Genomic DNA, 72089 nt, shown 5'->3' on the forward strand with positions numbered 1-72089 from the left:
AAAAAACGTCCTGATGTGAATTATTATGCAAAATGAATAAGGACTGGTCAGTAAATCTTATCATTGTAGTCTCAGTTGTTTAGGTGAAAACCTAGGAGTCATCTTTGATTTTTTTCTTTCCTTCATATTCAACATTCAGTTCATCATCAAGACTTGTTCACTCTGTCTTAAAAATATAACCCTCAATAACCCTCAATTGACCTCTACTGACCACTTCCAGAGTCCAGAGTCTACTCTGTGGACCCAAGGCTTCTGTGATCTGGACTTGAGGTTCCCCTCAAACTTTACCCATTGCTCTTTACTGACACTAGCTAGTTCTTTCTAACATCAAGAGCTGGTACTTGCTGTTCCCGTCTGGACCATCTCCCCCTAAGCTTTCCCATGCCTATCACTTTATTTCATTCAGGGCAGTCTTGGGGCAATTTTCCACTTTCTGACCTTTATAATAGCTCTTCCTTTGCAGAGAGCTCTCTGACCCTGGATGTTCATTGTTTCCATGGCACTACCACCAAGTGTCTCCTCTAACCATCCTATTCAATATTGCCAGTTCCCCCCAAACCGAGCACCTTGGACCTTTTGTGTCACATTCTGTTTGTCTCTATTGAACAAACCATCTTTTAATGTATTACATAACTCAAGTCTTCATCATCTTTATTATTTTTATTGCTTGTCTTCCTCTACCCAAACACAAGCTTTGGGAGGTGTTTTTTTGTTTGTTCACTTTTGTGTTTCAGATGCCAAAATAAATAATGTCCTAAAAGTTTCCCATAAAGCCACTGTACATAGGGAAAATGTGAAATTATAGCTAAATGTACCTTTATTTACAAAATGCTCATTGCAAAATTTTACAAAGAGGTGGTCAACATGTAGAGAATACAAAACATTGACAAAATATTCTCAACACATCGACCACCTCTTTGTAAAATTTTGTAATGAATGTTTTGTAAACAAAGGTTCATTTAGCTACAATTTCCTATTTTCCCAATGTACAATGACTTTTATGGGCAACTTTTGGGACACCGGTATAATAGCTCTATAATAACTATTTGCTGAATAAATAAATGAATTTTTTGTTTTAGTTGTATGATAGTCTATCAGAAATATCATTTAGGTTTAAAGAAGAAATTTCAAAATTAAGTTTAATAGAAACAGACAATATTCTTATAATAAATTGTAATCTCCTTTTGGGAAGTAGCAAAATGCTATGTATCAATTGTTATTGAATAGATAACAGTTGCTGATCTAAAGGAACTTTGAAAGTTTTAGTTTGTTTTTAATCGATGTAAGGAACAAGGTGATTTAAAAAGGCAAAATAAGATATATGATTGAAGAAACCATCTGAATAATTGAAATAAAAAATTGATGTCATTTCCATCACTCTGTGTTAGTAGACACTCTTAACTTTCAAATCAACATCAGCAATTTTTTGGAATTTAATGTTTCAGTAATTAATTCCAGTAACTCCTTTGCTTCTTCTTCTTCTTCTCCTTCTCCTTCTCCTTCTTCTCCTCCTCCTCCTCCTCCTCCTCCTCCTTCTTCTTCTTCCTAGATGGGTAAATCTAAAAGATACCTTATATATGTTTTTACTCCTTAACATTCTGATTTCATGTAGCTTGGATCTATTTTCCTTAAAAATTGATATCCTTATATTAATTCATTTGTATTATTTTTGTATTCCTTAAAAGGTTTTAAGGTATAGCTGATCAAAAACACACAAAAAAATAGAGCCAGATGCAGTGGCTCACACCTGTAACCCTACCTTTATGAGAGGTTGAGGTGGGAAGATTACTTGAGCTCAGGAGTTTAAGGCTGCAATGAGTTAATTTCATCACTGCACTGTAGCCTAGGTGACAAAGTGAGACTCCTTATCTAAAAAAATTGAAAAGAAGGAAAAATACCCTGACAGAAATCACTGTTGTTCTATGTATATTACAGGGTATGTGAATAGTAATTATTAAATAAATGCCACAAAAACTTACAATAAAAATTCCAAAGGATTTAAAAGAAATTACTCAATAGTATTATACAAACTGCAATTGCACTGACAATGGTTCTGTTTTGTTATTAGAAATTTTGTGTAGTACCTTCTATTTATCTATTGCACAATGGACTTTTATTTGGTTTAATTGGGTTGCAATAAATAAGCCACATTAGTCAATAATTGTCTTTGATTTCTTCTGCCTAGTTAGTATTAATCACAGGCTGAATAAAGAAAATGTCAGAAAATGCTTCACATGACTAGTGCAGTATCTGAAGGCTCTGGGCATTTACAGATGAGTGGGAGAGATGGCTACTTTTCCACTACTAATTTACTCCTTATTTTAAAATTGAATTTCTCAGTTTTAGTTGGGTGTATGATCATTCAGCAAGCATCAGCAAAACTCAAATGTATACAGATATGGACCCGTGAATAATTTCTATCCCAAAGAATATGAACCAAAGTAATGTGTGCCAATTAGAAGGCATGCCCTTAAAAGGAAAATATACATATATATTTATATATATTACAGTTAATATATATATTTATATATATATTTGTCTATATATAAAATATATATTTGTATATATTACACTTAATATATACATTTGTGTATATATATTATATGTATGTTTATATATACATGTATATACATTACACTTGCTTTGTAATCCTTTCCCCCTGGCTGAGATACGACTGTCTTGGAAGATTCAAAGCAATCCACTCTACAACCATTATGTAGAGAGAGAAGTTGTAAAAGGAAAATTTCAGAGCTGTCCTGCTAATCTCAGACAACAAAACCCCAGCCTGTTTTCTGAGATAGTAAACAAAGTCTCTGTCCTATTGTAGCTTTTATTTTGGGATCTTTTGAGGATAGCATCACACACTTAACTAATAAGATCGACTATAAGACAAAAACTTAAAAATGTTTATCAATTTTTGTATAGAACATGACAAGATTGATTTAGTCTTGGTATTTGAGGACCTTTGAAAGTATTGCTTGATTGTATCTTTGCATGTAATGTAGTTAATGAAAAATTTTGTTCCTTAGTTTCTATGAGGTAACCAAAATATATATTTTTTAACTTCCGAAAGCTTTTTATTTATTCTCTCTATTCTTGATTTTCTGAAATTTCAGAAGAATATTTTTGCAACTTATTAATTTATTGTCCTGAGGAATTAGATGAGTCATTTTAATCTGAAGACATTTAGTGTTTCTTATCTCTAGAAATTTTTCTTTCATTATTCTTTAATAATCCTCCTTTTCTCTCCATTTTTTAGTCTTTGTTTTTGGGCCTTCTGGATTGATCCTTTCTGTTTCCTCTGTTTTCTCTCATGTTTCTATTTATCCCTCCCACCACACACACACTTCTGGATTCTAATGTAGCCAGAAGTAAACAAACTGCAGTAAATTGGTAAACAATTGAGGTAAACAAATTATTAAATTTTTCTCTCTCTGTTATGTGAGAACTAAGAACTATATTTGCTCTCAGTTCTTTTTGTTGTTGTTTTATGGTGTGTGTGTTTTAGGGTGAGTAGCAGACTGTCTACTTATTTTTGCTACTAGTTTCAGAGGGGTGAGGAACCTACAAACCTCAAGGCTACATGTGGTCCCCTAGATCCCCAGGTACAGCCCCTGGGCTAAACCCAAACTTCATATAACAAATCCCTTTATTAAGTGGATTTGTTCTGTAAACTTTGGATTTAGTCAAAAGGCCACACTCAAGGATCCAGAAGGTCGTTACCAGTGCCGCAGGTGTGGCTGATTTCATGTGTCACTTTCGCTTGGCCATGGTGCCCAGTAGTATGTATCAAACATCATTCTGAATGTTTTATGAGGATGTTTTTGGAGGAGATTAACATTTAAATCAGTAGACTCTGAATAAAGGAGACTGCCCTTCATTATGTGGTAGAACTTCATCCAAGGAGATGAAGACCTGAACAGAACACAAGTTTGACTTTTCCGAGGAAGGAATTCTATGGCAGACAGTCTTTAGATTTGAACTGAACATCGCTTCTTATCTGGGTCTCTAACTTGACAGCCTCCAGACTTGAGCTGCAGATTTTGAATTTGCTAGTCTCCAAAATCAAGTCAACTGATTTCTTAAAATAAACCCTTCTCTGTACATACACACACCCTGATGGTTCTGTTTCTCTGGAGAAGGCCACCTAATACACCCTTCAATGCTCCAGCCTCATTAAATTAATGATGATGATAATCATAAAACTGGAAACAACAGCAGGAATTAATGAGCACTTATTGTATGACTGGCACCGTTTTAATATTTTGTATGTATTAATTCATTTAACCCCATAAGGTAAAGCATTATGATTATTTTTCTTTAAGAAATAAGGAAACTGGGACAAGGGAATGTTGAAGACTTGACCTGAAGTCACACAGCTAAACCTTGTGGTCAAGTATACTGAAAGTTTTAATTCCAGTAAATGAATAACATACAAATTTAGTCTTTAGTATTTTTCTGCAGAAATATTTTATTTATTTGAGTTTTAAAACTTCAGGTAATCAAAGTTTTTCAAGACAAAAAAAAATTTGTATGTGTTTATCTTTGTAGCCTTGTAGAAATCCTTTGAACATTTTATTGGCATATGTTTTAAATCGTTTTACTGCAAAGGAACTTCCTTTGTTTATTTCTAACTCATGACTTCTGTCCTTCTCTTTAAGCTGGCTGTTGACCTTTATCTTTTCTTCAAGCTGTAAGAAAACAAAAGATATTCTAAATTAACCCCAAATTTCCGACTTGGCAGAGCTATCAGCAGTAATGCTCAGTGAGGGAGCAAGAAAAGATAGTTATCTGGGGATTATTTAATTGAATCTTTTTTGGAATCTGTTCAAGAAGCTATTAACCTGATAGACTGTTTAATACTAAGTTATTTTTGAAATATGTTAACATTCAATGGTTGAGTTAGAGTACCTAGTTATAAGAATGCACATAGTAACACATTTAGAGAAAAAAATTATTTTTCTCAAGCTACTTCTTGGAGAAAAATAATTTGAAAGAAATAATTATTTTTTTTTGAAACCCATAAAATTGTTTTAAGTTATATAGCATGAAAAAAAATTCTTGGATTTCTCTCTAGAAGTAGAGATTAAAGTTCATATTTTACAATAAACATGACTTCATTTTAGTTCATTAATATCTATTGCAATAGTTCTATAAGTTCTACAAATTAACACTCTTTTAAAGACTGTCAGAAATGCAATGTAATTCTTTTTTGCTTTTCAAGGGAGATTCATTGACTTCTGTCCAAGACCACTTTTGCCTTTACTGAAATAGAAAGCATGTTACTGAGAAAAAGATGAGAGCTAATTCCAGGATTCTTAGCTGGATCCCCAAAGAAAATCCTAATTCCTTCCCCCATTTGTTTACATTTTGCAGAGGGAACATTAGGCGATTGTAATATTCATATGTTATCTTCATATTGTCGGATGATACAGATTTTCAGAAAAGCAACTTGGTAAAAAAAGAAAAAAATCATTTATTGAAAATGTGTTAAAGAAGTTGAGAAATATCATAATTTAAGTGAAAAGGGAAATGATGATGCACTGTTAAACTATTAATTTTATAACACAAAGCCACAAAGCCACAAAGTCACCTTCTCTCTTGTGATTGGTGTAAGAAAATTCATCCAATGGAGACATAAAATTGAAAAGCTAAATTGGACCCTCTGAAATCAGATCCAAATGTTTATGTGAATATGTGTCTGTGTGTTTTGGGAGAAGTTGTGAAGAATAGTTTCAATCACATGATCTTCATTTTAATTTTATCCACATGACATCAGATCCTACAGGGACCCCTTAAGAAGAAATAAGTAGGTTGGTGCAGGTGTCAGAGCAAGATCAAAAGACAACCGTCCTTCTTCAAAAATAAAACAGGAAAATAACAATCTGGAATTGAGTGTGCAAATGCTTTGATAGTGACATCTACTTCAAGGAAAGATTTTGGTAAATTTGTTATCCACATTTAATAAGCACTACAACAAACACATTGCATATTTTAAAAAACCAATTATCTATCAGGAAATTTAAATAATTTTCAAAAATGACTATAATACTTAAGGAGAATCATGGTAATATCTGTTTTCCAGAAACGTAGCTTCTTTCTGAGAAGTATTACCTGTTAGTGAAATTTACCCACATGGAGACAAAGTTGAACTAAAACATTGTTTCTGGAACTTACCCTTTAGAGGGAAGGCTGATATTATGGAACCAATTAAATTAATAAATATATAATTTAAGATGTGATGAGGACAAAGAAAATAAGTCAATTTTGGAAAAGCATATCATAGACAAATGACCAAATATGGGAAAGTTAAAGAAAAGATCTTTCCCCTGAGATGAGAGGATAGAGCAGCAGTTTACCAGGTGAAAGTCGGGAGCAGGAAGGGACTCATATTGAGGGAGCAGCAGGTACAGAATAATTTGAAGGGAAGAAACCCAAAATGAGCATCCTTCAGTCTAGGATGTGGTGACTTCATAGAACCTTTGAGGCATACACAGTAGGAAGATAAAACTGTGGAACATAAGAGAGTCAATTATGAAATATTAAATTAGTGTAACTACAGAAGGGGATGAAATGAGCCTTCAGAAGGAACATGGCGTGGGAAGAGATGTGAATGAAGAAAAAGCCAAGATGGCAACATGTGATGGCTGGATGAGATTCCAAAAGCAAATGGAAGGAAGTGCCAAATGTGTAGGAAGAAACAGAGAATGTGGTTCAGAGAGGAGTGCTGAAAGAAGTGAGCAGTCAGGATGTTTAATGACTAAAGAGTCAGTAAGATCAAGACTATAAAAACAACACTGGCAATGCCTTTTTAATTTTTTAACAGCTTTATTGAGATAAAAATTGACATACAATAAACTGCACATTTTAAAATTGTACTGTTTGATATGTTCTGATGTAGGTGACCTGTGGAACCATCACCACAATCAAGGCAGTACACATAATACCCCTCAAATTTCCTTTTAGAATTTTCTCCCTTGACGGTTCTCTCTCTTCTGTCATCCCCTGACAACCACTGCTCTGCTTTCTGTCATTATACAATAATTTGCATTTTCTAGAATTCTGTATAAAGGGACCATATTTAAGTGATAGCTCCCATCGCCACTTCTTTAGTATATGAATAAGAATGTGTACTGAGATTATAATATTTTACAAAACTTGTGTGAAATTTGTATAGACCTATGTGCAACTAAACTTTGAAGGATTTTTATATTCTCTCTAATCTACATACTTCAGGTAAAATTTTTTTAATGTAGAATGAATATATAGTCTTTTTTTAAACCAGACACCTCTTTTTTTTATTGTTGGGGATTCACTGAGGGTACAAGAAACCAGGTTACCCTGATTGCCTTTGTTAGGTAAAGTCCCTCTTATAATTGTGTCTTGCCCCCAAAAGGTGTGTCACACATCAAGAACCCCACTCCCTCCCTCCTTCCCTCTCTCTGCTCTGCCCTTCTCCCACTCCACTCCCCCTTCTTTCTCTCCCTGCTCTCCCCTTCCCCCATCCCCCACTGTGTACTAGATCTAATTGTCCTCATATCAAAATTGAGTACATAGGATTCTCGCTTCTCCATTCTTGTGATGCTTTACTAAGAATAATGTCTTCCACGTCCATCCAGGTTAATATAAAGGATGTAAAGTCTCCATCTTTTTTAGTGACTGAACTGTATTCTATAGCATATATATATTCTATGGCACATATATTCTAATAAATATATATAATAAAACAGCTTGTTATTCCACATTTTAGCGATTGTAAATTGACCTGCAATAAACAGTCTAGTGCAAGTGTAACCAGACACCTTTTATTACACATTTTTATAAACTATAAACTAGATCATAGCAAATATCCAAGTAATGGAAATTTGTATACATTCAGCTATGACCTAAAAAGGCATTCAAATTTTATAACCTTAAATTATATTTAAGACTTTGGAATTACATTGCCAAATTTACTCTAGAAAGACTGAACCAATTTACAGTTTTGGTTTTGAGACTGCCAAATTACCTATGCTCTCATTAACCCTGGATAACATTCATTAAAAACAAAAAACAACAAACAAAATCTTTTGTCCACTGGTAAAAGTTTATTTCTAAGTAAAGAATGTGGATTTCAAAATAGCATATAGGTTTATAACCCAATTTCAAAAAATGTTTTATAAGTGTGTATATGTGTGTATATTAAAAATACACATGTCCAAGGATGTGTGTGTGTGTGTGTGTGTGTGTGTGTGTTATGTGACAGTGTTTACAGTCTCATTTTTGGGAGGTAGAGAGGTGTAGCTAGGGATCATTTTAAATCCTCCTGCAATAAACATGTACTATACTGTTTTATTAATAATTTGTGTTTGTCTATTAACACTTTTAATTGAAAATCTACTTTCATCAAAACTGCATTATATTAAATCAGAATATAAGGCATATATTGTATTTGTCACCTATACAGGGTCAGAGCAGAGACTTGGCTTCTTTATTTCCTAGGAAAATTAGGTATGGAGTAAGAAATAACTGCTGAGAAAAAAATCAATAGAGAAAAGGAACAGAAAGAATGAATTCAGGAGAATGATGTATAAATTATCTGGAGAAATTAGTCACCAGAGACCAACTATAGCCCTCTGGCAACCATTGCCTTTCTGTGTCAGCATACCAAAATGTCTCAGACAGACCCACAAACACTTTTTAAATTATTTTTAAGTTTCATGGGTTTTTCTTGTTTTTAAAATATGTGCTATATCACGTTTGATAGGAAAAATTTCCTTTGTTAATGATTTTAAGATATACTTCTTTAAAACTGAAAAACAAATTATCTCATTCTTTTCTTCAATGTGGGGATGGGAAATGTACGCCTCATTAGTGTTTGCACTTCTCAGAGCAAGTGCAACATACATCACATCGATTAATTTTAAATGCTGTAAATATTAATGTGATTAAAACAGTTTATGACATTATTAAACATGAGGGAAAGCACATGTACTTGATTTGATTTCAAGTAGCACATTGACAAAGTCTTTATAGATGACAAGCTCTCTTATGATTTAGAAAAGTTGGGGTTGTTCTACTAATTGCAATTAATATAATAACTTAAGGGGAACTGCATTCTTTTCATTAAATGTTAATGCTGTTTGGGGAACAATTGATATTACCGAAAAAAAAACAAAGTTTTTAAATGCCTTGATGTATAATTATCTTAATAAATCAGGTAAGACAAAACAATAGTTACTTTTCACTACTAACTGTATTTGAATCTTTTCGTTAAACTTTTTACATGTAAAAAGATCAAAAGTGAAATTGTATTGTCTAATAGATTATTCTGTCATGAATATAATAAGCATGAAAAAAGTTATAGATTTTATTTTCAAGGTTTAAATTGTTTAATATTTAACAGCCTCCAAATCAAGATAAAAAATATGTTTTAAATAAAACTCAGCGTGTTTATTTTCTTCTCAAATTATTACACATGCCTCAATGCCTCAAAGGATTACATTTTTCTTGGGTTAAGTGTTTGAACATCCATGCCTAGATTTTACAGGCAAATTTTTCTTATACTAAAATATCTAGCCTATAACAGAGCACGTAACTTAAAAAAATTATTTAACAATTGAATCATGGCTTTGTGGTAGAATAAATTGAAATATAAAGAGATTGACACCATTCAAATGTATTCAATTCAAGATATAATTTTATAATGCAAAGGTTGTGTACATACAGATACATATAGTAATAATCTTTTTTCTTAAATCTCAGAACACTAGAACACTAAAATTTGTCAGGTCTTCATTCATGAAAATGAATTATTAACTACTTCCTATTCAAACAGGATGAATGAGACACACTGCAGGGGGTAGAAACAGGGATTCTAGATACTTATTCTCAGGTACTCTCTTCACTTTTGTCAATTAGTTTCCATAAAGCCAGCATGAAGAATTGTTTTATCAGCTCTGTGAGTATGAGATAATATATTTATAACTCGGTTATAGAAGCATTTACCAAAGATGATCATTATAAACACAAGTAGATATGGTCTGCATCTTTAGTTTTTCACAGAACAATATATAACTCCTTACCATGAATAAATGTGGGATCTCCCAGAGCCACCGTGAAAGCTTTCTGCTGCTTTCTCATGGTCTACGCTTCTTCTATGGACCTTGAGCGTATCAAGCACTATCTCATGTTAACTAAGGGCAATTTTTTCACCATACTGTATGATTTCAACACTCATATACACACAGAATGATGACATCACTATCTAGTCCTAGATTACCTTTGCCTCTTACAGATCAATAAACACATTTTCTTCCCTTTGGTAATACTTTCCTGTTGTCTCAACCAGGATTTATCATCATCATGATCATCTCATGTCCAAACTCTATAACTCTAATATTTCATTTTCAGAATAAAATCCATTTGTTTCTCTGCCCTTATAATTCAGTATGCTGAGTCTACTCATCAACCTAAAGAAGCTTCCCATTTCTTGACTTTCCATATTAATTATCAATTAATTCTTTCTTGGTCTTTGCTCACATTGTCGATCACACTGTGGTCTCATTGGGGCATTTAATGTTCATGCACCAATGTCCTATTGCAGGAAAACAAGGCCCAATGGAGAGAAATATTTACCCAAAAACCTGTGTTTGAAAGAAGAAGGAGCTTTATTCCAGCCAGCGGAGATCAGTGAACTATTGTCCAAGATGGCAGAGCTCTCCCATCAGCTCTGTCCCTGTCTTTTTATGGGATTCACAAGTATGCAGACAAAGGAATTATTATATTGTCCCTCATTGGAGGTTTCAAAGCATTTGTAGGGTTTACCAAAGTGGAAGCAAGTGTTATTTTCAAGATTCCAGGAAGCCAGGTTTTTACAAATTTTTTTGGAGCTGAGTTACCTTGTGGAGGACTTTGCAGGAGTGTCCTTGAGTTTCTGTAAGAAGCCTTTTGTCCTTCCAGATCAGAACATACTCTTCGTGGGTATCCTCTCTCAGTTCCTCCACAAGGAATGTCACATCAGTGCTGCTTCATAAAATATTACCTCCTTTGACCAGTATTCTTTCATCCCCTACAGTAGTATTTTCAACTTTCATTCTTTGCCCAGAACCTGGTGCTCCAAACTCTATTCCTAGCAGATGATCTTATTTCATACTTGATAACAAGTTTTGAGAAGTTTGAGCATTTCCCTACTCTGCTTCTTCCAATCCTCACCCATTCTCCACACATACTCACTCAGACTTATTAACACCTGAAGTCATTTTTACTCCAAATCTTTCTCAAATTATTAGGGGCTTTTTCATCAATTTCTACTACTGTATTTCTCTCTCTCTCTCTTTTCTTTCTTTCTTTTTTTTTTTTTTTTACCAATTTCGCTGTTGTATATATTTTTATTCAAAATACACTGTCCTTCAAAATATAAATTTTGAACTTATCTCCTCACTCATCCCTAGTTACCCGGTGGGATCTCCTTTAGCTGAACTTCTGGTCGATGTCCACTCATCTAAGTTATTATGGATTTCCAGTCCTGGTTTGTATCATTTCAATAAATACTTGGTCTGAACATTAACGTGTCCATAATTGTGTCTTGGTTTATACTCCGACGTTCAGATTCTACCACAGGAGTGTTTTTTATTGATTCATTTATTTATCATGTGCTTGTTTGATAATTGTTTATCGACTCACTGTTATGTGAGACACCAGGCTGGGCACTACACTAATGGTGCTGACCCAGCAGACTTGGTTTTCTTTCAAGGTGCTAGCAACAAATGAGAGGATTCTTGGAGGATTCTAGAAATAACAAATATGCTCCACGTGGGCAGTTCTTGGTAATTTCTCCTAAATGTTGGATGCCATGTATGGTAGGGAGAATTTTAAGATGATTTTCAATGACCCATGCATGCTCTTGTATATCTCAGCCCTTTGAGTGAGTATGAAGGCATCTGTGAATGCAGTGGTTATTATACATTATGTTAAGTTGTTGATTTTTAAAAGGGAGATTGTCCTTGGGTCTCAACTGATCTGGTGAGTCCTTCGAAGAGAAGGGATTCTTTCTTGTAAAAATATTTTAAGCTCCAGAAAGATTCAGCATCCCACCACTATCTTTAAAGATCGAGGGGGTCTCCTAGGAAGGAACTATTGGGCCAGAGTGAGTCAATACTGTTCTCTGGCTGAAAGTCAGAAAGGAAATGAGGACCTCAATCATACAACTTCAAGACACTGAATTCTGACAGAACCAGGTGAGCAGAAAAGAAGAGTCTTTTCCCGAGGAGAACAAAGCCCAGATGACACTTTGATTTTAGCTCTAGGGAACCCTGAGCAGAGAACACAGTCTCATTATGGCCGGACTTCTGATCTATATAATTATGAGATAACAAATGAGTGTTGCTTCAATCTTCTATGTTTGTGGTAATTTATCACGCAACATTAGAAAACAATACATCTTGGCCATGCTTAACTTCAGCAGTTTGCAATAAAATTAAGCCCATATATGCCGGTAGTTCTTTGATGAAACTCAGTTGTCTAAAAATGAGGAGAATAATTATGATGGAAAGTACTTGGAATAATCTAATATGTAATATTATGTAATATGAACTTTTGGAAAATACTATTTAAGAGATCCAGAGAAAAGACACTTATAATTTTCAAGGATAAAGCTGTCTATAGATATTCAGGAGGGATAGAAAATTCTGTACTTGTCACAACGGATAACTCCAATTATTTTTAAAGAAAAGCATCCAAACCAAATACGTTAACTTTCTGAAAGTTTATCTTTTTAAAAGAATGTTTACAAATAAAGGGGAAATGACACAATAGTAAAGGTAACATGAAGGGAAATTTATGAATATAAATAGAACAGGAGAGCTAAGTACCAGAATAATTTTCAGTTTATAAAAATTAAATAAATAAGGTAGATTTGTGATTCATACCTAGGCTATATATTCATCTCTTCTAAAAATACTTCTCTAGTCCTTATATGCTAAGTGTAGCTATAAGCCATCCAACCCACTGCTTCTGCTGTCAGAGTACAAGGCTAATTTACATCTCTCCTATTGTAGGCCAGATTTATTTTTGACCAATCATAACAACTTTTTTGTCAACATTGGAAGGAAAAAAATCCCAAATCCTGAATAAATCCAATCTCCAGTCTTTAATAACTTCTGACAAAACCAAGGGCTTAGGCCCATGGAGGCATTGACACTACTTATGTCTTGGTTTTGTCTGGACCTATATATCTCTGTTTTTCCAGCTTCTATTAGTATTTACTCGCCATTTTTGGCTCTCATTTGAAATATCATCCTCCTCTGCTGCTACGCCTAAATATGGGAGTCTGTGTTCCACTTCTCTTTCCAATGCATGTCCCTTTCAAGAGTGAGCAAAGGTTAAAACAAGTTCAACCACATTCACTGGAAGCCCTGGCTCCACATAGACCATCCGGCTTCCAGTGGTTGGGACTTGACCCTCATATCTGGAGCAGGGTGCCTCTCTAGGATAAGTGATGAGACAGATAGGGTCCAGAAAGGTGGCTGGGGACAAGCCTGGAACCTGTGAACAGCTGTGTGGCAGAGGGGGAAGTGGCCAATGTCAGGAGATACTGTTTACACCTGCCTGCTTTTTCAATCTCATTATGCCACTTGAGCCTCTGAACAGCACAAATCAACCAAGGGGAAGAACTACAACTGATCTGGAATCAGTAGAAAGGAGCTTCAGAAAACAGTAAATCTGGCAGGGCTAAGGAAAATGAAAAAGAAATAAAATCCTCAGCATTGATAGTGAGGAGGCATCTGTCTGCTGAGTTGGTTCAGCTTTGATATTTGTCCAGGAAATCACGACTTTCCAATAGATGCCTCTCACAGCGCTCCATCTGAGCTTCTGGATGGTTGAAGGGCTACCTGAGGAGAAAGCATCTTTCAGTTTTTACTTCAAGATTGAATTACGTCTGTTGGCTCTGCCTAGGACCAACTTGTGCACAGTATAAATAAGTATAAATATTTACAGATGGTGTAATAAGTATGCACAGAATTGGATTAGTAGGTAAGAGATTTAGAGCAAGATGAAACTGTCCCGAATGATAAATTTATTTTTATTCATCTACCTAAGTTTTGCTGATATGATTCTTTGGACACTTAAAAAAAAGCTCTCTGTACCGATAGATTGAAATCATCACAAATGTGTTATGGAGCTTTGCTGCGAAGAGCTCTTTTGGGTATTGGCCCAGAAATGTGAATAGCCAAGGAGGCAGTATGGTTCACCATAAAACTCTGGAGTCCTATTTTCTAGGTTTAAATCTTTCCTGAGACAGTTAATAGCTTCGTGAATTTCAGTAAGTCCCACGACCGCTATTGTTCTCCTTTTTCTCATTTGTAAAATTCAGTTAATAATAATGTATATCTCATGGGGTTCACATGTATATCAAATGAGATATTGTGAGCAAAATGCTGATCCCATGAAAAGTAACCAGTTATTGGCTAATAATGTTATGAAGTTCTTGTGGGAGATACTTTGCTATTTATCACATGCGACACCTCTCCCACATCATGAAAACATTCGTCCCATCCCTGGGCATTACTAAAATATTTAATTGAAAAGAGACTTTTGATTTCATTAATACCCTCAAGTTCCTTTTATGTGCTAAGGGTTTTCACCTAGAATTGTTATTCTCTTGCTTTAGCAAAATCTTTCAGTAAAGACTTCATAAGGGAGAGACAAAGTTGTTTTTTGTTCTTTGACCAATGAGAATTATACCCAGATTCCTAGTCCGACCTGCCTACAGATTTATTGAAGTACAAGGGCCAGAGGACAGGGAATAGCAAACATTTGGCTTGAACAATAACAACATTAATATAACTTATTAGTTTAACAACTGACTTCTAATAACCCTTACTTGCAAATACTGTTTCCTAATACTATCTGAAATTTGGATCAGTGATGTTTCATTATGGTAATTAATGCCTCTAATTCAAAGACATTCTTTTTCTTGATGGGTTGTAAATCAGCAGATGTCCTATATACATTTCAAAGAATGGATGAGAAAATAAAACTAGTATTTAATGAGCACCTACTGTGTACTATGCACCATATCAGGTACTTTTCACACTCTATCTTAATTAATCACAAAAGAAACTTATATGATATTTTATGTTAAACCCATCTTCCAGATAAAGGTATAATAACCCAATTCTTCATGAGCCTATAGGCTGTTTTCCACAATGTTCAGGACTTGTTTAAGCTAGGATGTCTCATGACCAATAGGTGGTTGGGTTGATTCTAAACTTCTTTGCAAACATCTTAAATCCATTCTAAAATTTTTTACATTTTGGATGTTTTACCTACCTAGATTCACTCAAGATTGTGGTTCCAGAACAATCTTCTTAATTCTAATATATTTAAACCCTTTGGGGCTAATATTACACTGGTCACAGGTTTCTTCTTAGAGAAATCAAATCACTATTCTGTTTATGGTCCTAACCTATAGTAGTCAGAGTATATATTCAATCTTACATGTTATACAGAAAGTGAGTTTGGCCTTTGGGTAATTGTGCTCCAAGAAGGTGAGCATATTTATCATATTTATTAAGGTTTGACTGCCAAAAGTTAAGTAAAACATTGTTAGGTTTCATTTACACAGTTATGTATTCAAGCCAAATCTTTGCTCTCCTACTGACATTCTGGCATTTTGTGTAGCTTGTAAACTAAGATTGAAATCCCAAATCAAACATGCACATTGTAGTTTTTCAGGCTACTGAGTGTTAGGGACTCTATGGCAACTTGCCAATAATTGGTCTGAAGAAAGTATTTATGAACATGTAGGTTTCCAGTAAAATGTGTATTGTATATACGCATAAAGTTTTCATTTTTATTTGATCACAAAATACTAAATGGTCATTATAAGGAATAAAATAATTAGACAAGCATAAATAAAGTAAATATCACCATAAATTACTCCATTCAGAGATGAATGCTATTAATAAATAGGTGAAACTGTTTCCTTTTTCTCTCTTTCTCTTTGTCTCTCTAGATCTGCCTCTCTGATTCTGTGTGTACATGTGAGGTGTTTTGTAAATGGATTTTTTTCAGCATCAAAATATATGGAATATTTCCCTTAATAGACAGAGGTATTTATCATAAGGCTTAATCTCATTACTTGGAACTACTGAAATCCTCCATGTGAATGGGCATTCATATTGTTCTCAATTATTATTGACAACGCTGTGATAAAAATCTCTTAGTGCGTGTGGTAGGCAGAATAATGGGCTCCATATATCTCAAATCCTAATCTCTGAAACCCGTAAATGTGTTACCTTGTATGACAAAGGAGACCTTGCAGATGTGATTAAGTTAAAGATTTTGAGATGGAGAGGTTACTTGGATTATCTGGGTGGGCTCAATGTAATCCCAAGGGTCCTTACAAGAAGTAGATGGGTGTGGGCAGTGTCTGAGAAAAAAATTGAGCATGGTAGCAGAGGATTAGAAAGACAGGGAGAACATGAGCCAAGAAAGGTGGGCATCCTGTACAGGCTACCAAAGGCAAAGAAAAGGATTCTTGCAGAGAGCATCCAGAATGCTAACACCTTGATTATAGTCCCATGAACCATTTTCAAGACATCCAGAACTAAAATAACATGTACGTGTTGTTTTAAGCCATTACATTTGTGGTAATTTGTCACAACAGGCATGGGAACCAATACAATCCGCCACATTGGCCTCTATCTAATTAAGTTAAATTCTGCAAAGTGAGATTGCAAAGTCAAACACATTTAAAATTTGCTGCATATCCACAAAACACCTCTGAAGGTTTTGACCTGCAAAACCTTTGCAGTGGCTGTTCTTGTCTGTTCCCTACTTCTTCCAACGTCATCTATGACTTGTCCACTATCGTCAATCTTTTTCATCTATACCAGTGAAAAATAATTTTGAAGTGTCACTTTGATTGTTTTATGCATTTGATTTTTATGAGATTAAACATACTTTCAGGTCTGTATTCAATTAATGCTTATCAAAATTAATATGCATAAGAATCCATGGGAACCTTGGTTAAGAGCAAAGTCTGACTTGGAGGGTCTGGGATGGAGCTCAGTCTTTGTATTTCTAGTAGGTTCCTATGTGAGGCTGGCGCTACCAGTTCCTGGAGCTCACATTGAGGATCGGGGTTTCAAACTTTAATATTTCTTTGTTATGGGAAGCATTTGAGAACAGTAAATGAGAATACAGATTTTGGAATCAGTCAAATCAAGTCCTGGCTTTGCTCCTCTTTGCTGTGACTATTTAGACACATGGCTTTCAGCGATTTAGAATTCTTTCCTGCAAAGCTGGATAATAGTACATGGATGTTTTACACTGTCCTTAGGATAATTCATTAATATGGTGTATCTAAATTCTTCCTTGAATGTTTCAGATATCAAATGCCCTTTTTACCATTTATTTTGCTACCAGAGATGGAGCAAGAGGGGATAGTTAATGGGTATGGAACACAGATAGAAGGAATGATGTCTAATTGTTGTTTAGTAGCACAACATAGCGTAACTGTGGTCAATGTAGCGTATATTTCAAAATAATTAAAAGAGTGGATTTAATACAAAGAAATGATAATATCTGAGGTGACAGATACCCCAATCACCTTTATTTGATCATTATGCATTGTTTGCCTCAATCAAAATATCACACGCATCCCATATTATGTACAACTGTTATGTGTCTATAACACATAACAACAAAAGAAAATTTAAAATCCAAGATTTTTAAATAGATGTTTTAAGTTTATGGCATATTACACCCTCACACAGTCAAATTTATTAAAATTGTTAATCATTGTTTCCAGTCCCTATGACAATATCTAAGGTATTAGGGGTAAATTTTGCTCTGGATTTAAATTATATTTTAATATTCAGTAGTTCAAAATTTACTCTTAATATCTTTAACTTAGAACTTTCCTAATTCTAAATGTATAGTATTTCATAAATTTCAGTGGAAAAATTTTTGTTAAAATAGTCAGAGCTTCTTTATATATGTTCTAATAATACTGAGATATCATTACCCTAATCTTATTCCATTTTATATTACTAGTGCTAATTTATCCATATGTTATCTTAAAATAAGCATGTACATAGACCTTTAGGGGCTTGCCATAAACTGGAAGAATTAAATGAATGTATAATGATATGGTAACACTTAAATTTTTGCTAAGTTATATAGTTAAGTTGGAATTGCTTAGTCAGCATTGAAAAATCATGTATTTTTATCGCAAGCTATGTGCAGTTCAAAAATTCATATAACAAATTTATACAGCAAACTAAATATGTGCCTCTCTCAGTAATTTTTTGAATTCCATCTAGTCCCTGTTCTCTCTACATTGAAGGGTTTATAGCATCAAAAACTGGTTTCTTTGGCAGTAACATTTGCTATCTTTGGCTGATCCCAGGATCCCATTGTAATTTCCTTGGTTATCACCAGACTTATTAACTCAGAAATCAAGTTCTCCACATCTTTTATTGACTCTAGTGAACAAAAGAGCTATAGCTATGGAAGGTTGGAGGGAAAAAGTATTCAACATTAACCATAAACTACTTAAGATGCTATAGAGATAGTTGCTTCTCCAAATTAAATATAGCTCAAGCATACTAATTAATTTGGTATAAACTGTGACCTCTTGTAACAGGATTTTTGACATTGTTTTATTACTTTTATGCTGTGTTTTCTCTGGCTAATGACTAGTTTAAAGGGATTTGTCACTATCTAAAGACTAGGGTGGCAGGAAACAGTTTTCTTGGCAATTTTGATGCATTGTGAGAATTGAGGTAGTGAAACTGTTTCACTGCTAATCTGCAGGGTTTTGGCTTTTGGAATTTATAAAAAGCTTCCTTCTATTTGTTTAAGGTACAATATTACTTGTACAGTTCAGACAGAATTTTTAATGCTGTCTTAGTAATTATTTCTTTTTTACTTCATTTGCAAGATAAAAATCTCTTTTCATGTACCCAAGCAAACCAACAACATTTGTGAAGGGAAACAGCATTCTTGATTTTTTTCTCTTGACTTTTTTTTAATAGAATGGTCTGTTTTGTGGAACAGCAGGTTTTTGTGCCATTTCAGATGGCAAAGCATGTAGCAGAATAGACCCCATTCACATTTTCTGTGGGACAATTTGCAAAGGCACCGTGCTGTGGGAACCTTTCTTAAGAGGAGGGTCTGTAGGGGTGGTCAAAGGTTATGCAACACCTGTAGCAAGATGCAATCTGCTCAGGACGGAGATCTGATTTTACACTTTGTTTTATTCCCCGTAAGTATTCAGCATATGTTCCTTTCTGTGCAAAATAAAGGGCTCCCTCAGATGGTACACATCAAGTGAGCTCAGGAAGGTTAATAGATTAACTCCAATCAATCTAAACACTCTCTCGTAAGTCCCCAATGTTGGTTATTCACTGCCCTTGTTATGATGTTCATTTTATTAGAGCGTACAGCTCAATAGCCAGAGAGCACGATCTCTTTTTACTGTGAAAATCTTTCTGCATGCCTTCTTTTCTCAGGAAAAAAAAAAAGCAGCAGTAAAATGGTATGCATTCCCTTTACAAGGCTCACAGTGAATCTGGAATAACAGAAATAGGTTTTCCATTTTAAATAGCCCAAGTGAATGTCTAATCTTTTCCTGGGCTTGGTAGTACATTCTGTGGACTGGAATTTTTAAATACAGTGTTTCTAAGCCCCAAGGCCCTGACATGTTTCTTTCAGTCTCCTTTTCTCCCACTTCTGTTTCTAAATTAGAGCGGTTGGGTCTGCACAGAGACACGGACAGTAGGGACGCTCTGTGGTTCCAGTCAAAGAATGTTTAGTCTGGATCCCACAGAGGCCCACAATTCCCAGCACACAAACAGATACAGCAAAGGAAGGAGAAAGCAAACGTGGCATCAAAGAAAACTGGTGAATATAGACACTGCTAGAAAAACTAGCTCTGTGTTAGCCCAGTAAAGAAAGAAATAACGAGGGTTTTGAATGCTCAAATATAGAGCGTTGTATGAAAGGGAGGGAAACATACACAAAGCAGACAAACTGAATAAAAGTATTTATCTTTAAACCACACAAGTCATGGTAATTAAATTAGGTCAGGCTGGTTACAATGCTACAGAAAGCAGGCTGTAACTAATTTCAAAAGGAACAGAAAAGACCTGAAAAGAAAACAGATTGACAGCTCCCGATTTTTTTTTTTTTCTATCCAATCAAGGCAACCCAACATCAAAAAGTGGGAAGAGAAACCCTGATTTAGCAGGAAATTTGTCTCATCACAACTTGTAAACTTTGCAAATATATTCAGGATCAGTTTAAAAATATGGAAAACTTTTAGTTGTTCTATGTGAAAAACAAAAAGTACACACATAGGAGGCTTGCCTTTGGAGGAAACTGGTAAACAGTCTGTCCTTAAATAGTCCAATGTCTATTACAAATGCTACAATGTCTGCCTGCGTTCTAACTACCTAGAGACTTTCTCCCTGTTGGCATATTCTGCTTTCAATTGTTTAATACAAACTCTGAAGGTACTATATGAACAGGAGAACATTATGAAACTTTTCTTTCAAATTCTTTTAATACAGACCACTTGCTGATGCCTATTAAGGTGACTTTTCAAAATAGTTTCAAACCTTTACTTTGCGTGTAAATGTGCCAAGTTGTAACAGGACATTTGGAACATGAATTTGGGGGCAAGAGAAAGTAACACAGGGAGACTTTTATTCTGAGTGCATTCTGTATTTTTAAATGAATGTTTAAAATGTTTCACATTCTTTCATTCACAAAAAGAATTAGCACAAGCTTTGAGAGTTTACTAACTTAATTCTCTTAAGTAGGAAAATCACTGAACACTAAGCAATTAATACAGGCAAAGATACAATAACAAAACTGTTTATAAAACTCTCAAGTACATCTCTGTTCCTTTTCATCTATAATGAATTAATTTCTCTTTATGCTTTTCTGAGGATATTCGAGTTATGAGGAACATTTAATCGCTTTGAGAGGGTGGATGCTGACTGAGTCATGCAGGGAAATGTGATCACATATTTTAGGCATTGACTCCCTTTTCTGCATCTCAGAGACAAGTCTGTCTTCAGCTGCTGGACCTGGACCTGTTTTCGTAGTTGTACAAGGTCCTGCTCCTCAGGAATAAGACTTCAGCAGGAAATGCCAGTGCAGGTGGGCACAGGTAACATCATAGCTAGATTTAAGCATAGTTTTACCATTCTGATCTTTTTTGAGAGCATATTTAATGCTCCATTTGCTGGAGGCCTTTCCTGAAGTGTGATTTGGGGCTTTCACAGGGGCTGTTCATGACACTGAGTTCAGGGTGCAGAGCATGAATACCCAGCTCCAGGCAGCAGAAACACTGTCGGAAAAGACTGTGGTGAAGGTATGTGAGTAAAAATGAGATGGGAAAAGCCCCTGTAGGGAAGGAGAGACGTATAGATTCAGTACATTCCGGTTACTAAACGCACCCTCAGCAAATCAGCTTAACTGGCACTGAATCCCATCTGTGCGTCAAGAGGCAGCGGGGTGAAGAACCCGGAGAGGTAGACGTTGCCGCGTGTCCTCTCCGTAGTGTCCCGGTGGGGGTGACACAAGTCCCCACGCAGGTGGATCTCCCCTGGGGTGGTTAGAAGTCTTCCTGGTGCCCCTCAGGAGTAGTCTTTCCAACATGCAGAGGTCTCAGCCAGGTCTCTGGTGTCTGTTCGGACCCTGGCAGAGACGTCTGTGTCCTTTCTAGCTAGAGGCAGTTGCTAATTTCCCATCTGGTTCACGCAACCTCGCATCCATCCGAAACAACAGGTAGGATTTTTACTAAGCGCCTACTCGCTAAGTTTTGTTTTGCAAGTAAAGCAACCTAATAGAGGAAGTGCATGAAGGCAGAAAGGGGTGGATTTGCAGCAGGCACAGGGAGGGCAAGCCAAGGGGGAAAATGTGGACATTGAAAGAGACGAATGTTTAGAAAATAGGCGGAACAAAGAAGCTAGTGCGACCCCTGCCCCCTGTGAAGGTCTGCGTCTGCGGTAACGAAGTTCTGTGGTCGGGTAATCAACCTTGTAAATGGGAGCGCCCAGTCCAGCATGGGGGTGGGCGGGCCAAAGGCCAAGGGGGAGCAATCTCCCTAACCCGAGTCCGTGACCTCAGGCTGCCGGGGACCATTGTGCAAACCCACGGCGCTGAGAGCTGAAAACGGAGGCTGTTTCTTTGCACAATCTAGGGCACAATGGAAATGTTTTTCTTTCTAATGGTAACACATTGAAATAAGTTAGTCATTTAGAGCTTAGAGTTGATGTCTAAATCTAGATAGTATGCACACAGGTGGAATAGACCTCTAGGAAGGGAGTGAGAATATGAAGAAGGATAAATTCCCATATGCCAGACAGGACAGATCTTTATAGTGAAAACTACAATGCTATTTATAGAAACCATAGGAAACTATATTCTCACACTAGGATATACTCCTGTGTTATTACCTGCAGCAGTTGCTTTGATGCTTTTTTTTAGCCACCCTACTCCATGTTTCCATGGATCTCAGGGTTAATTCTGGCAGTCTAGAATGAGTATTTTGGACACACACAGCCTGGGGTGGAATTACAAGCTTAGGTGACCTTGGGTACTTGGCTCAACTTATTGGAGTCTCTGTTTCCATATTTGACACACAATAAGGATTTGTAAATGTTAGCTAGTGTGGTAATATGACTCTCAAAACATTCTAACTCAGGTCGTGATGTTCGGCAGTTTTTTGATTTTCAGCTGTAACGCTTTACATATGTCATACTATTCATCCTCTTAGACGGGAAGGCTCTTTAAGGAAGGGACCGTGTTTTATTTGTCCTTTGCATTTAGCTCTTAACACAGTACCTGGCACTTAGAAAGGGGTCGATGGATGGCTGAATGAGTGATTGGATGAACAAAGGAAATAAAAGTTGTTTTATGCTGACAGATTTATTTTTCAATTGAGTGATGGCTGTGCATTTAAAGTTTCCGCAGAGTTCTGAAGGAATGAAAGTCTTTAGACACACTTTCAAAAAATAAGCTTGGCTCAAAACCTTCTAAAATCCTCAAATGAACTTTTCAACACATCAGTAACCGTGATCTTTAATTTAAAACACTCTTGGCATTCTTAATTATTGCACTAATTTCCCAAGTTTCTTACAATGCTGATCTGGCATGCGATCATTAGCTTACTGCTTTACCAGGCATTTTGAATTGAATCCCCTGCAGTTTTCCATCATGAGACGATTCCATACATTTGTTACTTGGATAACTCTCAAAGAGTAAGAAATGTGTGAAAATGTCATAGCAAGTTCCTTCAAATTTCTGTGGTCAAAATGCATATTTTGTTTCTTCATAGTATTTGCTGTTATTACTATCATGTTTCCCTGAACAGTAATTCTATATTTAATTCTTTAAATATTGAAGCCAAAAAAAAAATAAAAATAAAAAAATAAATAAATAAATATTGAAGCCAGTGGTTCCCAATTTAGGATCAAATTTTATTCTAATAAGCTATATTTTATACTGATTTCTTGGAACATACTCCAGATATTTCCAATGAAATTGTATTTTAAAATGGATAGCAAGTCTTTCTACACAAGGAAAAAAATCCTTTGGTTATTAATAACAAGGGAATTCATAAGGTGCTATATTCTGAATGTTTGTGTGTTCCTGAAATTCATGTATAGAAACCCTAAGCTCCAAGGTGATGGTATTAGAAGGTAGAGCCATGGGAAGGTGATTAGGTCATGAGGGCAGAACCCTTGTAAGAGGGATTAGTGTTCTTATGAAAGAGTCTCCAGAGAGACCTTCACCCCTTCCACCATGCAGGGGCACAGTGAGAAGACAGCTGTCCATGAGCCATTCAGGTGCAGGGAACCTCAAAGAAACCTCAAAGAAACTTGCGACCTTCCTGGTCCATAAGTGTGACCTTTTGATGGAATCCAAATTTTATATAACATCTTTTCATTAAAAGGGGTGCAGCAGAAAAAGATGAAACTTTTTTCTGCTGCCTTTGGTGCTTAAAAAAGAACCACCTTAAAATCAGAAGGCCGCAATTTTCCCACATGTTTTTAAAAGCAGTATGCATATAAAAAACATATATAAATCCTAAGCATACTTTATAATTAATGTTTACAAATGTATACAGGTGTGCAACCGATCATAATATAAACAAATAGAATGTTAGCCCTCCAGAAGCTTCCTCATGTCCATGTCAAGTATTCAGTCCCTAAGTTTTCTCTTTGTGAACTTTATAGAAGTGGAATCATACCATATGCATAGAAATTTCCCCATGTACTATGATCTGACTTATGAGTTTTGACCTTTATGATGGTAAGCAAGCAATACACAGTAGAGACTATACTTTGAAGTGTGATTTTTCATCTTTTACCCAGGCTAGTGATATGTGGTACAATACTCTCTGGTGATGCCGGCCGACGGCAGTGAGCCACAGTGCCCAGTTGGCCATGGAATCCCAATGGTGAGAAACCTCTTGCCATCTTGGGTGAGTAGCTGGAGCAGAGCATGTTGGCAGTAAGGGGTTTGGACTTCATGGAAGAAATATGAGCGAGAAAGGAATTGCTGGGCATGGTGTGGGGAGAATAAAAAAGAACTACTTTTCCTGCCATGATGGAGCTTTGGGAAACAGAAATGTCTCATGCAGAGGTTTGGTACTGTTTTCAAGGAGGCCTGTGATCTAAAAACATGTGCTTGGCAATGTTTGTAAATTTTAAAGGAATACATTCTATTTCTGCTTCTAAAACACAATTAACATGTATGGGTCGAGGGGCAAAATGGTCTAGGGGCTGCATATATCTGGAACATGGACATTGATTTTATTTTCTTTAATTTTTTCCTAAGATTTGTATTCGTAAGATAGACCCAATCATGTAACAATGAAAACTGAATATCTAGGGCAAGTAGAAAATTAGGTTCCAGAGTAGAGTTTAACATTGCCTTCTTTCTTTTAGATTGCTATACATTTGTTATTTCACTCTACTTCTTTTTCTCTTTTAATTAAAAAAATTATTTAGCACCATGTTATATAATAGATCTAAACTGATTCCCTATGTCTCACTGAAACTTTGTAGCTTTGGACCAACATGACCCATTCTCCAAGCCCCTGGGAATCACTGTTCTGCTCTTGGCTTATGTGAGTTTTTTATAAACCACACACAAGTGAGAAGATGTCCCGTATTTGTCTTTCTGTGCCTGGCTTGTTTCACTCAGCATAATGTCCTCCAGTTCCTCCGTGCCGTTGCAAAAATATTTCCTTCTTTGTACAGGCGAATAGTTACTGATTGCATAAATATACCACACTTTATCTATTCATCTGTTGATGAGCACTTAGGTTCACGCCATACCTTCGCTATTATGACAAACCATTTCCTTATTTAAAAATTTGTTTAATATCTTTCTTTTCCATTCTCTTTTTTCATCTATGAAGTATTTTAATTATATACTATAAATTATTATTATGCTTTATTTCCATACCTTCTTTTGGTTTATATTTTGGCTGATTAGAGAAATGGATATTTACAATTTTTTTACCTAGGGTCAAGGCCATATTAACTTTTTCACTAATGTAATTAGAGAGAAAATAGTAACCAAATCAGTCTTGATCAGTGCAACAGCATTTGGTTAGCCCCAGTAATCTATCTCCCTCCCACACAACCTGAATGCTGCTTCTTCGTGCCAGCTCCCCAAGTTCTGATCAAATTTCTCAACTGTTAGATCTTGGAATTGAATAGATCTATTCCCAGAAAAGTTGATTTTGGGAATGCGGAATCTCACTCTATCCTATTGAAAATTATTCAGGGAAACTAAATGGACAAAGCACATGTTAGGAAATTTGCCTGGAAATTGAAAATGGTTAAACAGTAAAAATTGTTTCTTAAGCATTTTTAACCAGTGGGACGTGGGTGGGGGAAGAGGCAAAACTCTACCTAATGGGTACAGTGAACACTATGTGGGTGATGGGCCTAGCTTAGTGGGGATTAAAGCATTACCAAAGAGATCCATGTAACCTAAAACATTTGCCCCTCCTCAATATTTTGTAATAGAAAAAAATAAAAAAGTAACTAATTTTGGGTAATATCTACCAAATATTTCAAGTTACTTTCTCTGATACCAGATATGTATTTTTCTTTACTGCTAGAACAGAGCTTTGGCTGTCCTTTGTGGTCACCTCAGTCATTTCCATCCTATTTTGTTGTGCAGCATTTGTGTCATGCATTTACATTTTAAAAGTTGTAGTCTATGCAGTGTGACTTTCAAACAATTGGCAAACCTATTCCCATGTCAAACCCTCTGCTTAATCAGTAGTCACTTTATTCCCACTCTTTTCAAAGGCACTTGAACTGCCTAAAAAGCTAAGAGACAATTCAAGTGAGTGTGCTGGGCTGGTCCCCTCCTGTGTTTGTCTATTCAGATCCAGGCATGTAATCTCCAAGTGAAGAAGGGTGCTCTTCTCTGGGACACTACTATCATAGCAATGCAGAATGGACCTCATAAAATAGAAGAAGTAACTTTTCCATCCAGAAGAAGGAGTTGATTTTGGTAAACACAGCCTGAATAGTTTTATGAAATATTATGTTGCCCTACCCATCACTTGATAGACCCTAGTGATCATTTCTACCATGTTGGTTTAAATAAGCACCCCAGATCATCCAGAGCCCTTCATGCTTGGTGCTTAGGCATAAAACTATTGAAATGCTATTGAAAAAAATAAGATGAGTTTTTACTTATGTGTCAGTTTTACCAGAGACCATTGGTTGTCAGTGAACTTAAGTCTCTGAGACCTTCAGATTTAGTCAAAAGTAATGTAGCAAGGAATTGAAAATAAATCATTTTGGAAATGAATAAAATTATCAATTTGACTGATTTATTTGACCACATGGTCAAAATTTTTTAATTTAATTGTTGAAATTTGAGAAATGTTCATGTTTTCATGACAAACAATTGTGTGACTATTTTAATTCCCAATTTAACAGTATTTTGTAGCAGACACAAGTGCAAGTTGGTTACGTTCAAAATGTGAATATTGACCCATCAGAGAAGAAAATGTTAGTGATAAAGAATACAAAACAAAGCTCATTGAATGCGGTGGCAGCTCCTGGGTCTTCTGTGTGTTCTACGTAATTCGTGCCGGCTCAACGAGTAAGCAACCATGTCTAAGGGACCTGCGGTTGCTACTGATCTTGGCACCACCTACTCTTGTGTGGGTATCTTCCAGCATGGAAAAGTAGAGATAATTGCTAACAATCAGGGAAACCGAACCACTTCAAGCTATGTTGCTTTTACTGACACTGAACGATTGATTGGTGATGCTGTGAAAAATCAAGTTGCAATGAACCCCACGAACACAGTTTTTGATGCCAAGCGTCTGATTGGACGCAGGTTTGATGATGCTGTTGTCCAGTCTGATATGAAACATTGGCCTTTAATGGTGGTAAATGATGCAGACAGGCCCAAGGTCCAAGTAGAATACAAAGGAGAGACAAAAAGTTTCTATCCAGAGGAGGTGTCATCCATCCATGGTTCCGACAAAGATGAAGCAAATTGCAGAAGCCTATCTTGGAAAGACTGTTACCAATGCTGTGGTCACAGTACCAGCTTACTTCAATGATTCTCAGTGTCAGGCTACCAAAGATGCTGGAACTGTTGCTGGTCTCAATGTTCTTAGGATTATAAACGAGCCAACTGCTGCTGCTATTGCTTATGGCTTAGACAAAAAAGCTAGAGCTGAAAGAAATGTGCTAATTTTTGACCTTGGAGGTGGCACTTTTGATGTGTCAATCCTCAGTATTGAGGATGGAATCTTTGAGGTCAAATCTACAGCTGGAGATACTCATTTGGGTGGCGAAGACTTTGACAATCAAATGGTCAGCCATTTTATTGCTGAGTTTAAGCGCAAACATGAGAAGGACTTCAGTGAGAATAAAAGAGCTGTCCATCGCCTCCGTATTGCTTGCGAACGTGCTAAGCATACCCTATCTTCCAGCACCCAGGCCAGTATTGAGACTGATTCCCTTTGTGAAGGAATTGACTTCTGTACCTTCATTACCCGTGCCCAATTTGAAGAATTGAATGCTGATCTGTTCCATGGCACCCTGGAACCTGTAGAGAAAGCCCTTCGAGATGCCAAACTTGACAAGTCACAGATTCATGACATTGTCTTGGTTGGTGGTTCTACCCATATCTCCAAGATTCAAAAGCTTCTCCAAGACTTATTCAACAGAAAAGAACTGAATAAGCATCAACCCCGATGAGGCTGTTGCTTATGGTGTAGCTGTCCAAGCAGCCATCCTAACTGGTGACAAATCCAAGAATGTTCAAGATTTGCTACTATTGGATGTCTGCCTCTTTCTCTGGGTATTGAGACTGCTGGTGGAGTTATGACTGTGCTCATTAAGCGCAATACTACTATTCCTACCAAGCAGACACAGACCTTCACTACCTATTCTGACAACCAGCCAGGTGTGCTCATCCAGGTATACGAAGGTGAGTGTGCCATGACCAAGAATAACAACTTGCTTGGCACATTTGAACTTACAGGCATACCTCCTGCTCCCTGTGGTGTTCTTCAGATTGAAGTCACTTTTGATATTGATGCTAATGGCATTCTCAATGTCTCTGCTGTGGATAAGAGTACAGGAAAAGAAAATAAGATTACCATCACTAATGACAAGGGACGTTTGAGCAAGGAAGACATTGAACATATGGTCCAGGAAGCTGAGAAGTACAAGGCTGAAGATGAGAAGCAGAGGGACAAGGTTTCTTCAAAGAATTCACTTGAGTCCTATGCATTCAACATGAAAGCAACTGTTGAAGATGAGAAACTTCAAGGCAAGATCAATGATGAGGACAAACAGAAGATTCTTGACAAGTGTAATGAAATTATCAACTGGCTTGATAAGAACCAGACTGCAGAGAAGGAAGAATATGAACATCAGCAGAAGGAGCTGGAAAAAGTCTGCAACCCCATCATTACCAAGTTGTACCAGAGTGCAGGAGGAATGCCAGGGGGCATGCCTGGAGGAATGCCGGGGGGTGGGGGGATGCCTGGAGGAATGCCTGGGGGCTTCCCTGGTGGTAGTGCTCCTCCTTCTGGTGGTGCTTCCTCTGGCCCCACCATTGAAGAAGTTGATTAAGCCAGCTCAAGTGTAGATGTAGCATTGTTCCGCACAGTTAAATATTGAAGGATCCAAATTTGTAGCATTTTATGTGGCTGATTTAAAGTTGGGCTGCTATAGTGAATTACTGGGCATTCTCAATACTTGAATATGGAACATGTACATGGGGAAGGAAATAACATTGCACTTTAAAAGTACTGTATTGTAGGTGGAAAATGCAATGTCTTAAATAAAGCTGTATTTAAAATTGGGGGAAAAAAGAATACAAAACAAAGAATGACACTTGTCCTGATGTGTTCCTGGTCACTAACTTGAGACCAAGATTTAACTATCACTTGAACATTTTCCACCACTGGAAAAAACATAATTTTAGAGTAAGACAAACACATTTGAGTTTGATTTGGGTCATTAGCTGTGCAACCAGGAAAAATTATTTTATATCCTTAGAGCTTCAACCTTCGTTATTAATAAAAAATTTACTTCCCTCCTGAGAGGATTGCTGTGGTTTATACTTGGTAGCTATGAATGTTTCCACTGAAAGTCTTTGTGAGACTAAGAATAAAATCATTCATATTTCAAAGAATTTATTATGATTTGTTATATTTTGCCACACTTAATGTATTTAGCCTTTCTTAAAAATTCCAAAATAAGAATTTAATTCTTTTCCCTGGAAGAGCAGATTTTGGGCTTCTTTATTATACCTTCATTAATTTTAGCAAATGGTTTTGCCTATTTCTGCTAGATTTAAGTTGAATTTCAGCCTATTGTGTTTTTTTATTTTTTTATTTTTTTGGCCTATGGATTTTTGTGTTCTTTTGTTGTATATATTAGATGCGGACTGTTTGGGGTAGTTTGGTTTTATTTCTTCCCTTTTTTCATTATTACATCTGGGGCTTTAGAAATGGCATGAATTCAGATAAGGTTTGAGGTCAGGCAATAGAGAATCCCAAAAAAGACTGAGGGAAAATGGTACAGAATAGTGCCTTTAGGTGAGGTTTATACACGAAACAGAGTTCACTGAAATACATGATACCACTGTAAGTTTTTTAAATTTAAGAGCTAATTTTCTACTATGTATTAGGCACTGTCTTAGGTTTTCTAAGGCATATATCACTTGGGGAAATGGACATCATATAAAAGGATGTTGCCATTAAAAAAGATTTGGAACATATGCTAATGTTCTTGTAAACATCCCTTTTTAGTAATTCCTAGGTACATGTCATTCTGACTTACTCCATTCAGCACAACTCTTTTTGACTTCAGAGACTCCTTTCCCCACATTCAAGCCGTGGTGTTCCATCTCTTTAGGTTTATTTTTTCACCCAGTAATGTTCATAGTTGACATCATCCTGTCAGGGGCTCCTGGGGAAATCTCTGAGCCTTGGAACTGACCATCCTACCTCATTTTTCACGTCCCTTACTTCCATGTGAACTCTCTCTCACTGCATCTTTGAACTTCAGTTTGGGGGAACTAGAAGAATGCGTTGCTATCTATGTTGGGTTGAGGATCAGGGATGCTCTTTGCATCGGTCACTGATAGTACAAAGCAGCATTGTCATGATGTGGCCATGTTTCAAATTAAGTCTAGATAGTTTTATCAGCATGCCCATTTGGTCAAAATAGCTGCCTCAAGTTCACCAAAGTATTCTGCATTAGATTTCCCAAAACAAAGATCAGTATGTATGCGTATATTGGTAGGAATTAGTTTTTTCTGGTGCGGGCTTTTTGTTTGTTTGTGTTGTCTGTTTTAGATCTTTTCCCCATCTTTAAGCTGACAACAAGCTGATGATATTTTACCAAAAATTCAAATACTGAAAATGATATTCTGGGTCATTCTTTCTCAAATGATGTAGTTTTTTACTTTTATTAGTACTACTTTTCAGTTTTTCCTTATGTGGTTTAAGGTTATAAAAATGTCTTCCAGTTGATTTCTTAGGTAACAGAAGAATCTGTTTTCTTAAACAGTAGCCTGGGGATTCTTGATATACCACCTTCTAGAGGTACTGAAGGCAACTGGATAGAAGTGCTGAAATCTGGATTTATTCACAACCTTGTTAGAGGCTGAGTCACAGCAGTCGATGTCAGTTCAAGTCATTGTTTCTTATGTCTAAGTGGTTGCTGTTGAGCCACATAATCTGTATATATAACACTAATTTAGGAACAGCTTCTCTAGACCAAGCCAGTGCTCATTTTACCTCGTGGTTTTATTTTAAATGCACGAGCCGTATTAAATTGCATTCAAATAAGTAATAGAAATACAACTCAATGAAGATGGAAAGAAAAGTCACATAAGCACATTGAGAACAAATTGGAATCTGGCACCTGACAATGATTAATAGGTTGAGCAGATCAGACTAGACTTAAATTTCTGTAAGTAATATCAAAAGATGGAAAATCTTTTTATTAAAAACAAACTTTGACAATTTCAAAGGCTTTTGAGATTTGGAAAAAAATGATTTGTTTACCCATCATCTATCAATATTAGGATAGGCTGGAAGATTTTTAACACATCATAACAAAAAAGGTAACAGAATTAGTCAACTATCCCCAGACCTAGTCTGATTAAAACCAGAATTCCATGTATTTGGAAATTCCAAATTATTGATGAAAAGTACCCATGTTGGATGGATATTTGATCTCATATATATTTTACTAATATATTAGACGTGATATTAATATGTTTGATTTATGAAATACTTATAAAATTATGTCAGTCAGTGTAGTTAAAAGTCAAGCAGTTATTTAAATCTACTGTCTAAATAGTTTTGGTTAAAATATTTGATATTTTAATTGAGTGCCAGTATTCATATAGTACAGCAAACTACACATTTCTTTATTTTGCTGTGTGATAAAATAAGCCTGAATTTATGGTGATATTTTTAAAGAAACCAATCTTTTCTAAGAAACAATTTAGAAATCCAAAAGTAGAGATATTAATGTCATATTATATACATGTTTGCTGAACTGTATAGTAGTTTGTAAAATTTTTTGTGTACAATACTTTAGATTACCTAAAACAAACAAAGTTTTTTTTTCTTTTATGATATGTTGAGTAACATAGTCCAAAACATAAATAAGTCCAAAGTATAGCCAGACCTCTAGAACAGCTGTGCCAGGACCCTCCCGGACCTCCAGAAGAGCTGCCCCATGACCCGCAATCAGCACCCTCCTGGACCCTGGCAAGAGCTGTGCCAGGACCCTCCAGGACATCCAGAATAGCTGCGCCCCCACGATTGGCACCCTCCGTAAGAGCAATGCCCACCTGGACCCTGATAAGAGCTGCTGCACTGTGACTGCTACCCCTCCCACCGGGCCTCCCCATGCCCTGAACAGAAACTCTGGGAGCGGCACAACCCAGCATCCTCCCTCCTGTACCCTACCTGCCCGAACATCACCCGCTTGTTTGGCCAGGCACTCTGGTAGCTATGAGCCCTCCCAAGCCCTCCCTGTCTCTGTGTGGAGTCCTTCTCCTGGCCAGAGACTGCTGGAGCCTTGGGTCCTCTGTGCCAAAGTCTCTTGGTGCCAGGCACTCCCAGAACCGTGTGCACCACCCCCAGCCCTGTTGCTGGATCGAGGGTGTCACACTCTGAAGCTGCTCCCAGAACCAGAACTCACTGGCTGGGGCAGTCCCAGAAGAGCTACACAGGGTCACTCCCTACAAAGATCCAGCAACAATAGAGTGATCCCCCTGGGGTCTAATCTTGGAGACACACCACCCCAACTCTGAGGATGGCCAGAGGCAACGGTGAAAACAATCATGAGATGAAATCAAAGGAAAAACTCTGGCAATATGAATAATCAGAGTAGATCAACTCCCCCAAGGAACAATGGGGCAGACACAGCACAAGATCCCATCCACAAACAAATAGCTGAGATGTCAGAAATCAAATTCAGAATCTGGAGAGCAAATAAGATCGAATTAGAATTCTGAGCACGAACACAAAAGATGTCTCAAGAATTCAATGAATTCAAAGACCAAATGACCAAAGATTTTGAGACATTAAGACAAGAAGTTGCAGCCCTCAAAGATCTGAGAAACATAGTAGAATCCCTCAGAAACAGAATGAAACAAGCAGAAGAAAGGATTTCTGACATTGAAGACAAAGCTTTCAAACATTCCCAAAGGCTCAGAGAGGAAGAGAAATGGAGGGCAAAAACAGATCACTCTCTCAGAGAGCTCTGGGATAATTCAAAGAAAACCAATATTCATCTTATAGGGATCCCTGAAAGCGAAGAAGTGGATTCACAAGGCACAGAGTCTCTTCTCCATGAGATTATGAAACAGAACTTTCCAGATATGCCAAGAGATTCTGAATTTCAGATAGCTGACAGTTTCAGAACTCCAGCATGACTCAACCCAAATAAGACATCCCCCAGACACATCAGAATCAACGTCACTAAAGTTAATATGAAGGAGAAAATTCTGAAAGCAGCCAGACGAAAGAAAACCATCACCTACAAGGGCAAAAATATTAGAATAACTGCAGGCCTCTCTGATGAAAGCTAGAAGACGATGGTCATTGACTTTTAATCTCCTAAAACAAAATAACTTTCAACCCAGGATCCTGTACCCAGCTAAACTGAGTTTCATTTATGATGGAGAATTTAAATACTTTAATGACATTCACATGTTGAAGAAATTTGCCACAACTAAACCAGCTCTCCAGGATATTCTCAGACCTATCCTCCATAAAGACCAGCATAATCCTCCACCACTAAAGTAAACTCACCCAGAAAATTTTGATCAAATTCCAATTTCCATAGTTGCAAAAGGATTAAAAATGTCCACCGGACTCTTGAAAGGCTTATCAATAATCTCAATTAATGTGAATGGTTTAAATTGTCCTCTAAAGAGGCACAGGTTGGCTGACTGGATACAAAAACTCAAGCCAGATATCTGCTGCATACAAGAATCTCATCTTACATTAAAAGACAAATATAGACTCAAGGTGAAGGGATGGTCATCTATATTCCAGGCAAATGGAAAGCAGAAAAAAGCAGGCATTGCAATCCTATTCACAGATGGAATAGGCTTTAAACCAACCAAAATAAGGAAGGATAAGGATGGACACTTCATATTTGATAAGGGTAATACTCAATATGATGAGATTTCAATTATTAATATTTATGCACCCAACCAGAGCACACCTAAATTTATAAGAGAAACTCTAACAGACATGAGCAACTTAATTTCCTCCAGTTCCATAGTAGTTGGAGATTTTAACACCCCTTTAGCAGTGCTGGATAGATCCTCCAAAAAGAAGCTAAGCAAAGAAATCTTAGATTTAAACTTAACCATTCAACATCTGGACTTAACAGACATCTACAGAACATTTCATCCCCCAAAAATGGAATACACATTCTTCTCATCAGCCCACAAAACATACTCCAAATTTACCACATCCTGGGCCACAAATCTAACCTTGGCAAATTTTAAAATATAGAAATTATTCCTTGCATCTTCTCAGACCATCATGGAATAAAAGTTGAACTCAATAACAACAGGAATCTGCATACCAATACAAGAACATAGAAGCTAAATAATCTTATGCTGAAAGATAGATGGGTTATAGATGAGATTAAGAAGGAAATCACCAAATTTTTGGAACAAGACAACAATCAAGACATGAACTATCGGAACCTCTGGGATTCTGCAAAGGCAGTCCTAAGAGGGAAATTTATAGCACTGCAAGCCTTCCTCAAGAAAACGGAAAGAGAGGAAGTTAATAACTTAATGGGACATCTCAAGCAACTGGAGAAGGAAGAACATTCCAACTCCAAACCCAGCAGAAGAAAAGAAATAACCAAAATCTGAGCAGAATAAAATGAAATTGAAAACAAAAGAATTATACAACAGATCAATAAATCCAAGGATCAATAAAAAAGATAAACCTTTCGCCAACCTAACCAGGAAAAAAAGAGTAAAACCTCTAATTTTATCAATCAGAAATGGTAATGATGAAATAACAGCAGACCCCTCAGAAATTCAAAAAATCCTTAACGAATACTACCAGAAACTCTACACTCAGATAAATGAAAATCTGAAAGAAATTGACCAATATCTGGAAGTATGCCACCTACCAAGACTTAGCCAGAACGAAGTGGAAATTTTGAACAGCCTTATATCAAGTTCTGAAATAGCATCAACTATACAAAACCTCCCTAGAAAGAAATGCCCAGGACCAGATGGCTTTTCATCAGAATTCTACCAAACCTTTAAAGAAGAACTAGTACCTATATTACTAAACCTCTTCCAAAATATAGAAAAAGAAGAAATACTACCCAACACATTCTATGAAGCAAACATCACCTTGGTCCTTAAACCAGGGAAAGACCCAACAAGAAAAAAAAAATTATAGACCAATATCACTAATGAATATGCTAAAATACTCAATAAGAGTATTTTGATGCTAAAATACTCAATAAGATCCTAACAAACAGAATCCAACAACGCATCAAAAAAATTATACACCATGACCAAGTGGGATTTATCCCAGGCTCTCAAGCTGGTTCAATATACGTAAATCTATAAATGTAATTCAATACATAAACAAACTAAAAAATAAAGACCATATGATTCTCTCAATTGATGCAGAAAAAGCTTTTGATAATATCCAGCATCCCTTCATGATCAGAACACTTAAGAAAATTGGTATAGAAGGGACATTTCTTAAACTGATAGAGGCCATCTACAGCAAACCCACAGCCAATATTGTATTGAATGGAGTTAAATTGAAATCATTTCCACTTAGATCAGGAACCAGGCAAGCTCTTTAACATTGTAATGGAAGTTTTAGCCATTGCAATCAGGGAAGAAAAGGTGATCAAAGGTATCCACATAGGGTCAGAAGAGATCAAACTTTCACTCTTTGCAGATGACATGATCATATATCTGGAAAACACTAGGGATTCTACTACAAAACTTTTAGAAGTGATCAAGTAATACAGCCATGTCCCAGGCTACAAAATCAAGAATCATAAATCTGTATCCTTTATATATACCAACAATAGCCAAGCCGAAAAAACAGTCAAGGACTCTATTCCTTTCACAGTAGTGCCAAAGAAGATGAAATATTTGGGAACTATCTAACAAAGGATGTGAAAGATCTCTATAAAGAGAACTATGAAACTTTAAGAAAAGAAATAGCTGAAGACATTAACAAATGGAAAAACATACCATGCTCATGGCTGGGAAGAATCAACATCATTAAAATGTCTATACTACCCAAAGCAATATATACTTTTCATGCAATTCCTATCAAAGCTGCGTTGTCATATTTTATAGATCCTGCAAAAATAATACTTCGTTTTATATGGAATCAGAAAAAACCTCGAATAGCTATATTACTCAGAAATAAAAACAAAGCAGGAGGAATCACGCCACCAGACCTGAGACTGTACTATAAATTGATAGTGATCAAAACAGCATGGTAATGGCACAAAAACAGAGAAGTAGATGTCTGGAACAGAATAGAGAATCAAGAGATGAATCCAGCTACTTACCTTTATTTGATCTTTGACAAGCCAATTAAAAACATTCAGTGGGGAAAAGATTCCCTATTTAACTAATGGTGCTGGGTGAACTGGCTGGCGATCTGTAAAAGACTGAAACTGGACCCACACCTTTCACCATTAACTAAGACAGACTCTCACTGGATAAAAGATTTAAACTTAAGACATGAAACTATAAAAATACTTGAAGAAAGTGCAGGGAAAACTCTTGAAGCAATCAGCCTTAGTGAATATTTTAAGAGGAGGACTCCCCAGGCAATTGAAGTAGTATCAAAAATACATTACTGGGACCTAATCAAACTAAAAAGCTTCTGCGCAGCCAAGAACATAGTAAGTAAAGCAAGCAGACAGCCCTCAGAATGGGAGAAAATATTTGCAGGTTATACCTCCGATAAAGGTTTAATAAGCAGAATCCACAAAAAACTCAAACGTATTAGCAAGAAAAGAACAAGTGATCCCATCTCAGGGTGGGCAAAGGACTTGAAGAGAAACTTCTCTAAAGAAGACAGATGCGTGATCTACAGACACATGAAAAAAAGCTCATCATCCTTAATCATCAGAGAAATGCAAATCAAAACTACTTTGAGATATCACCTAACCCCAGTAAGAGTAGCCCAGAGATGTTGGCGTGGATGCAGAGAAAAGGGCACACTTCTACACTGCTGGTGGGAATGCTCACTAATATGTTCCTTTTGGAAGGATGTTTGGAGAATACTTAGAGATCTAAAAATAGACCTGCCATTCTATCCTATAATTCCTTTACTAGGTATATACCCAGAAGACCAAAAGTCACAATATAACAAAGACATCTGTACCAAAATGTTTATTGCAGCTCAATTCATAATTGCTACATTATAGAAGAAGCCCAAGTGCCCATCGACCCACAAATGGACTAGCAAATCGTGGTACATGTATACCATGGAATATTATGCAGCCTTAAAGAAAGATGGAGACTTTACCTCTTTCATGCTTACATGGACAGAGCTGGAACATATTCTTCTTAGCAAAGTATCTCAAGAATGGAAGAAAAATTATCCAATGTACTCAGCCCTACTATGAAGCTAATTTATAGCTTTAATATGAAGGCTATAACCCAACTATAGCACAAGAATATGAGGAAAGGGCCAAGGGAGGGGAAGTCAGGGTGGAGGGAGGGTAATGCGTGGGGCCACACCTACGGTGCATCTTAGAATGGGTACAGACAAAACCTACTAAATGCAGAATACAAATGTCTACATGCAATAACTAAGAAAATGCAATGAAGGCTACATTGAACAGTTTGATGAGAATATTTCAGATTGTATATGAAACCAGCACATTGTACCCTTTGATTGAACAAATGTACACGGCTATGATTTAGCAATGAAAAATAAATAAATAAATATGGAATAATAAAAAAATAATAAAACAAAATAAAGATCATCAAAAAAAAAAAAGTCCAAAGTATAACCAGATAGATGGCAATTGTAGCTGCCATTTTAATAACCAAACCATTTCAGCACAATATACTATTCCATGTACATATGATGGAAAACCAAACTTTTAAACATTTTTATTTATTATGCCAACATAATAGTTGTATACATTTATGGACTATAAGTGATGTTTTGATTCAGGCATGTAATTAGTAATAATCCATTCAGGGTAAATAGGGTATCCATTACCCTACATCCATCAAGAAAACATTTATCTTTTTTTTCTTTCTTGTTAGGAACATTCCAATTCCACTCTTTTGGTTATTTTAAAGTATACAATTGGAAAACCAAACTTTGAAGAGAGAAACTTCTTCAGATACTGACTCTTTCTTAGGCTACCCTTCTGAAAGATAAAATAATTATCTAATCTTTTATTACTTTGTTGCCTAAGATATCAAGGAAATTGATTCAGAATTATGTGGTGAGGTAATCCCAGGGGACCCTATCAGTATGTATAGGCTGTCCCTTCCCAGAATAAACTATGTTTCCTTAATAAATTTCTTTCATAGGATCTTACAATATCTTCAAAGTTTTATTAGGATATAATTCCAGAGATGTGACAAGCAAATAGTTTTTTTTGAAAAAGTAAATAAAATAATAAGCTTGGCCTTCAAAACACACAATTCCTCCCTAAACAAATCCCTTTATTGGTGATCTGGCTCAAATTATATGTATACAGAAATATCTGAATAAGTAACATGAACAAAGCATAGTGTCTGGTTGAGATAAAAGTCTTCTTTGAATATTGTTTGTAACTTGAAGACTTTGGTCTCTCATTGGATAGATTCCATTAAACACAGCCGGAAGCAATATATAGTATGGATTATATGACTTTGCTGTAATGGACATGCAAATACATATTTTTCACATATAATGTACAAACATCTCAGCAGGACAATTGGATAATGGAGCCAAAAAATCAGAATACTGGAAAATGTACAATGGATTACTATGGCTTCATTCCACACTTCAAATATAATGGACATTTAATTCATCTGATGCCTTTTTCTAATTGGAGACACATTGGTAGAGGGGCATTTAAGTTCACAAACACTTTCAATTACTTCCATGTTAACCACATTTCACAAACTTCCAACTTGAGAACTATTTTCTAAAAACAATTTTGTATGTAGTAAAACTTTCCGATTTGACTAAATCAAATTTTAATATATTTTTTTCTTATTGGCCTTTGCCTCTTGAATTATTCTCAGCTGAAGTCAGGTATCCTGTATCATCATCATGTGGCAATTTGAATGTAATTATAATCATCACAAATTTAGAAAATCAAAATTTTAATTTATTTTGCCAGTGAGTACCAAGTTAATATTGAACTTTTAATAGTATTTTCTGAATTTTCTATAATTTATCACCTTCTAGTTGATTCCATAAAGTAACTGTAATCAATAAAAATAAAAATATCTTGGTTTGAATAGCTTCATAGTTTACAAAGGGCATGTATTCATTAATTTAATTAATAAATGAGCACAAACAATGTGCTGTGCATTTTGCAAAGCTCAGGAAATAAAATGCAGAAGAGGAAAGTATTAGTTCCTGCTCTCATGTAAGTTTCACTTTGCCCTCCTAAAATCCTCACACCAGCCTGTGAAATGGACACTCTGAACTTTAAAATTAACCTTCCACCCCAAAGTAACCATTAGTAGAACTTTGTGTAAGAATTTACCTATGCAATTATGTCCCTAAACAATATATTTGTCAGTCATGTCTTCTGTTTTTATACAAATAAAATCGCTTGTAATTGGCTTTAAAAAAAATTGGTAATTATTTTCTGTATTGTTTTATGTTGCTTTGCATAGCTATAGCTATCCGTTTTCACAGATGCATAGTGTGAATATCATTTGTGAGCTCCAACTATGCCAACTTTTGGAATTATTAGACATAACTTTTTGCCAAAATGGTGAATTAGAAAAAAACACCAATTGTAGTTAATGAGCATTTCTGTAGTTACTCATGAACTAAGCATTTTTCAAAAGTATTTTGATCATTTGTGTTTTAAGACAATTTTTAATGTTTTTAACTTGATCATAAGTATTCTGTAATATATATTTTCTAGGCATTAACCTTTTCTAAGTAATACATGTTATCTAAATATTTCTCCAAGTTACAGTTTGCTTTTGTTACCATAGTTTGAAGCATAAATTTCATAAGTTCTTGATAACCAAAAGTTCCTAAAATTGACATAGTCTAATTTATCAATATTTTTATGCATGATTTTTACATTGTGCCATGTTTCAGAAATGTTGTTTACCTCAAAGATACAATATTCTATATGTTCTTCTAAAACCCTTAATCTATCTGAAAAGTTTTGTGTTAGTTGCTTTGTAAGGATACAATTTACTGGTGTAGAACCATTTGTCCAAGTACCAACAATTTATTGAATAATTCTGCTTTGCCAGAACCGTTGTACACCAGATTTCTCATTTTACCTTGTTGGATAAGACCACTGATGCAATGTTTACTGAAAATGTTGATAGCAGCATCATTATCATGTTCATGATATCAAAGGATGACCTTGCAATAGTTCATCATATACATTGGTTGTTTATTTTAGATCATTTTTATATTTAGAAAGTTCTTTTTCCCTTTTCATTTGCTGAAAAATTTTACCAAGCTTTTATTCTATGCCTATTTTATGTACACTCATAAATTTTTACCTAGTCAACCTAGCTTATAGTCCCAAGATAGACTTATTCATGATTTTATTCATTCCACATATAGCAGGAGTCTATTTGTTAGTAATCGGTTTAGAATTTTTGAATTTGTGTACAGGAATTTGTGTACAGGAATTTGCTTCTTTCTTATTTTCTCTCTGTTGAGTTTTGGAATTGACGCTTAGGATTGAGTTGTGCAGAGTTTCCACCTTTCTGTTCTCTGGAAGAGGTTATATAAACTCAACCTATGCTTTCCAGCAGGGAAAAACTCTTAAGGATGTCAGCCTGGGAAAAGATCTTAGAAAGAAGACTTCAGCAGCAATTGCAACAACAACAAAAATAAGCACATGGGACTTAATTAAGCTGAAAAGCTTTTCCACAGCACAATTAAAGCAAATAGACAACTTTCAGAATGAGAAAAGACATTTGCATGTTACAAATCTGACAAAGGGTTGATAAATACAATCTACAGAACTCACATTAAACAACAAAAAAAGAGCAAACAATCCCATCTATCACTGGGCAAGACACATGAGCAGAACCTTCCCTGAAGAAGACAAATGGTTAACAACTATATGCAAAAAGTGTTCACTGTCCCTAATCATCAGAGAAATGCAAATCCAAACCACCCTGATACATCACCTGATCCCAGTGAGAATATCCTGTGATGAGAAACATCACAAAGTTTCAAAGTTGCAGATGCTGGTTTGGATGTGGAGAGAAGGGAGCACTTCTACACTGCTGGTGGGACTGCAAACTAATACAACCTTTTTGGAAGGAAGTATGGAGAATCCTCAAAGAACTCAAATTAGACCTTCCATTTGATCCTGCAATCTTTTACCCAGATGAAAAAAGGACATTCACACTAGATTATTCATCACAGCTCAATTTATAATTGGTAAGAAGTAGAAACAAACTAAATGTCCATCAACCCAGGAATAGATTAACAAATTGATACACACACACACACACACACACACACACACACACACAATGGAATACTATTCAGTCATAAAAAGATGGAGATTTTACATCTTTTGTATTAACCTAGATAGAATTGAAACACATTCTTTTTAGTAAAGTATCACAAAAATGGGGAAGCAAGTATCCAACGTACCCAATATTAATATGAAGCCAATAGGCCATTTAATACATGTCACATAAGAGAAAAACTCAATTCAAGTTGGTGGAGGGGAAAGGAATAAGTGGGGGAGATGGGAGCAGCGAGGGATTGGGGCACTCTCACTTAACGGGCACAATGGAAGGGTATATGGCACACCTCTTGGGTGTGGGACACAACTACAACAGGGACTCTACCTAACAAATGCAAACCAATTATTTGTACCCTTGCATTAATCTGAAATGAAAAAAAAAATTATGCTTTCTGTTTTTAAATTTTGAATGTCTGGTAGTCTTCCCAGTGAATTTTTCTGAGACAGAGATTTGGTACATTTGCGGTTATTTCTAATTATCTATCTTACAGATCATTAATTCTGTCTGGTGCACATATGTCCAAATGCAGCTAATGAGTTTTAAATTTTAGTTATTGCATTATTAACTGTACAATTAGTTCAGTTATTTTTCAAATATTTTTATAGTTTCTTCTCCTATATACTTTCATTTCCCATTTATTTTTTAAATGTGATCAGCATAGTTGTTTTAAATTTTTTTGTTTGATAGTCTAACATCTGGTGTCATTGCATATTTGTTTCTATTATTTTTTCTTGTGATGTCTTTCATGTTGCCTTATTTTATTTATTTATTTATTTATTTTGTGTGTGGTTCGTTATCTGTGGCTTCCTGCTCGCTGTTGCCCAAAGAAAATTATTTACAAGGTTCAAAAGATGTAAGAGAGACGTGATCTCCTTCGAGGAGAGTTTGCTTTTTGTTTCTTCCATTTTCCCCATGGTTTCTAAGATTTGAGTCGATCATTTGTACAACTTCAGGCTGTGTGGTCCACCGAGGATTAGTGTAACTAGTGGATAAATTCACGTAAGACCAACATGTGGTGACAAGTTTGCAAACATTTGTCCCTTTCTTTTTAATTATTTTCTTTATTACTTGTGCTACATCCTCAAACAGAGTGACATATCATTTCTCAGTGTTGGGGGGGCGGGGGAAGGAAGGTTTAAATAATATTTTTCTAGCATAGCACTAAATATTTAAAAGCATTTTAGAAAACATCATAATGACAATAATCCTCAATAAACATTTCTTAAGCTGTCAGTTGCGCTACTAGGTTTTACAAAGAGAATGCTTTTTTGATAGATTGTTTATCATGAACCTGTGAATGAGTTTGTAGCATGCAAAAAGCAAGAAATTGTAAGTTTGAATTCAAAGATGCTTAAGACTAAATCCTTAAGAAAATTTCAATTTATCAATAGTTGGGCGGAAAGAGCAGTCAGAACAGGCAGTGCAACCCAGGGATTGTAAGTTTCTTCCTCTGCCTCGCACTCCACCTGACTGTACCTGGTGCACCACATGCCAAAATTTTTTTAATCATTGAAGGAGAAATATTCAGAATACCAACCAAATACTGTATTTACACGTAGAAATATAGTGGGTTTCTGCAGTACTAAAATGGTTTTAGGGTTTTCTGGCAGCATGGCAAGTCTCTCTCTGCAGCCTGGGTTGCTTTGAGAGTGGTGAAGTGAATGTGAAGGGCAAGGGAAGGATCAGGAAGGGACCATCTGGCCTTTTATATCTTTTCTTATTTTAAATTTAATCCAGTCCCACGAATGATACAATTATATGAATGGATTTTATTTGTGTTTTTAAACACTGCAAAGAATGCTAATTTTCGCAGGACCTTTTACACTCGCAATCAATCCCAGTACCCTCACTTTCAAGTAAACCCTGTGTTAAGTCCAGTGGATATCTTCACATAAACACATGTGTGTGACTTTATGTATCTTTAAAAGTGGTATTTCATGTGTGTTTTCTGTGTCAGGCAGTATGACAAGGGTAAGCAGAGTATGCTCAGACTATCTGTGTAACCTCAGGCCAGTTACTAACCCTCTCCATGACTCACCTGTTAAATGGAAATAATAAATAACAAATGAGATTAGTGTTGTTCTTTGAAAAGACTAATAAAGTAGATGAAGCTATTTCGGGGGCAAGAAAAAAATGGGAGGTCCAAATATTAGGAAAGATGAAAGAGAATATTTATAGATATTGTCAAGATTTAAACATACCATTAAATTTGAATATTTATTTATTTATTTATTTATTTTTTGAGACAGAGCCTCAAGCTGTCACCCTGGGTGGAGTGCCATGGCATCACAGCTCACAGCAACCTCTAGCTCCTGGGCTAAAGCAATTCTCCTGCCTCTGCCTCCCAAGTAGGGGGACTACAGGGGCCTGCCACAATGCCTAGCTATTTTTTGGTTGTAGTTGTCATGGTTGTTTGGCAGGCCTGGGCTGGATTCAAACCCGCCGGCTCTGGTGTATGTGGCTGGTGCCTTAGCCACTTGAGCTACAGGCACGGAGCCAAATTTGAAAATTTAGATAACTATTTTCCAGAAAAGTCTACATGACAAAAATTGAGAAATAAAGAAGAGGTAAATAGAAATGTTAAGAAATAGTAAGTTTTGAATTATTTGACATACACACATAAAAGTACATAGATTATAAGAGAACAGCTCAATGAATTTTCACACAGTAGATATACCCAGGAGACCAGCACCCAGTGACGGAAGAGGATGAGCATTCGGAAGCTCTCCTCTCCTTATTCTCCCTTTCAATTACCAGACCCCTAAGAGTAACTTGTATCTTGGCATTTTATATAATAAGTAAGCTTTGCCTGGTTTTGAACTTTATATAAATAGACTCACACAGTAAGTTCTCATTTGGGGCCAGCTTTTTTTGCTCAACATTGTTGGTGAGATTCATATCCATTATAGCTTATAGTTGTGGTTTGCCTCTGCTCATTGCTCGTTGCTCTACAATGTTCCATTATATGAATACAGTATGCTTTATTTATTCAACTGGTTATTTTGGTGATTTTCCAGTTTTTTTCCAGTGCTTCTTCTATGAACATTCTTGTACATGTTTTTCTTTTTTTTAAGAAAAAATTTGTGCGATTTAGTAGATATATAACCACAAGTATAATTAAAGGGTATGTATATCTTGAGCTTGAGTAAATATTGGCAAACCCACTTCCAAAATTGTTGCATTGAGTTATACAATCAGCAATAGATGAGGGATAGTTTATGCTTTAATTGTGATTGTTTTCCCAGCCATACAATGTAAGTTCTATGAAGGCAGAGACATTTTATTCCACTCATCTCTATACTTCCAGGCATATATATATATTTTTTTTTGGAGACAAAGTCTCACTTTGTCGTCCTTGTTAGAATGCTGTGGCGTCATATCACACAGCAACCTCAAACTCTTGGGCTCAAGAGATCATCTTGCCTCAGCCTCCCAAGCAGCTGAGACTACAGGTGCCTGCCACAACTCCAAGCTATTTTTAGAGACAGGGTCTCACTCTTGCTCAGGCTGGTATGGGACTTCTGAGCTCAAGCAAAATACCTGCCTTATGAGCCATTGCTCCTGGATCAATTATTTAGTTAAATAAAAACATTGATATTGACATTTAACCATTTATTCCCTTAAAAATCACATGGTGGTGAATTCAACTTATTTAATCTTCTGTGAGCATTATTTTCTTTTCCACAACTCTATTTCTTCACCCAAAGGATTCTTCTGCTAACAATTGTTTCTCCCTCCCTCAGGGAAATTTCTCCCCAAGAGATAACCAAGCAGGTACAATTACAGCACAGTCTTTAAGAAGTTACGACATGGAGGAGGCGGAGCAAGATGGCGGCCGAGTAACAGCTTCCTTGCATCTGGGCACCATGAGTCTGGGGAGATAGGACTCCAGGCATCTCTGGCTGGTGGGATTTGCCTATCATCACTCCTATGAGGATACAGGGAGTCAGCGAGAGACTTCTGGACCCCAAGAGGAGGACTAAAACAGTGGAAAACTGGCAAGTGGTCGTGTGTGTTCAATCCGTCTAAACCCACCCACAACTGTAAGTTCAGTAGCAGCGAGACTGCAAACCAGAAAGGCCTTACCTGTGAACTGTTTTGGTGTCCTTGGACTTGGCACTGAGTTGAACTGCCTTGGGGAGGGCCTGAGCGGGAGTGCGGAGAACTTTGGCTGTTGTCTAGGACCCCAGTCTGAGCCGCTGAGCCAGACAGAGCTAATGGTGTTTGGCAGTGGGTTACACGGAACCATTGTCAGTGATCTGCCCCAGCAAGCTCCGCCCTCAGGGTCGCAGAGCTAGAAACGGGTGGGAGGTGGTAACCCAGCAACCAAGTAGCCTAAGGGTGGGGTCTGAGCTGCCTTGCAGCCCTAACCCTCAGGGGCAGAGTGAGACCGGTTTGGGCACACTGGGTAAGTGGATAGCCACTTTAGCAGTGATTCCAGCGAGAAAGCTGGGAAAGCCTCTGCTCAGCAAGTTCACAAGTTCAAAGTGCCTTTTAAGTGGGCTGAAGAGAGATTTAGGGTGTCTACCTGCTGGCGTTTGAGAAATCAGCAGCCTCCAGCCATATCAGAACTGTGATTAACATCTCATACCCCAGAAGACCACATGTTGCCCAGACAATATTCAATAACGTGTACAAACTGCTTTGTTTTGGGTTGTATATTTTTTTCTTTTTTTTGTTTGGTTGTTTTTGTTTATTTTGACGTTGTTGATGTTCTTTTGTTTTTTAATTTCAATCTTTTCCATACAGATCCCTTTTTCTTTCTCATTTTTTCTAGTTTAATTATAATTTCCCATTGCTGCCTTTTTTAATAACTAGAACTTCATTTTTGCTAGTGTTTCTACCGCTATCATTTGGTTTTGCACCCAATTTTATCCCCGTAAAGTTTTCTGTTTGCTTGTATCGGTTTGATTTATAGCATTTTTGTCTTTCCTCTCTACTTGGTGGAGGTGGGGTACTGTGTCTGATCAGGTTAGCAAAGAGCTGCTGACCTCAAGGGAACCACCCAACTGGGCACCCCCAGAAGGTGGTTTTTTTTAAGGTTGTGTCAAAGTACCCTACTGTACACCTATATTACCCTGTCTCCCTCTTTCTTTTTGTCAATATTCCTTATACCCACCCCCTCTCCTTTCTCTATCTTTCTTTTTTTTTCTTATCACTCGGTCCTCCTTTCTTTCATCCCTTTTTTCCTCTTCAACCTTCTCACCCTTCTGGTCCTGTAACCCTTAGTCCACAGGCACGAGAACTTAAAGAGCAAGAGGAAGTGAAAGGAAAATTAGGGCAAGGAAACAGATAAAAGAAATCACTCATGAGGAAGAATCAGCAGAAAACTCCAGGAAACATGAAGAACCAGTCTAGAACAACGCCGCCAAGGGACCATGAGGTAGCTACTGCAGATGATTCCACCTGTAAAGAAATGTTAGGAATGACAGAAAGGGAATTTAGAATACACATGTTGAAAACAATGAAAGAAATGATGGAAACAATGAAGGAAATTGCTAATAAAGTGGAAAATAACCAAAAGGAAATCCAAAAACAGAATCAAATAAGAGATGAACGATATGAAGAATATAAAAAGGATATAGCAGACCTGAAGGAACTGAAACAGTCAATTAGGGAACTTAAAGATGCAATGGAAAGTATCAGCAACAGGTTAGACCATGCAGAAGAAAGAATTTCAGAGGTAGAAGACAAAGTTCTTGAGATAACTCAGACAGTAAAAGAGGCAGAAAAGAAGAGAGAGAAAGCAGAACGTTCACTGTCAGAATTATGGGACTTTATGAAGCGTTCCAACATACGAGTTATAGGAATTCCAGAAGGGGAAGAAGAATGCCCCAGAGGAATGGAAGCCATACTAGAGAATATTATAAAAGAAAATTTCCCAAACACCACCAAAGATTCTGACACACTGCTTTCAGAGGGATATCGGACCCCAGGTCGTCTCAACTCTAACCGAGCTTCTCCAAGACACATTGTGATGAACCTGTCCAAAGTCAAGACAAAAGAAAAGATTCTGCAAGCTGCCAGGAGTAAGCGCCAGTTGACCTACAGGGGCAAATCCATCAGAGTGACCGCAGACTTCTCTAATGAAACTTTCCAAGCAAGAAGACAATGGTCATCTACCTTTAATCTACTTAAACAGAACAATTTCCAGCCCAGAATTCTGTACCCTGCTAAGCTAAGCTTCAAAATTGACGGAGAAATCAAATCATTTACGGATATACAAACATTGAGGAAATTCGCCACAAGAAGACCAGCTCTACAGGAAATACTTCAACCTGTTCTTCACACTGGCCACCACAATGGATCAGCAGCAAAGTAAGAACTCAGAAATTGAAGGACAGAACCTAACCTCCACACTGATTCAAAAGATAAAACTAAGCAATAGACTCTCACAAAATAAGACGAATAGAATACTACCACACTTATCAATTATCTCAATAAATGTTAATGGCTTGAATTCCCCACTGAAGAGACATAGATTGGCTGACTGGATTAAAAAACACAAGCCATCCATTTGCTGTCTGCAAGAAACACACCTGGCTTCAAAAGACAAATTAAAGCTCCGAGTCAAGGGTTGGAAGACAATTTTTCAGGCAAATGGAATTCAGAAGAAAAGAGGAGTTGCAATCTTATTTTCAGATACATGTGTATTTAAAGCAACTAAAGTCACAAAAGACAAAGTGGTCACTTTATATTTGTCAAGGGAAAACTAGAACAAGAAGACATTTCAATTCTAAATATTTATGCACCCAATTTAAATGCTCCCAGATTCTTAAAGCAGACCTTACTCAGTCTGAGCAATATGATATCTGATAATACCATCATAACAGGGGACTTTAACACTCCTCTTACAGAGCTGGACAGATCCTCTAAGCAGAAATTAAACAAAGATATAAGAGATTTAAATGAGACCCTAGAACAACTATGCTTGATAGACGCATATAGAACACTCCACCCCAAAGATAAAGAATATACATTCTTCTCATCACCCCATGGAACATTCTCCAAAATTGATCATATCCTGAGACACAAAACAAATATCAACAGAATCAAAAGAATTGAAATTTTACCTTGTATCTTTTCAGACCATAAGGCACTAAAGGTGGAACTCAACTCTAACAAAAATGCTCGACCCCACCCAAAGGCATGGAAATTAAACAATCTTCTGTTGAATAACAGATGGGTGCAGGAAGAAATAAAACAGGAAATCATTAACTTCCTTGAGCATAACAACAATGAAGACACAAGCTACCAAAACCTGTGGGATACTGCAAAAGCGGTTTTGAGAGGAAAATTAATCGCTTTAGATGCCTACATTCGAAAAACAGAAAGAGAGCACATCAACAATCTCACAAGAGATCTTATGGAATTGGAAAAAGAAGAACAATCTAAGCCTAAACTCAGTAGAAGAAAAGAAATATCCAAAATCAAATCAGAGATCAATGAAATTGAAAACAAAAGAATCATTCAGGAAATTAATGAAACAAGGAGTTGGTTTTTTTAAAAAATAAATAAAATAGATAAACCATTGGCCAGACTAACTAGAAATAGAAAAGTAAAATCTCTAGTAACCTCAATCAGAAACGATAAAGGGGAAATAACAACTGATCCCACAGAGATACAAGAGATCATCTCTGAATACTACCAGAAACTCTATGCCCAGAAATTTGACAATGTGAAGGAAATGGATCAATATTTGGAATCACACCCTCTCCCTAGACTTAGCCAGGAAGAAATAGAGTTCCTGAACAGACCAATTTCAAGCACTGAGATCAAAGAAACAATAAAAAAGCTTCCAACTAAAAAATGCCCTGGTCCAGATGGCTTCACTCCAGAATTCTATCAAACCTTCAAGGAAGAGCTTATTCCTGTACTGCAGAAATTATTCCAAAAAACTGAGGAAGAAGGAATCTTCCCCAACACATTCTATGAAGCAAACATCACCCTGATACCAAAACCAGGAAAAGACCCAACCAAAAAGGAGAATTTCAGACCAATCTCACTCATGAATATAGATGGAAAAATTCTCAACAAAATCCTAGCCAATAGATTACAGCTTATCATCAAAAAAGTCATTCATCATGATCAAGTAGGCTTCATCCCAGGGATGCAAGGCTGGTTTAACATACGCAAGTCCATAAACGTTATCCACCATATTAACAGAGGCAAAAATAAAGATCACATGATCCTCTGAATAGATGCAGAAAAAGCATTTGATAAAATCCAGCATCCTTTTCTAATTAGAACACTGAAGAGTATAGGCATAGGTGGAACATTTCTAAAACTGATTGAAGCTATCTATGACAAACCCACAGCCAATATTTTACTGAATGGAGTAAAACTGAAAGCTTTTCCTCTTAGAACTGGAACCAGACAAGGTTGTCCTCTGTCACCTTTACTATTCAACATAGTGCTGGAAGTTCTAGCCAATACAATTAGGCAAGACAAGGAAATAAAGTGAATCCAAATGGGAGCAGAGGAGGTCAAACTCTCCCTCTTTGCTGATGACATGATCTTATACTTAGAGAACCCCAAAGACTCAACCACAACACTCCTAGAAGTCATCAAAAAATACAGTAATGTTTCAGGATATAAAACAATGTCCACAAATCAGTAGCCTTTGTATACACCAATAGCAGTCAAGATGAGAAGCTAATTAAGGACACAACTCCCTTCACCATAGTTTCAAAGAAAATGAAATACCTAGGAATATACCTAACGAAGGAGGTGAAGGACCTCTATAAAGAAAACTATGAAATCCTCAGAAAGGAAATAGCAGAGGTTATTAACAAATGGAAGAACATACCATGCTCATGGACGGGAAGAATCAACATTGTTAAAATGTCTATACTTCCCAAAGCAATCTACCTATTCAATGCCATTCCTATCAAAGTACCTACATCGTACTTTCAAGATTTGGAAAAAATGATTCTGCGTTTTGTATGGAACCGGAAAAAACCCGTATAGCTAAGGCAGTTCTTACTAATAAAAATAAAGCTGGGGGCATCAGCATACCAGATTTTAGTCTGTACTACAAAGCCATAGTGGTCAAGACAGCATGGTACTGGCACAAAAACAGAGACATGGACACTTGGAATCGAATTGAAAACCAAGAAATGAAACCAATATCTTACAACCACCTAATCTTCGATAAACCAAACAAGAACATACCTAGGGGGAAATACTCCCTATTCAATAAATGGTATTGGGAGAACTGGATGTCTACATGTAAAAGACTGAAACTGGACCCACACCTTTCCCCACTCACAAAAATTGATTCAAGATGGATAAAGGACTTAAATTTAAGGCATGAAACAATAAAAATCCTCCAAGAAAGCATAGGCAAAACACTGGAAGATATTGGCCTGGGGGAAGACTTTATGAAGAAGACTGCCATGGCATTTGCAACAACAACAAAAATAAACAAATGGGACTTCATTAAACTGAAAAGCTTCTGTACAGCTAAGGACACAATAACCAAAGCAAAGAGACAACCTACACAATGGGAAAGGATATTTGCATATTTTCAATCAGACAAAAGCTTGATAACTAGGATCTATAGAGAAGTCAAATTAATCCACATGAAAAAAGCCAACAATCCCATATATCAATGGGCAAGAGACATGAATAGAACTTTCTCTATAGATGACAGAGGAATGGCTAACAAACACATGACAAAATGTTCATCATTTCTATATATTAGAGAAATGCAAATCAAAACAACCCTGATATATCATCTAACCCCACTAAGAATGGCCCACATCACAAAATCTCAAAACTGCAGATGCTGGCGTGGAGAGAAGGGAACACTTTTACACTGCTGGTGGGACTGCAAACTAGTACAACCTTTCTGGAAGGAAGTATGGAGAAACCTCAAAGCACTCAAGCTAGACCTCCCATTTGATCCTGCAATCCCATTACTGGGCATCTACCCAGAAGGAAAAAAAATCGTTTTATCATAAGGACACTTGTACTAGACTGTTTATTGCAGCTCAATTTACAATCGCCAAAATGTGGAAACAGCCTAAATGCCCACCAACCCAGGAATGGATTAACAAGCTGTGGTATATGTATACCATGGAATACTATTCAGCCATTAAAAAAAATGGAGACTTTTCATCCTTCGTATTAACCTGGATGGAGGTGGAAGACATTATTCTTAGCAAAGCATCATAAGAATGGAGAAGCATGAATCCTATGTACTCAATCTTGATATGAGGACAATTAATGACAATTAAGGTTATGGGGGGGGAAGGAGAAAGAGGGATGGAGGGAGGGGGGTGGGGCCTTAGTGTGTGTCACACTTTTTGGGGGCAAGACATGATATCAAGAGGGACTGTACCTAACAATTGCAGTCAGTGTAACTGGCTTATTGTACCCTCAATGAATCCCCAACAATAAAAAATAAAAAAATAAAAGAAGTTATGACATGACTGGCGAGTTCTGCTGTTTCCAAGAGGATCAAACAGTATCTCCATTCACCTGTGCATATTTATTGAGCAACTACTATGCACCAGCATCATGTTATTTGAGCAAAATAAACCCCAGCCTCTGTTCTCGCAGAGTTTATATTTGGCAATACATTCAGATATTTAACAATCTCAGAAATGAATGCCAAATCACAAATGGGATAAATTCCACAAAGCAGAGGTATTTAGATCCAAAAGAGGATACAATGGAAACATTTTCCTAGTCAAGAAAGTCATGAAGAGCTTTAAGAGAAGTGGCAAGTAAACTGAAATTTAGAAAGTTAAGCATGGGAAGAAAAAGTAAGAAAAGTTTCATGGTTATTCGGAAGCAAGTGCAAAATCCTAACAAGAGGAAACATGACAAGTCTCAGGAACTACAAGAAAACCAGGATAATTAGCCTGAAGAAGTCTAGGTGAGGAATAGGTCTTTGCCTTTTGAAGAAAACATACCATTAATGTGCAACTGGAAGGTGTGAAATGTTTTAGAAATGTGTGTTGTTGAGTGGGGCAACATGCAATGTGATCAGATTTTCATTTAGAAAAGGTCCCTTCGGATGAAAGGATGAGAGAATTTAGAGGCAGGAAGCAAGTGTGGAAGCGGGAAGATACCTCAGTTCTGCTGATATGTCAGGGCTTCCTGCCATGGTCCGTGAAGGAGGGTGATGGGTTCTATTTGGGTGGCAGAGATGAAGACATTACAAAAAAAAAAAAAAAAAATCTCCAGGGAGACCCATAGAATGATACTGGTGAGCCTGACAGTGGGTGCTCATGTGGGTGAAGGATGGAGAGTGGTCAAGGATTTCTGGCATCGACAACTGGTCGCGTGCCGATGCCCTTCACTGGGATGAATGTGGCAGAAGAAGATCTTGAGGTCGAGTGTCATGAGGTGACCATGAGCAGGAGGCTGGTCTAGGTGGGGGAAATGACAGGACTAAGACAGTAACAGGTCATTTGTGTTTAGTGATTTGCAAGAAACCAACTTGACTTAAGTATGAATTTATATAGCCTAATGTTGGAATTTAAAGAGTGACATTAAAATACATCCCTCACTCCACTAAGAAGTATGAAGTAGTTAAGAAATAGAGGAGTCAAACAGAGAACCAAATTTACCATATTATTGGGAGGGGAGGGTAAGAGTGTGTGGCTTAGGAAAGGCAATCAAAAGGGCACCCTACTAATTCACCTACAAATTGAATTTTCCCTGTTCCAGCTTCAGCCGTTCTGGTCTAATGAGTCAGAGCTTGCTCACTTAACTTACTGTCTGCAGGAAAGGGCAGGAGATTGCACACTCCTTGCCGGTTTGAAGACTGAATTTTCCAATTAGATAGGACACTACTTTTCATTCTCAGAAAGGACTGGGGAGGGGTGTGGAAAGAAGAGCGGAAACTGCAATCTCTAGCCTTCTTCCTGACCTAATACACCCCCCAGGAAAGAAGGGAGAGGGAGAATAGTTTCCTCACCAATAGTCATGGTGCTAATGTCCGTGTGTGAACCTTGTAGAGCTAGAAAGTTCTAGTTGTAGAACTAGTGGTAGAGGGCAAATTGGACTGGATGGCTGAGGGCTGTAACACCAGGCTATTATATATTATTTTATTTAGAAGAGACTGGGAAAAGCTGTAGAAAAATGGTAAGTCAAAAGTCTTCTTAAGGAAAGCACAGTTAAGTAGTGACTTAGATATCCAAGAGGATTTGAAAAATATTGATCCTAGAGCAGTGGTGCTCAACATTTTGGCATCAAGGACTGATTTCATGGAAGACAATTACTTTTCCATGGACTGTGGGGCAGAATGCATGATTCAACTGCATTATATTTATCATGCATTTTATTTGTATTATTATTACATTGTAACGTATAGTGAAATAATTATATAACTCACCATAAAACAGAATCGGTGGGAGCCCACCTCAGCTCCGCCTCAGCTCTCAGGCATTAGATTTTCATAAGGGACGTACAATCTAGATCCCTTTCCTATGCAGTTTACAGCAGGGTTCATGCTTCTGTGAGAATCTAATACTAATGGCTGGTGATTTGGCAGGAAGCAGAGCTCTGGTGATGGTGCGAGTGCTGGGGAGCAGCTATAAGTCCACGTGAAGCTTTGCTCCCTTGCCTGTGGGGACAGGTTCCTATTAATAACAGGCCACAGACTAGGACTGGGTCCGTGGTGTGGGGATTGGGGATCATGACCACAGATGCCCCTCAGCTTTGATGCTATTATTATGAGGTATTATAGCCTAGATAATGGTGAGGATCATTTAGGCTTATTTTAGTTTGCTTTTTAAAGGCTTCTAAGATAATCTTTAACTGCCAGAGTAACCGAAGTATTCTCTAATCACTACAAAATACTGTATATGTCATATTCTCTACTAAGGAAACTTATGCCTGAGGCAAATATAAATAACTACCTTGTAAAGAAGTATAAATTGTAAAGAAGCACCTTTAAAGGGGACACAATCATTTATACAGATAAGCACTCCAGTCTTTCTTACTTTTTTTTTTTTTTTAGAGACAAGTTTTACTTTGTCACCCTCAGTAGAGTGCTGTGACATCACAGCTCATAGCAACCTCCAGCTCTTGGGCTTTGGCGATTCTCTTGCCTCAGCTTCCCAGGTAGCTGAGACCACAGGCGTCCACCACAATGCCCGGCTATTTTTTGTTGCAGTTTGGCCAGGGCCGGGTTAGAACCCACCACCCTCGGTATATGGAGCTGGGGCCCTACTCACTGAGCCACAAGCACCGCTCTGCTTTTTTTGTTTGTTGGTTTGTTTTTTTCTTTTTCTTCTTTTTGAGCACCATACTTTTGACTAACATCTAAGGACATATTAGAATCTAACTATACAATTTTTTTTTTTAAATGGCAGTCTCTCAAAATTCCTCGATTTTGAAAATTTGAAGCCCTACTTACTTCCTCAGAGAAGCTTATCATTAACAGTGAGATAGAGTTGTCAGAAAGAAAAATTTACTAACCTGCTAATCACTGTATTTTTAAATATGAAATAAAATCTTAGCTACTATATGAATAAAAGAAAATCAGTCTTAAATTACTCTAGAAGTTAAGCAGGTTGATGAGCTGCATATACTTATTGGAAAAAGTCTTAGAGACTAGAAGCTCCAAAGCCAACAGAATTTCTTATAAAAACTCTGCACTTTTCCAGTGATGAATGATTTACTTTTTACTAATGGCAATTTAGTAATTATTAACTTCTCCATAATTAATGAATGGAAATTGAATCACATAGGGGAGTCTAATTTTTTATTATATGAGGGTTTTCATGTTTTCAAAAATAATTGTATTAATATTTTCTCCAAGGATGAACGATTAATAGTTAATTTTCAACATTGCTATGTTCATATCTCTTGAGATTATTAGATGTGAATAACTTTTTATTAACAGAATTCTCTGGGGAGGAACTTCTCATGCTTTGTGGCTCTGTGAATTGACGTATCCCAAGAGAGCTGTGAATTTGGAAACTGCCAGAACTGAGCCCAGACTTATTTAGCCTGGAAGTGTTGGAGTATTTACCACTGTAGGTGACTGGGTGGCCCTTTGACCTTCTGTTCAAAGGCCCATCTGAGCTTGGTAATTTCAACCTGGAAGAGCCTTACCATTTTAGGGGTAGCACTTAAAATGAGGAAAAAGGCATACTTTTCTTAGGACCTTCTCTATCTTCTCTGGATACTATGTGATTTAAGGGCTTGTTTTTAGTGCAATAGTATCATAATGGTAGTTCTGAGCACTCACATTCTACAAAATAAGTTCCAGCCAATGACGAGTGTTGCAGTACATTGAAATGACTCTTTAATTAAAAAAAAAAAAAAAAAAAGACTCTTTGGTGATAAAACTTTCTCCTTGCGCTCACTTTTTAAAACACAGGCTTGAAAGAGGTAAAGTCTCCATCTTTCTTTAAGGCTGCATAATATTCCATGGTGTACATATACCACAATTTATTAATCCATTCGTGGATTGATGGGCACTTGGACTTTTTCCATGATTTAGCAATTATGAATTGGGCTGCAATAAACATTCTGGTACAGATATCTTTGTTATAATGTGATTTTTGGTCTTCTGGGTATATATCTAGTAGAGGAATTATAGGATTGAATGGCAGATCTATTTTTAGATCTCTAAGTGTTCTCCAAACATCTTTCCAGAAGGAATTTATTAATTTGCATTTCCACCAGCAGTGTAGAAATGTTCTCTTTTCTCCACATCCACGCCAACATCTCTGGTCTTGGGATTTTGTGATTTGGGCTAATCTTACTAGAGTTAGATGGTATCTCAAGGTAGTTTTGATTTGCATTTCTCTGATGATTAAAGATGATGAGCATTTTTTCATATGTCTGTAAGCCATGCACCTGTCTTCTTCAGAGAAGTTTCTCTTCAGTCCCTTGCCCAGCCTGCGATGGGATCACTTGTTCTTTTCTTGCTTATACGTTTGAGTTCTCTGTGGATTCTGTTTATTAAACCTTTGTCGGAGACATAACCTGCAAATATCTTCTCCCATTCTGAGGGGTGTCTACTTGCTTTACTTACTGTGTTCTTGGCTGTGCAGAAGCTTTTTAGTTTGATCAGGTCCCGGTAGTGTATTTTTGAAGCTGTTTCAATTGCCCGGGGGTGGGGGGGTCCTCCTATGAAATAGTAAAGTATCTCAAGAATGGAAGAAAAAGTATCCAATGTACTCAGCCCTACTATGAAACTAATTTATGGCTTTCATATGAAAGCTATAACCCAGTTATGACCTAAGAATATGGGGAACGGGCAGAGGGAGGGGAGAGAGGGGGGAGGATGGGTGGAGGGAGGGTGATCGGTGAGATTACCAATTGGTTCATCTTACAAGGATACATGTGAAACTTAGTAAATGTACAATATAAATGTCTTAACACAATAACTAAGAAAATGCCAGGAAGGCTATGTTAACCAGTGTGATCAAAATGTGTCAAACTGTTTATAAAACCAGTGTATGGTGCCCCATGATCGCATTAATGTACACAGCTATGATTTAATATTAAACAACAACAACAACAACAACAAAAAAAAAAAAAAAAACGCAGGCTTGGTAAGTGGTAGTGCTACCTTTGCCAAAAATGTGCACAATTAGGAGACAGGGAAAGGAGTAGGCAAAAAGCACAGTTACTAAGTGGTGAGGTCCCAGCTGGATTATTGCTGGTCCCGTTCTCTCTCTGCAGATGTTTACCAGGCTTTCTACCATGTACATAAAGAGGGTATAACTTGAAGAATGACTTGTCTTTTTGTTGTTTCTAAGAGTTTTACTTCATTATTGGAGCAGGGTACAGCAGTGTGAAAGACATTATTACTTAGCCAATTTAATCTGCATTTGGCTAGAACACACTTCAAGTTCTAAGGATAGGGTCCGATTGTCATGCAAATTTAGATTGCTGCCTTATTATAGTTGAGGCAAAGATGTACAAAAAGGGAGATAACAGCTGTTTAGATGAAATAAGAATGTTGCTGGATTTGAACCCTTTTGAAGGCCAGGGTAGTTTAGATAAAAGCCCACTAGTGAACACTCATTTAATGATATTAACACTTATTTATTGATGTCTTCTTGCAGAACCTGAAGCCCTAAAAAAGCTCTGTTCATGCCCATATTACAGTTCCAAATTGGCACAAATAAGATTTTTTAATTAAGTTTTAGGGGAAGTAATCTGAAACAAATTATTAACTACAATAGTGTAGACAATTATTTTAAAGAAAATGCTATGTGTCTTGCTTAATTGAATATTTCTATTTTTATTTATTTATTTTATTTTATTTTTTGGTTTTTGGCCGGGGCTGGGTTTGAACCCACCACCTCTGGCATATGGGACCGGCGCCCTACTGCTTGAGCCACAGGCACCGCCCATATTTTTATATTTCTTTCATTGGAGATTTTCAAACATGTCAACATGGAAGAAAGATCCAGAATAGTTTCCAGATTTCTTTATTTAAAGCTTTTCTGAAGAATTCAACAATAGATTGTGTGTTACTTTTATTTACAAAGCAAAGATGGGAGCGAAAAACAAACTACAAAAAGCAGAACATTCAAAATGGCTCTACTGAAGAGAACTGGAAAACTTTCCAAAACTAGTCTGAGTTTTGCCTGAGGCAAAAATCACCCTTCACCTGATTATGCTAATATTTTTTATTGTGTATGTGTAAGTTTCATTCTCACAGCCTTAGGAAACCTTTGAAACTGCATTTTAAAAAAATTAGAAATTTTAGAATTGGAGATTTCTATTCATTTGAACAAATATTTTCAGAGGCTGCCTAATGTGCCCAGAACTAGGATTAGCTTTTTATCAGAATATATTAAAATTGCTAAATAGATTTCTTAGAGACAAAAATTTAATTTAGACATATTGATTTAACACCCTAGGTCAAGATAAATGAAATTCTGTAAAACTCAATACATGAACATTTTTATCATCTTCCACTCTGTTTGTGGAATGTATAGTGAGAGATACCTAGAATAATAATTAAAGAAAATAGGCTTAAAATGTGTTACATAGAAAATTATTACATTCAGGATGAATGAATTAAAAAGTTCTTCAAAAAATGTTAAAATTGATCTTGATTTTTTACATACAAGATGTACAAAATCAGGAAAGTTTCTCTCCCCCTGCCCCTTGAAGTTACTTTTCCTTTCAGTGATGGTGGAAGTTGCAATTCCTTTTTTCCTGGTTGGCATTCAGGTGAAAGCAGGTTTCATGGGGAGGTTTATGCCCCTCAGAGATTCTGGATGTTGGTTCTAGAACATCCAGTTTCACAGCATCTGTTCCTTGAGGCTCCTCCTTGCAATTTGCTAAGAATTAGATTTTTTTCCCCCTTTGAAAATCATTTTTTTTAAACAAAGTCATAACTGTTCGTGGTTATTTTTTTGTGAAGTCCAGTCCTGGTCTCCTGAAGCCAGCACTTTCAGTTTTGAATTCCTTCTTCCTCTATTTAACTCTATGTTGTGTGTTACTGGTTCTGAGTTAGAAGTTCTAGAAATTGCCCTTTGACACTGACAGGTACTTAGGAACCACTTTTCTGACAGCTGCTCCTCCCCACCCTTCCATCATTCCAGAATACATACAATCTACTTTTTACAACAATTTGTAGTCAGGAAATGACTACAAGTCATTTAAATCAAAGAAACTTTAAATTGTCTTTAAGTTATATATTTTTCTTTCCCTGAACATGTTTCTCCTGCAGCCTGCCTTCTTCCTCTCTGGTTTGGTTATTCTCCAGGCAGCATAAAGCTGTTAACTTTGGATTCTGCTCTTCACTCTCCAGGTGAAATACCCTGTTTCTGGGATCTGCTTTTTTCTTCCGCTCTTTTTGCTTGTGGCCTCCATAGATACTTGGCGTAGTGGTGTCCATGGATAGTGTGTGTAGAAGACGCTTTTTTTTTTTTTTTTTTTTGTGATCTTGGATATCTGAAAATGAATGTATTTTACTTTTATATTTGAATGATAATTTGATGGTTATTCTCAAAAGCTTTTTTTGCTTGTTGAGTTCTTACAGCGTACCAGGCACTATTCTATGAACTGAGAATATAAGAATAAGTAGGATAAAATGAAAATGAATTAGGTTTTTGAGAGCTTTTATTTTAGGGGTAGAGGAATATAGATGAACAAGGATAACAACAACTCGTCATTCATATCTTATATATGTATATGTGTGTTAACATGTCTATGTACACACACACTTATATATGATTGTATGAAGGAAAAGGGGGCTAAGGGAGTTAGAGTGATGCTTGTAACAACCTATGTAACAGAATATGTAGCAACCTATGTAATAAAATATGTAGCAGCTTTATAACAACATATTTAGTGTTGTTACAACTTATATAACAACCTCTGTAGAAAGATTTGTAGGAATCAGGATAGCAGGTTTGAAGAGACAAAGTGGTGACTGACCCGGACAGCGGGCTTGCAGAGACAACGTGGCAGTTACTGGATGTTAATGATCAACCTTTGGCAGTTGGAAATTGATCAGCTGTGGACCTCCGGTGAAGGGGGTGGAGCTGGGGGAGGGGCATATGTTCTCAATAAATAGCAGCTGCGGAAGTTGCTTGGGGCCTTTTCCCCAACACGTATGGGAAGGCCCACCTCCTGCAAGCTTCCAGCTTACAACCCATCGTCCGGCCTGCTTCCTTGGTGATGGCACTGACAGATGCTGAAGTGTTGTTTTTTATAGGAAAATCTCAGAAGGTCTGGGATATTTGAATGACCTAAAATAAATGAGGAAGTGAGCTATGTTAGTGTTTCAGGGGAGAAGATTTTAGACAAAGTGAAGAATGTCTTACTTTTGCTTCTCTAAGATTAGAAATTCAATACAATTCAAGACTGTAACTGCTGCAGACTCTATAGTCTAAGGAAAGCAGGCTAATGACAACTGAATATAACTTTTTAAGCTGGAAATTATCTTTCCTCTGAAATTTGAAATGATTGCTCAACCATCTCAGTGGACGATTCCAAGTATAAGAGGGAAGAAGGGAAGACAAATGCAATGTGTTTCTTTACTAAGCTCATGATTGATGCCCAAGAAAACAGACCAACTCAGTCTTTTGTGACATTACTACAGAAATGGACATGGAATCACTGACCTTTAACATCATTCATTGTGAGAGGAGGTCTCCTTCCTCTCTCCCACCTTTCCAAGCTCAGCTAACAAGTGACGATTCCTCTGCAATTATGTTGCATCACCCGGCTTTTCTGTGTAGCTACTAGGAAAGCTCCCACCACATCCCGGGATGTAGAGCTTCCTCTGTGCCTAGAGTTGGTGAGAGGAGCCAGGGACTCTATGTATCAGTCAGGTTCAATGAGGACACCAAAACTCCTTTGGCTCTTACCACTGAGAACCATGCAAACTCACAGGGGCCATCCAAACACCTGAACTGAACCCAGGAAATGCCAAGATATCAGGAATAGTGGAAAGAACTGGACTTTGCATTGACCACATGGCCAATATGTTATTGTAGCAATGGCTTCACAATAATTATCCCTACCAAGGCCCATGCCCTTTCACAGAGTGATGTTATCAGAACTCCCCTCATGAAGTAGACTATTTTTGAAAGGTGACATCTCAATGTTGTAAACCAGCAAGAATGAAGAAGACATGTTTTAAATGTTAAGGAAAAATAGTTGTCAATCTAGAATACTGCACCTAATTAAAACATTTTTCAAAATGAAGATGCAAGAGATCATAGCAGAAAGTCTCAGAGCATTTGTCTTTAACAGACTTTCATGAAAAGAAATTTAAAGAACAGTCATCTCAGCAGAAGGAAAATGTTACCAGATGTAATGTGTTTATATGATTTTGGTGTAAATATCAAGATTATGCTGACCTCACAAAATGAATTTGGAAGTATTTTCTCTTTTTTAATTTATTATTAGTGTTTAATGTGGGTGTAGGTGTGTGTTTGTTTACTGTAAATGTTCAGATGTATTTATTATTGAATCCACCTTTGCCCTGACTTTATATTGGGTAATAATTTTTGTTATAGTTAAATTTTTTTAGATATTAGAATAAAGAGATATTTTTATTGTCATGCCAGTTTTGGTAAGTTATGTTTTTAAGAGTTTGTCTATTTCATCCACATGGTCAAATTTATTGCCATAAATTTGTTCATAATTTCTTATCACCTTTCAATTTCTCTAAGGTTTCTGGGTGTCCCTTTTATCATTCTATATATGTGTATGTTTGTATCTATCAATAATCTATCTATCTATCATCTCTTCTTTTTCATGAGTGTGTCCAGAGATTTGTAAATTTTACCACTCTTTTCAAAGAAACAGCTTTGGCTTTATTATTTTTCTGTACTTAAATCAGTTTTTTATTTTTTACTTTTCTCCATTATGCTTTACTTTCATTAGGTTTAATTTCTTGGTCTGCTTGTTACTTCTAGAGATGGATATTTAGAACATGATTTTTAAGTCTTATTTTCTAATCTAGGGATCTACATCTATAGACTTCCCTCAAGGCCAAATTTTACTATAGTTTGTAAAGTTCGATATAGTGTATTTTATTATCATTTTTAATTTAAAACATTTTCTGATCTTTATTGTGATTTTTTTCTTTGTCCCATTTATTTTGAAGTGAGTTTCGTAATACTTGAATATTTGGGAATGTTCTAATCACCTTTCTGTTTTTATTTTCTTACTTAATTCCACTGGGACCACAGAATATATTCTATCTGATTTAAAACCTTTAATATTTGATGTATTACTTTAAATTTCAACACTATATATTTTGATAAATATTATATGTGAATTGGAAGTGTACGGATATTCTGTAGTTATTGAGTGAAGTGGTCTAGATTTGTCAGTTTTTGTCCACTTTGTTAGAACTTTTCCTTTTGTGAATTTTTTTTTTGGTTTGGTTATTGAGAGGTATGTTAAGAACTCATCTATGATTGTGGATTAATCTATATTTTCTTTTAGTTATATTATTTTCTGACCTAAACAATTTGAAGGTATATTATTATTTTTACACACATTTAAAATTGGCAACTTTTCTAGTGATGGACCTCATAAGATGCTTTTTAGCTTTAGCAATGTTTCTTAGCTCAAGTCTAATCTGTCTAATAATAATAAAGTAACAAGAGGTTCATGTTAGCTAATGTTTAGGGGGCATTTTTTCAGCCTTTTACTTTCAAAGTTTCTTAATTATATTTAAGTAAGCTAATTAAAAATTAAGAAAATATAGATATACTATGAAAACATTTAAAAATGAAGATTTTGAAATCCAACCAGAGACTTTTGTCTTTTGTTGGCCTCCTCCTTTGTGATCTTTTCTGCTCCTGGTATCCTGCACTGTCACTCTGTGCCTTGGCAATGCTGATGCTGAGCAGGACAATCCAGAGGATGGCAGCTGGTCACTCTTCTTCCCGGCCTTCCTGAGAGAGGCTGGTGAGAAGATACCTCTAGGCCACTGTGTCGGAGCACTTCCAGAACCATTTTTTTGAGATTTTTGTCTTGTAATTGAAGTGCTTAGGACCATAGCTTCTTCCACACTGTGTGCTGGGGTGCCCTGAGGTGTTGCATTGAACTGACAGAGGACAAGGGGATAATTTATATTTTTGAGGGGACTAACTTGAGATAGTTCACAGTTTCAACAGTAATTTGAACTACATTTCTTTTTCTTTGGGTTTTTAGTAATTACTGTAATAAAAGTAAGTCTAGTGCTAAAATCAATGTGGAGTAGGGGATAATAGTTGAGACTTAATTTGATTTCAAGGTTTGAAATGATGTGGAGTGTCCCTGATAGTCATACACATCCCAATTAATAAATAATTGTAGTTATTTAAAAATTAAATAAAAACACTATTTTTTCTTTTGTTGTGTAAATGTTGTGTATAGTTGCAAACTCATCACCAAAATTAAAAAATGAACACATCCTGCACTCCCAAAAGGTTCCTTTTGCCCTTTTGAAATTCGACCTTGCTATACCTTTCTACCTTACCACTCTCTCTTGAAGTCACTAATCTGCTTTCTGTTACTATTAACTAGATACTTATATAAATGAACTCCTTTTTGGAGGGGTCTGGAATATTTCATGTACCTTAATTATTTTAAGATTCAGCCATCTTGCAGGTATCAATTATTTTATTACTGAGTTGTATTCCATTGTACAGGTAGTCTACAACTTGCTTATCTATTTGCTTGTTGATGGGTATTTTGGTTTCTTCCAGCTCAGAACTTATACAGATAAATTTTTCCGTGGTCATTCACATTCATGTGCTTTTGTTAGTTGGAGTAAATACTAGATTTGGAATTGGCTAATAGGTGTAAATCTAGTTTTGAAGAGACTATCAAAGTGTTTGTCAAAATGTACCATTTTATAGTCCCACCAGGAGTATTTGAGAATTCCACACTCCTGCCAATAGTTTGTATGGGCCACCTTTTTGAACCTTAGACATTTTAATACATATGCACCATTGTCTCATTGTATTTGGATAATGCCTAATGATGTTTAGCATGTTGTTGCGTGCTAACATGCCATCTGTATAGCTTTAGCAAAGTGTATACTCAAACTTTTTGCCTTTTCTTGTGTACTGTTTTCTTTATTTGCTTCTTATTAAATTTTAATAGCATTTTTTTACATATTCTAGATACAAATCTCTTATTAGATATGAGATTTACAAATATTTTCTCCTTGTCTGTGTTTGTTTCATTCTCTTAATACTATCTTTCAAATAACAGGTGCTCTTAATTTTGACGAAGTCCAACTTATTAATTATTTTTATGTTTTGTGCTTTTGGTACTTTATATAAGAAATCTTTGATTAACTGAAGATTACAAAGATTTTTTTCATATATTTTCTTCTAGAACTTTATGATTTTATTTAAACTTTATATTCAAGTCTATGATTTCACAAGTGACGAAGTTGTAACTTAAGTAGCTGTCATGCATAACAAGAGCCATGGGCTTAAATAATATGATCAAGAAATTTTCTCCCTCTTTCTTTTGACACTTTTTATATATTGTATTTCCAGGAAATTACAACTACTTGTTTAAGAACAAACTATTAAAATAGTCTCTGGTGCTTTCTTAAAGTATAGGGGGGATTGGTAAGAAAGTGGAACAGAAATATTGTACCAAGGGTATTAGTGAAGAATAATGGGTACTTTAGGCATTAATCATTGATTTCTCCACTTGTTTTGAAGAAAATCTTGCCTGCCATTTTTGCAATCATGTTCAATTTCATGGTTTATGAAATGGGGAACTGCATATTTACAGATTCTGAAGAGTTTTATGAAATTCATTTGCCAAATGCTATGAAAGATGAGAGCATCCTCAATAAATATTGTTGATGCTTTGTAACTACCATGACAAATACAGTAGCCACTAGCCACATAGACTACTCGGCACTTGAAATGGACCTGGACCTGACTGACATGGGCAGTAAGTACAAAATACACACCATATTTGAAGGGCTCAGTATGAAACAACATTTAAAATAGTCGTTAATAGCTTTTATAGGGATCCCATGTTAAAATAATAGCATGCATACATTTTGCATATGCATATACAAGGTCAGACAATTAAGTTCATGAACTCATCCTTGAAAAAGCGCTACATACCTCATTCTGAATATTACTACCGTCACCTTTGAAGTACTCCCCTTGGGAAACTATACACTGATGCCAGCACCTACTTCATCCTTCAAAGCACTTTTTCTAGGATGAATTAGTGAACTTAATTGTCAGATTGCATATGATGGCATCTCTGATTGTCATTCCAGACAAAGAGTTCCAGTTCCAAACTGCTTTGATGGGTGGACTAGGCCCTGGCATTGGTGCATACTTTCCCAAGGGGAGTACTTCAAAGGTGATCATAACGATATTCAGCAACCAGGTATATAGCACATTTTCTAGGATGAGTTCATGAACTTAATTGTCCTACCCATATATACATAGCTATAAATAATCAATTTGTCTTCCAATAAAATATTTATTAATTCCAAAAGGAAAATTCATGACTTTATCATGGAGAAATCTGGCACAAACTTGATTATATGTCTCCTGCTGTGATGCCTTAAAAAGATCATACCATTATTTCTCTGGTATTCCTGTGAAGGATACATCACCTATGTCGAGATGTGAGGAAATATCAGATGAAAATAGCTGAAACCTGTTCTTCAGACAAATACATGCTCGTGTTCTTTAAACGTCTCAGAGTCATGAAAAACAGGAGAAAATGGAGGAGCTGTTTCAAATTGAAGGAGACTAAGGAGGCATAACAATTAATGTAATGGGAGATACTTGATTAGATCCTGGACCAGAAAGTTAAAAATTTGTATTTGGGGGACAACTTGGAAAATCTGAATGAGATCATAGCATGCCTAGTCTAGGCAGTAGTGTTGTGTCACTGCTGGGATTCTGATATGGATGACTATATTCTGGTTATGCAGGGTCTTGCTTTAGTGTCCCAGCTTTTTCTGGAATATATGCTAAAATGATGCAGGAAAATAATATTTTGAATAACTAGTATCCAATATGTAATTTTTAATATGTGCATATATATGAAAGAGAGAGAGAGAGACAGTGAGCAAATGTGGTGAGATACTAACCCTTTGGGAAATTGCATAGAAGAAATGTGAAAGTTCTTTATTCTTTTCTTGTAAGTTTTCTGTAAATTTGAAATTCAAAATAAGTTTCTAAAAAATTGTCAGCCTAAAATGGAACAGTAATAATAGTAATAAAGTTATTAATAAGTAGCTTAGGGGAAAAACATAGGTAGAGCTCTGTGAGGTCAGGCTGTGCAGAAAATGAGTGAGGTCTCTGGGGGAATGATTAAAATTGAACTGGGTTCTGAAGTGTGGGTAGGATTTTCATTTTAAGGAGAGCAGAGAGTGGAGGAAGAAGGGCATTCTAGTTCAGAGAAACAATAAAAAGGATTTGGAATGAAAATGAAGATGGTCTGCTTGGTAAATAATAAATAGACATGGCCAGAATGTAGGACATGTATTAAGGAATAGTGGGAGATGTATTGGAAATGTGGACAGCATCCAGGATAAGGATGGTGGGTCAATGTAAGGCAGAACAAATTAGGGTTGGGTCTCGGTTTCAAAAGAATTTACAGACCAAACATTCAAACAAAGCAAAATAGAAAATATTTTCTTTTCTACTTTGTTTATTGAGGTATTTTTAAATCAACTTCACCTAAGAAAAATGTGTCAATTCAAAGTTTATCACTGGCTTAATTTACTCTAAGACAAACTCATTGTTTGGGGGGAACTTTATACATTTACTAAAAAAAGCATTACCTACTTACTGTATTTCTTGAACATGTCCAAACCTTAAGATCTTTGCAGTTATTCTTCCCTCCATAAGAAACCTTCCTCCCTTTAATCACATTTTATTTTATTTTTATTTTAAAGGAATGGCTTTAGGTTTTAATTTTAAAGCTCTTAATAGGAAAGTTAATTTTTTTTTTCATGACAAGAAGTTTTTCCCAAAGCCATTTTGATCCTCAAAAAATGGCAAAGGTTTTCCCGAGTATTACATTAAAATGATATTTATTTTCTATCCCCTTCCTCCCCGCTTCCCCAGCCAAAGCTCCCCTGGGCTGATGGAAGGGGTCTAATAGTACTGGTCTTGGCCAATAGTTGAGCAATAGGAGGGCCTTTATTCTCGGCAAGGTCATTCACAAAAGTCTGTTTACCTATACAACATTTCAGTTTTTATTGGCTTATAATTGTATAAATAATCATTAAAGAATATGGGGGTCTAAAATATGTTATGAAATAATGGCTCAAATTTACAAATAGCTAAAAATTGTTTTCATGGCAGTTATTGAGCAGCTATGCATTTTCTTATTGATTTGTGAGGTCATTATTATCTCCCATTACATCATTATGTAACCACTGTCTTTCTGGATTACTGCTTTTGTCAACTGCACTATCTCACAAATCTTATATCATTTGCTCATAAAAATTTATCATGTATTTTCACTTGTGAGAACATGAGCTTGTAAGCTTATTATCATTTTTTTCACAGAGATTCTCAAATATTTGTTTATCCAAAAGAACTTTGGAATCAATTTCTTGAGTTCCAGAAGAAAAAGTGTAGATTTTTATGGAGATTGCGTTTTGCTATATAACAAGTTGGAAAGAACAAAATCAAATCTGTATTTTTTTATGTAGTCTTTCCATTTACGATTAAGTACATTTCTTTTTTCTTTTCTTTCTTTTTTTTTTTTTTTTTTTTTGAGACAGAGTCTCACAATGCCGCCCTTGGTAGAGTGCTTTGGCATCACAGCTCACAGCAACCTCAAACTCTTGGGCTTAAGCAATTCTCTTGCCTCAGCCTCCCAAGCAGCTGGGACTACAGGCGCCTGCCACAATGCCCGGCTATTTTTTTTTGTTGCAGTTGCCATTGTTTTAGCTCAGGTGTCCTCAAATTGTGGCCCACGGGCCACATGAAGCTGTGTGAATTGTATTTGTTCCTGTTTTGTTTTTTACTTCAAAATAAGATTATGTGCGGTGTGCATAGGAATCTGTTCATAGTTTTTTTTTTTTTTAACTATAATCCAGCCCTCCAATGGTCTGAGGAACAGTGAATTGGCCCCCTGTTTAAAAAGTTTGAGGATGCCTGTTTTAGCTTGCCTGGCCAGTTTCGAACCCTCCGGCCTTGGTATATGTAGCCGGGGCCCTACCGACTGAGATACAGGTGCCTCCCATTAAGTACATTTCAAAAAAAATGCACTTGCATGAAATTTGGAAGATGAGTGTGATGTAGAGGCTCTTCTTTCTAGGATAGTGATGGCTGATGAATTTCATCTGGCAGACGCTGGTTTTTCAGATGCCAGGATGGATTGCACCTGTGGCAGCAGCACCAGCTCAGACGGGTCCTGACTGCAGAATGGCAGCAACCATTTTGTGCTATTGGGACATCAGAAAACCCAGTTGCAGGGCTGGGCCTTGCTGTCTGGTGTCAGCCCGATGACTTGCACTCTTTTGAGTAAAATTTTGAGTGTCCAATTTTTTTTTCTCTGTGAAATACCTGTGATGACTTTCAGTTTATGAACTAAAACCTACTTCCACAAAGCAGACTCACAAAGTTTGGAACCTGGAATTATTATTTCACCAAGTTGGGCTTATGGCAACAATGACCTAATTGCCAACAGAAAATTAGAAACTGGTGATCAGAAAAACTGGCGATTAGAAAATCTCTTTTAGGGCGGCACCTGTGGCTCAAAGGAGTAGGGCATGGGCCCCATATACCGGAGGTGGCGGGTTCAAACCTGGCTCTGGCCAAAAAAAAAAAAAAAGGAAAAATCTCTCTTAGGCTAGGCGCAGTGGCTCAAGCCTATAATCCTAGCCCTCTGGGAGGCCAAGGTGGATGAATTGTCTAAGCCCAGGAGTTTGAGACCAGCCTGGGCAAAGTGAGACCTGTTCTCCACTAAAAATAGAAAAACTAACAAAAACAAAATAGACAAACTAGCCAGACCTGGTGGTGGGTGCCTATAGTCCCAGCTACTTGGGAGGCTGAGGCAAGAGGATTGCTTGAGATCAAGAGTTTGAGGTTACTGTGAGCTGTGATATCACGGCAAAAATAAAAGAAAAAGAAAACGTCTTTCTTAAGTGATTTCCTGAGGTTGCCTGGAAGGGAAAGATATTTAAGGCAAGGCTTTGGCAGATGATATAATGGATGTCAGAATCCACTGTTCTGGGATCAAGAAATGCCTACCTGCACTGTGGGTTAGTTGGCTATTCTAGAAATAATGAAGAGCTTAACCAAAGAGAACGAAATGTTCTGGAGTTTAAGTTTTGATCTAATGGTATGATCTGAGGACCTGAGACCTTCTATTACTGCTCTAAGAATCCCTTTTTTTGTACACCCAGAATTGTAGCTGAAAATGTGCCACTTGGAACATTGTGATTTCCCTAATTCTCACACATATTGAATTTACAACTTTACCAGAACTCTTATGTGAGACTTAGGAAATTTATTAGAGAAGAATGTGACTTTAAGAATAGCATTGGGTCACTTGAGCCCAAGAGTTTGAGGTTGCTGTGAGCAATGATGACATGGCGCTCTACTAGGGCAAAGAAAAGAATGGCAATGAAGAAATCGGTGGATTTGACTGAGTCTGTATTCTGTGAATCACCAGGTTCCAATGAGCTCCTTTGCTATCAGTTGTCCTTTCTTATAGGGGGTGAAGCAAATGTGTTTTCTGCAAGGCCTTTGCCTGAGATATAAAAGGATGCTAGTTCTCTTCATGTTCACCCATCATTGCCATCAAACACGTGTTACAGTTAAATTCCAACGTCCCAGAAAATAATTATAAATTCATAAGGAGAAGAAAATAGCTTCACAACCAAAAAGAATTTTAAGAACTAGCCAATTTACTTGACAGAAACTTGAGAAATACTCATATATATGAGAATGAATTCTAAAAGTACTGTTGAAGAAGGAAGAAATCCATTTGTTAGGGTGGCCTCCATTTATTTATATAGGTAAGTATACCCACCAGAGATGCGTGCTGAGGATGTTAGCTTGAGGATTACTAACAGAAATTTCAATGGTGGACTTTATTAAATTAAAAGGAGGTGCTGGACTTCCCTGCCATAATGGAGAGCTTGGTAACTGCTAATGCTTATTGTCAAATATCTCTAGTCCTCTCCTGGGAACATTGTGGAGTCATGCTTCTGTGGGCCATGTTAGTTGGTGAGGTGTGTGTGAGTCACTTTGTTCAGTGAGCTGTAAGTGCACCTGACACACGATGCTTATAAACGAGGGCAGTTAGTGGCTGATGCTGAGCTTCCAGAGCATTTCTTCCCTCTGCCACAAGCAATGTCCAGGAGCGGGGTGTTTCATCAGTGTAGTGCATTTGTGAGTCTAGGAATGGAACCCCCTTTGCTGATCAGCAATGGACAAGTGGTATGAGTGAAACATAAAGCCTGCAGTTTTAAAGTACCAAGACTGAGGGACAGTTATTTTACTCTAATATACTTTATCTTGACTTACACCCAGAGGGAGTGAACCATTGAGAGTTTATCATATGTTATTCATAAATCCAACACATCGCTGTATGCTCCAGGAAGTTTCCAAAAATGCTTCCTTCACCAAAGCATCGAGAAATACATTGGTAAGGGAAGCAGGAAGTCCCCTGGGGAGGTCACTTGTAACTGCCCTCTGAAAGATGGAGATGGCATTGGAAGATGCCATGATTGAAATGGGCTGCTTGATTTCAAGAGGATGATGAAATTCCAGAGATACAGAACTATACTGCAGTTCTAAAGCTCTTATGTATATGGATACCATGCTGAGTAATGGGATCAGAGTATTAATTGGAATGATTTGACCCTGGGGAATCACAATCTACATAGACTCTGCATGAGCAGCCTACTTATTCTTACTTGATATGTATTTCCAAAATAGAAACTCTAAATATAGGGAGCAGAGACACGACGGAAGTCAATTTCCTGATTTGAGTTTGTTTCCAAAATCCCTTAAATATTAAAGAGGATCAGTTATCTAAAAAAAAAAAAAAAAAAGAAAGAAAGAAAGAGAGAGAGACTGAAATACTATCACATGTTTTTATTATGAATATTACTTTTAATCTCCTTCTTCTCCCCTAATAATTCCCAAAGGGACCTGTGGCCATTTACATAAGTCTTTAGACCCAGAATATCAGGACATTGAGTTCACTCAAATGCCACTGTGCTTCACCAGTCCAAGTAGGAACTGAAAGGACTCCAGTACTTAATAGCATTTCAGCACGATTCATTTCACTAGGGACCCAGAGAGGAGAGTGCTTAGCACAGCAGACTAATAGAGGGACTGAGGAATAGTATATCAGAAGGGTTGAATCTGAATCTACACCACCCTACTAAAATTACAATCCAAACGCATTATTGTACCTTTGCACAAATAGCCGAAGTGAGTGGCAGCTGATAGATCCAGACATGTGGATTCCTGTTAAATCTCAGCTTAATGTGCTTGCTTGGCCTCTGTGGAGATAAATGTACTATGTAAAATCTCCAGGAGCTCAGTGGTCTGCAGCATGTCGAGGTAGCCCCTCCAACATGAAAGAAAGTTAATGCTCCTTGAAACACCCAACTCTGTGAAAGAGACACAAGGTTTGTTGATTTTTTTAAATTTGGGAGAAAATGCCATATTTGAGAATGATGCTTTAGCCTATTTACAGAGAGACTCATAAAGCTGCCCATTTTGATTGAAGCCCAGAGCAAGAGGCACAGTGCTTGGGAATGTTCGGCAGGTCATTGTGCTGCCTGGGGTCTTCAGCAAGTTCAACCCACAACTGCAGTGCAGACTTCTAAGGATGTGGTGGAATCTATTTCTTGTTGTCAAATATCTACTGAAAAATGGCTCTTGGCTTGCCACTGAGCTCTT

At 36.6% G+C, this 72089-nt stretch overlaps 1 pseudogene across 1 annotated transcript; it reads left to right on the plus strand.

Annotated features, from left to right (window-relative positions):
• The first annotated feature begins 27151 nt into the window (after positions 1-27151).
• On the plus strand, positions 27152-29135 carry LOC128588350 (heat shock cognate 71 kDa protein-like; annotated as a pseudogene). Its single transcript, XR_008380753.1, has one exon. The product of XR_008380753.1 is annotated as a heat shock cognate 71 kDa protein-like (transcript).
• Positions 29136-72089: the final 42954 nt, after the last annotated feature.

Source organism: Nycticebus coucang, chromosome 1, assembly GCF_027406575.1.
Source record: "Nycticebus coucang isolate mNycCou1 chromosome 1, mNycCou1.pri, whole genome shotgun sequence".
NCBI lineage: Eukaryota > Metazoa > Chordata > Mammalia > Primates > Lorisidae > Nycticebus > Nycticebus coucang.